The sequence below is a fragment of the Haemaphysalis longicornis genome, unplaced genomic scaffold (genome assembly GCF_048455015.1).
Source record: "Haemaphysalis longicornis isolate Haplotype H1 unplaced genomic scaffold, Haemaphysalis longicornis Haplotype H1 scaffold_6, whole genome shotgun sequence".
Lineage (NCBI taxonomy): Eukaryota > Metazoa > Arthropoda > Arachnida > Ixodida > Ixodidae > Haemaphysalis > Haemaphysalis longicornis.
The window spans coordinates 24233561-24305649 of record NW_027526407.1 but is presented as its reverse complement, the minus strand read 5'-3'; the positions used below and the strand labels follow the sequence as shown (position 1 = coordinate 24305649).

Below are 72089 nucleotides of genomic sequence, written 5' to 3'. Positions count from 1 at the left end.
TTGCTATAAAGCGACCATTTTATGTTTCTTTCATTAATGAAAGTTGATGTTCTTGGAAGCAGTCATTGATACGTCGGAGGGTTTGGCTGATATGCGCTTACGACATTTCCAATTGAAATAAATAAAGCCCGCTTTAATTAACCATGAATGCTTCAATACGTATTTATGCGTCACTTACAACAAGCATTCCGTTTGTAATATACGCTGAAGTGTGGTCTCCTATAAGTTAATTAAGCTTGTAGTTACGAAAATTACATAAAGTTGCAAGAGCTCGCCTCTGTAGCACTTAAAGACACGCTTCCCGGACTTCGACCATACGAAGGTTTTCCACTAGACTTATGCCGGCATCTAATACTCGACGTGAGACAGAACGGCCCCGCAGAATCGCTCAATCGTGGCCTTCCACAAACTATGCCTGTCCGCGTCTTGGTGCCGGCATTAATGAAACCGAAGTTAATTATGCATATCTCTCCGCACCCTATACCACAGCGGACTGTACCAGTGTTACCCCCCGCCCGACCAGTGTTACCCCTTGGCGCAACTCCGCACCCACTGCCACAATCTTAACCGTAGACAGTGCACTGGTCTTTTTCGGCACACTCTACTCACCTCAACTTCATGTGTTTTCTGTGGCGAAAGCTACAGTACGCTAACACCGGCAGCCTTCGCGGGGTGACCAGTTTTGTCCTTGAGAGCTAGAGGTCAAACCACACCCTCTTCATCAAGTTCCCGGATTGTAGCAGCGCCCGATGGCGGGTAGCGTTAAGCGAGGAGGGAACGGAGGAGCGCGCGGGACCCGTGCCGCCGCCTGGCGGAGGTAGGCGAGAACGCCGCTGCCGCATCGATAAGTGTGCGCGACAAAGGAAGGCGACGTGCGCGCAGAGCCGTGTGCGATGGAGCAGGACTAACATCCAGCTGTGGTCGCTCGTACAGTGCCGACGCTTAAACAACGCCGTGAGGCGAAAAGAGGAAACACACTACACTTGCGTCCAGCTTCGCTACCTTGAAGCCTTACTTGTTAGTGTGAGCTTCCTTCATATTTTATGAACAGTAAGCCAGCCCCAACCACGCCGCACATACAGTGTCGAAAAGCTGCCTTTGAAATACGTTTAATGCCAGCCCCTCCACAGAGTGGCCTTTCCGTCAGCAAAACGGCAATAGTTTGTCTAAAATGCCGCAAAGTCGTCGAGGCCTAGTACCCTAACTTCAATGAAACACCCTATACAAAAATGGTATTTCAGACCTTTAAATCGGAACGGGGGACCCAGCGTACACAAACGGAGATTGTTCAGAAATTCCCCATATTTTAAATGTCTCAGAGAACGCTGCGCTTCTCTTGTGCAAGCACATGTTCGTCTTTGGAAACTTATCTGCTTCTGTGTTATCTCCCCCTCCCGAATTTTGTAGCGACTGTGTTGCCACGGCGTGACTCAGAAGTTCCTTGAACGGTAGTGCTGCACAAACCGAAAACCATTATAAAAAGACACCCCGTGTCGTTTGCTCACCTTTGTGCAATATAGAGCAACGCTTATTCAAAGACAGAAATTTCCGCGTTGCGCCGGCTGCACCTTTCTTTCCCTTCATGGGTTGCACTGCAAGAAACGCGCGTTGCCGTGTGAAGTAGTGTATGAGGCAAATTATATAAACTGGTCCGACCAGAACAGTATCAAAATTTTCACAACGAAAGGAGTAATAAATATTGAATGACAATCATGTTATTGTCCGGTGTTTACGTTAGAAGGCTACAGGACATTGTTTCAATCCTCTTAGGGGAAGATGGGGTCGGGGGATGTCGCTTTGTCAGGAAATTCGTTTGCCTTTTCGGCATCACCCGAAGACAACCACTTCCGTGATGTTTGTTATGTGTTTATTAGGATGTTTACTCGGAAACATCTCCATTGTAATTTTTTTCAGTTGTCTGAAATGAAACATTCACATTCACATGCAAGAAAACTTATGTAAATCTATTCACGTGCTAAAAATGTTTTCGTCTAATTACAGCTACGCAAATGTGTACAACACGTGGAGAGTACGCAATAAGCGCAAGTCGCGCAAGCACATAAATCACTGTTGACGCGTAGGTTCTCCGCAAGGTCATACCCTTATTTACTTGTCTACGACCCTATTGTATTAGAGGAACTTCCGCGTTCTTCTGTCATCCTAGCAACAACAGAGTTCAAATCACCACGAGATGCGAAAACATCACGTCATGGCTTCGTCTGCTGCACGACCGCGCCTACGTACAGTCGGTAAAACGCTTGTCTATAACAGCGATTTCAACTTCAACCAGCTACATCCGAAAACTGCCGAAACATACTCGTTCCAAACATGTCGGAGGCAAAAGCGAAGGGCTAAGACTTCAGAATTCCGCAGTAGTTTTATTCAAATCCCGCTCCGGCGGGGCAGGATAGGGCTGAGAGTACGAACGCTGTGTTATAGACAAGCCGTTTACCGGCTGTACATGGAGTTATTTAAATTACGCGCTAGTCTTAAGGCGTGCAGGCAGTCGTACGAACTGAAGCCATTACGTCAGCGCGGTACGCGCGCCAGTTTGCTGCAGCTTTACTTACACAGAGCACCAGTATTCGTGCCACAGTGTACAGCGTGTTCACTAGACAAACCAAAAGTGAGTCCCGGGTTTCAAATCATCCAGCACAACGGGATAGATTGAATGCGTTAGTTTATTTCATATGGGAGGTAAAAAAAGCCCGAAGGAGGCAAAGGAGGACGCTTAGGGGAAGACAAAAAAAAAAACCGTTGAATAGACTGGGAATATCGATTTTATCAGGAAATTTCAGGGTGTGTTTGTAAACACACAAACACACACACACACGCACACACATACACACATTTTATTTTATGTTATTTATTGATACCCTTATCCCCGAGCGGGGCCGTTACAGGGCGGGTATGCTCAAAACAATAAGAAAAATGACGCCAACAAAGCCTCTTCGCCCGATAAAGAGAAGCATTGCCAAATGCAAAACAAAGTCACAAGTTTGGTCATATACAGAATTTGTGCACAATGGCCAAGCTATACCGACAAATGCAGAAAAGCAACAAGAGTTCAACACCAATGTGCGCATAAACTCCTTGGTACAATGGGTGTTAGGACAGCCTAATAAGTAACAAAAAAAAAAAAAAACTCCCAATGGTCAAGCAAATCCGCTCAAATAAGCGGCAATTGACCTTTTTTCCAGTAGCGATCTACGCATGCGGGGGCTGCCGGTCCGCCATTTTTGGCAGGCACCTCCGGCCAAATAAGCAAAAGGGGGTGCCCCTCGGCTTGCGGCTAGGGGAGCGGCTATGCTTTCTAGCGTGTCATGTCTTTTTTGTTTCAACAGCACGTGGTGGGTTCGTACGTAGACACGAAAAAAGCTTTCTATAGAAAGGTCCAATGACGTTTGAGGCAGACCAAGCTGCGACAACTGGCTGCCAGTGAGGGAGAAACGAAAATGAAGAAACAAAATGAACAGTGGCTTAGCTCTGCTATGCAAGGATATACGTAGCATGAGCTAAGGTTCAGCAATCCAATCCCATCCAATCCAATGCAGTCCAGTCCAGTCCAGTCACTGCTCCTCACGCATGCGCAGCACGGCTCTCCAGGAGCTACGCGAAACGGCTATCAAGCGGTTCCTCTGCAGCGTCAGATTTGGCTACGGCGCAACGGAGGCGCACAGCTGGGCACGCGCCGGCGCCAGCGCATCTGCCGATGCTATGACGTCACTCATTTGAAATGACCGGCGAATACACAGACCCAATCCTCTACACACCCGTGCTCCAATTGGATTGGACAATCCAATCCATTACATTGCAACATAATCCAACCCAATCCAAATCAAATCCAACCCGATCCAATTCAAACCAATCCAATGCTCATTGCACTTGCGCAGCACCGCCCTTCAGAGTCCACGCGAAACTGCTCAACCTCGACCAGTGTAGCTTACGCTACAAAAAGTAAAGGGGCGCTTTGACGACTGCAGATTAGTCAAGGGAACGTGCCCCTGCTACCTGTGACATACATGTGAAAGGTACTCGTGACCGGTAGGTTCGGGAAGGCCGGAGGGACTGCAGGACCGGGATGTTTCGTGCAGGAATTATCCGAAAGCCCGACTTTTTAGGGGCGTGCCTTACTGCCATTTTTAGTTCACCGTGGTGGCCGCTTGCGGAACCGGTACTGGAAAAAGGTCCATTGTTCGGCAAGGGAATAGGCAGAAACTATTTCGGGAAATGTGTGTTTTAGCGCGTTGTAACACAGAAAAAAAAGGAAATGCAAGAACATAGCCGCCAAACCATCTACTGCTAAAGGAAAAAACAGCAGCTAACAATTCTTTTGAAATGAGAAATGACGGAACAAAGACGACTCAAACTGATCAATGGTGACTGAGGCAATTGCAGCCTGTGGAAGGGCATTCCGGTCTTCCATAGTTTTCCGTAGCAATGAATATTTAAAACTATTCACCCTGGCGTTGATTTCAAGAAACTCGCCCCCTTGACTACTATACGGTGGGAGCGTTTTTAGGTTTTAAATATGAACGAGTGTCTACGTTCAGGGAACTATTTTTCAGCATAAAATCAAACTTTAACCTAGCTATTTTCCTTCGCTCTGAAAGGCGGGGTAGGTTAAGTTGGGCTACAGTCTGGCTAACCGAGTCCGTAGGTCTAAATCTGGACAGAATAAAATTAGCTGCTCACCTTTGTAGTGTCTAGATCTTACCAATCTGATATCTCATATACGGATCCCATAAGGCTGACATATTCTAGTGTATGCTGCACAAGCATCAACTATTCCGCTGTTGCTTTTCTTTGGTTGATGCAAGTTTTAGTTTTCGTCTTGATAACCAGAGCTTCTTTTCTACAACGCTGCATAAGTGATTAATACGGGCTTTCCCACTAAAATATGCAGGGTGACACCCAAGTATTTAAATTGCGTTCCGTGTAATTCGTTTCTAAACGACACATTTTTTACTCTTTTTATGACTGTGTCAGGTTCGGACAATAGTAAATGGTATAACGCAATCTGGAAATGAGACTTTCTGTTTAGGGTACCCAAAACTCAAATAAATACACAGAAAAGACCGAGAGAACCAGACAAAAAGCTAGAGCAAGTCAAGCCTCGAAGAAAAGGTCAGAGTTTAAATGGAGGGGTAAAAGTCTCAGTACGTGTCTCTCACTTTCACGAGTCCATCGCACCGCTCGTATTAGTCATGACATGATGGCAGCGATAGACCAGGTCATACGTCGGAGTCCACGCTGGCACGGCGCGCTCCGTGCCCCCATTCGTGTCTCGGCACCGCCTTCCTCTTCGAAGGCCGCCCTACCAGACGATTGCAGCTGACAGAGGAGAGGGCCTAGAAGTTTTAGTTGCGACCGGCCAGTAAGGTGTGCCACGTGTCTGGGTGCCCTATCGGCATACGTTTCACCCCCAGTCGTACACGACATGTCCCTTTTCCTTTTTTCCTTTTTTCGGGTTCTTCTCTTTCGTCCTTCGGCGCTGGCACCTTCCGATTGGCTGGCTGGCTCGCAAGTGTGGGGTGAGTGACCGCCTCTTTCGGCTTTAGTAATAGTAGTTTTCCTTCGCAGCTGTGAGTTTGAACATTACTGCATTTGGCGGCAAGACGATGGTGATGATGGTGCTCTAGCCGTGTTTGGAACGTACACTGCAAAGGGCGCCTTGGTCATCGTCTTCTTTCACTTCCCTTCGTTACAACTGTCATCTACAACGTTTTGCTGTAGTTAATTTTCGTTTTCCATTTCTTGCACTGGATACCTATCTTATTCAGTGCAGCGTTTAAAGCGAGTTGACCTTCTGGACGAGATATTCTTGAATATACAAGACAATCGTCCGCAAACCGGCGAAATTTAATATTAAGTGAAACTGTTTCTGCAATGTCATTCAGGCGACACAAGAAAAGCACCGGGCCGAGCACGGAGCCCTGGAGGACACCCGACGTCACACATAAAGTACGGGATTTCGCACCATTAATTTCAGCAAATGGTGTCCGGTTGGAATGGTACGACTTTCTTATTTCTTATTTGCGCAGAGGCGAACCAGTTCTTTGAACAACTGAACGCGGGGAACCCGATCAAAGGCATTTGACATGTCAAGACCAACTGCACCAAGTTGACCTTTTTCATTGAGTGATTGTGCAGAATCGTGAGCGGTTTCTATTAGCTGAGTAACAGTAGGTAATTTCCGCCTAAAAACAACGTTGGCTAGGGATTAAGATGTTCGAATGCTCGAGGTACTTGTAGAGGCCTTTTGACACGACATACTCCAGTATTTTACAGCATATTCATGTAATTGAGATCGGTCTGTAATTGTCGACGCTGCATTTTGCTTCACACTTATAAACAGGGACTGAATTTGCAATTAACCAGTCACTAGGTAATAAATTTTGCTCCAGGGGTGCTTTAAAACCCCCAATAATACCTGTAACCCATTTTGCGTAACGGTTAAAGAATTCACTTGGCATGCATTCGGGGCCTAGTGATTTTCTTGAATCCATCTCGAAAAGAGTCGACAGGATGCCTTCTGCAGAAACAACAAACTTTAGCATATTGTAGACTAAGCTGTCAGGCTACTTGTATTGTAATCTGTTTTTGAAACTTCCGGAGCGGAAGACACAGAATTACAATTGTAATGGTACCTATTAGCAATGTGACCACTGTCAGTAACAATGTTTCCATTAGCGTCAAGATACTCTGCATTTTGTTTAGGCTCGCCAAGGTAACGGCAGAACTGTTGGTGTCGAACTCTCATAAATTCAGAAAGCCTAATTGGATAATAATAGTTTTCCTTCGCAGCTGTCAGTTTAAACATTAACGTGGGCGAAAGTGAAGCTATCTCGTTTTGATTTCTTTATCGATCCCGCTTCTTGCGCCTATTTTTGCGTTTTCGCGCACATCCAAGGAATATTGATTTTGATTGATTGTAGGGTTTAACGCGCCGACGCAACGCAGGCGATGAGGCGCGCCGTAGTGGAGGGCTCCGGATTAATTTTAATCACCTGGGGATCTTTAACGTACGCCGAAATCTCGTACACACGGGCATTTTTGCTTTTCGCCTCCCTCAGAAAAGCTACCGCCACGGCCGGGAATCGAAGCCGCGACCTCGTGCTCAGACATCCAAGGATTATGTTTTCTCACAGTACTTTGCGGTACAAACTTATCCAAGCCGTAACGAACTATACTTTTACATGCAGACCACAGTTGGTTGATGTCAATTGCCACGTGAAAAACGTCCACGCATTTCTAAAGCGTCCAAAGTGCTAACACCGTCAGCTTGGTTAAACTCTTTTGGACTGGTTACCTTTCTGTTAACATGGCTGAACAAAATGACGTTAATACAAAGCAACAAATCAGAGAGGCCGTCTTGAACCGCTACGTCAAATTCCTCTATTTTACCGTACACAAATGCCGAATCTAAGATTGAGTCCCTTGTTAGACCAATCATGTTGGTTACATTGACAATTTGAGCGAAATCATTATTAAAGGCAATATCCCACATCTCGCTATGCTTAACATCTAGGGGACATGTTTTTAGTGTATCCCAACATATTACGGGAAAGTTAAATCTACTCCTAGGATTACCTGCGCGTGTGACGGGACGTTGTTAAAAATATATGCTTGTATGGCTCCAGAAAAGCAACAGGAGCATTTGTCGTCGTAGGAGCAGTGCCAATAACGTAAGTCATTCCACCCGACATTATTTTACACCATACACTTTCTGTGCCCCGGAAGTTTTTCATGACTAGTGGTCGCATTCCATGTTTATAAGTGATTGCCACACCGCTTCCGAGAGCATCGCGGCCATTTCGGATCATTTTGTAAGCTGGCGGGATTATTGCGGTATCTTTTATATCTGGACGCGGTCAAGTTTCGCTCACGATGGAAATATCGGGGTTATTCACAATGAGCAAATGCTCAAGTTCGAGAGTTTTGTTCACTAAGCTTCTAGCTTTTATGTTTACGCAGAATCCTAAGGTTTGAGGCTACATCGTCACGGGAATTCTGCTGCCCTCGCTCTGCCCTTATCCATTTTAGTTCTGCAGTTCTTTTGGTGGTCCCATCAAAATGTTTCGTTATCAGAGACAATTGTATCACACACAAGTTTAACATTCGAACCCCTATTCCTTTCTATGTTTGCACTCTCCGACGAGTTTCCGCGTTTTTACAATGGTGCCTGGGAGTAATTACTTGACACGGAAATGTCAGCCTTCCAGTTTGTCACAGTTGATGATTACTGCTGTTTTTTCACTGCAATCAAATAACTTCATTATCACGGGGTGGTTCTTGTCGTCGCGCTTTTTTCCCAAACAGTCAATCCTTTCGACCGTACTCACTTTAACACCGAGGCGCTCGTCAAATACGTCACGGAAATCTTTCTTCTGAAGTTGTTGCGCTCTTTAAGCCTTCCGGAATACCAAAGACAAGCACACTGTTACGACGGCTGCAACTTCCAGGCCGCCTAGCTTTTGGGCATGTGAGCGGACAGTACTTTCCACACCTTGAATCACCTCTTCTAGATGCTCTATCTTCGCTCTGTTTAGTGGTACAGTTCATTTCATTACATGTTGATTTTACTCCGTGATCTGATGGAGTGTCCAGCTGCTTAGAGAACAATGCATGGCTGTCTTCGATTTTCTGGGTATCTTCCCTTAGTGTCTCCTGTTCCTTCAACAGCTTTTCAACTAGAATTAAAGGCCAGGGTCGGACTCAACACCTCCGGCAAGCATTAACAACGTAGTAACACACTGCAAGATATTTTCGGTGAGCACGTCGGGGCATGGAAGAACAATAAAAAACCTATTATCCCATCTAAAACACTTTCTGTTTTTACTGAACCAAGAAAAGCCGGACAAACAGTTGAGGTGCCTTGATTTTAAAACCTTCGCCGTGCCCACGAGGTGGCTTGCTGGCGACTGGGCTTATATAGCCGGTGCAATCCGTTGTTGGTGTGCCGTTGCTCGTTTCGGGGCATGGCCTTAACTACTGTGGATTGGAACATTTAATGTAGGCGGCCACATAAGGCGGTCATTATTGCGGTGGATGGTGACACACGGGCGTTAAGCTTGTCTGACGTTCGTAGCATGCCACAGGAAAGCCTGGAAAGCAGGGAAAACAATTGAGGCGCCTTCGTCACATAGGCTTCGCCGTGTCGACCTTGCCGTGCCACACATGCGTACATTTCTAAAGATATCAAATACCCTCTGGAAATGATGAACAATTAGGCGGCGGAGAGAACCGTCGGGCTCCAGTTGTAATTTAGAGAGGTAGTGGATGACAATGGGCCACACGACTCCTTTAAAACGGGAATGTAATCTGTATGTGTTGAGCAGCTGATCTCCCGCTGCGAGAAGCTCTCCTTGGGTAGATGACCACTTATCTATCGTGACGTACGTGCATGTGATTCTATCGCCCGCAGTGTACAAACAATATATAACAGCATAAAAACGAGTATTTGTGGGCTTTCGTTGACAAACATGAGCGTGGACGATGTTCTGGCAGGGCCCGAGGATGGCTGGTTTGGGCAACAACTGTTTTGGTGATGAACGTAGGAAAGGGGTAGATATTTTTTATTTGATGGAACATTCACATGCTGTCCTAAGATGTGTTTGATAGCTTCTGTACTAGGTAGTTTCTCATGTCTGCTGCAAGAGCAGTGCCTTCTGTATTGAGCGCTTCTTTCTCTATACAGAAGGCGCTGCTCGTGACGCCGATGGGCGTCATGAGCAGCGCCTATTAGTCCAATTCTATTCTATTAGTCCAATTCTATTAGTCCAATTCTATTAGTTGTGTTCAATTGGACTTCGTGTTAAAGAATTAAAATGGGAGTGATGGCCGGTATGCCGGTTACGCCTCAAATCGGTAACATTATTAAGGAAAGGAAATGCTGAATCTTCAAATAGTGTAAGTGGGTTTGATAAAATATTCGAGGGTGAATAATCTCTCTTGCAAGAATGGGAGTCATGTTGGATACGACACTGCCAGATTTGTGCGAAATCTGGATTCAGTTCAGTGATGGTGACGAGTTTCTTTCATCAGAAAAATCTTTGGTGTCGCACAACCGGAGGTCACAACATCTGAGCTCAAGACCCATAGAGTAGAAACCGTAAAAAAATGGTGTGCCTTCAATGGAAAGGCATACGAGAGAATCAGTGTGAGACTTAGGCAAGTTGGTACTGGGATAACTGAGGCATGTTTTCTAGGCATGTTTTCTGTCTTATAAGAGAGTTCTCCAAGCACCAACGGAAATGTCTCCATCCCGTTGTTACAAGAACGGTTTTTCTAGGAAAGTGTGGGAGGCCGAGGTACGTGCGTCAAGCATTTGTGTCATCAAACAGCCGTTGAAGGCTGACGGCGTAGATGAGAAGGTGCTAATGAACAGGGGAGACTGTAACCTCGAGCGCATATTTGATGGTTTAAATATGCGGATCTGCACCTAGACACCTAGAGTTATCATGTCCAAAAGAGACCAGAAGTACCAGGTGGGCGCCGTGATGCACACCACATAGTAGAGAACCAACGAGTGATCCACTGAACCGTATAAAAAGTTGACCGTCATAGGCGTGATGAAGTAAAATAACGTCTGCCCTGAAAAAAGGCGAAGGATGGGAACCTCCCCGATAGCGGCGTACCGGGTGTTACTGCACATCTTTTGAACGCTCATGGCTGGCACAGAACGAACAGTATGAAAGGTTCAGCTCGTAGGGGTAGCGCAGAGTACCCCCTTTCCCAGTACGCTGCAGTCCAAATGTCATTTGGGTATGGGGTTTATGTTGTACTCATCGATCAACTCTTGAAGGCTCGTGACAAGCATTCGCCCAAATAACTTCTAATTAATGGTAATGAGTGCGATTAGTTAGACGTTTTAAATCCCGTTGCTGAAGTTCTAGTACAGTAACAACATTCGCTTGAATCCACACTGGGGTCAAGTGTAGTGGGCATTATCGAATAGAAGGCCTCAAGGAGGGCGACCATATACGATGTGAGAAGAATCTGTAATGATTTATTGGTAACGCTACTGGGAGCGGATTCAGCGAAAAATATAGCCATATCGATGACCACACAGCTTTGCAATAACAAATGGTCAAAGAATACCGTCGGTCGCTGCTTTTAATGCTTGCATACTGACCTCTCGTGGGAGCGTAAATGGCTGGAACCTTGTCAAAAGGTTTGAGAGCCGTCGCTTCGGCACGTTGCCAGTTAAGCCTTGCAGCGCCGCCTGTATACTCAAAGAAAACACAAATGAGTGTCGCGAAGGCTTTTTGAAGCTAGTTTACAGTTGTGTCAACGTAAAAAGCCTGTTTTACCAATAAAGAATAGTCTCGACTGAATGTACGCATCTGACTACCTCACAGAACGTTCGTCGCATTTGATTAAGCGGTATTTATGGCGTACGTGACAACTGGTACAAGAGGAAATGCAGAGGTAGTTTGATGTGTATTGTCTCTACTTGCACCGGCCTTAGAAAACGTATTGATTTTATTCTACAAACAAAATGGTCCCAAAAAACAACGTACCTTCCTTTTGCCTGCCGCTTCGAAGCTGTAAAACATGTATATATGCTACCAGTGTGAAAGAATTGGCTCGCAAAAAATAAAACCCTAGAACAAGGGCACGAAAGGAGCAACAGCACCTATTTTCGTCGCCTCCGCTTCATTTCAATATTGCCCACTAACTAGAAGGCAAAGTTGAGCATCTACCGGCTGCCACTTGACTGCCGCCATCTGTGGAAACAGAAGGAACGCCGTTTATAATGCAAGGTAGACTCCAACGCCAACTCTTTGCCCTGGCCCCCTTTGAAATACATCTTGTTTATCGTGCGCGACAGCCGTATTATCCGGAACATAGAACCTGATTCTCTTCTGTTCACCTGTGGTCACTCTTAAACAAGCTTTATATGGCTAGGCGAAGGAAAAATCCGGCGTTCCCATCAACGCGAAATCCTCCAGTGCAACAGTATACCCATGGGCGTCGTGTTTGTGAGGAGTAACAAGTAAGGATAAAGGTTGGCTAAGTGTGTAGATTACGTAGCTCCACGCGAGTCTGCTCTAATATCTCATAAAATCACAAGAGACCTCGCAGTGCAAAATTTTTTTTGCAGGTCTAGGTTGCGAAAGTTTTGTGTAGGTTAAAAGATCACCTTTTCTGAGACATCACGGTAATTTATTTATTTATTTATTTATTTATTTATTTATTTATATATTTGTTTGTTTATTTATTTATTCATTTATTCATATTGTAAGCCTATACAAAGGCCCATACAGGAGTGGTACAGTGCAAAAATACGACACTTTAACACATCTCTACAAATGTGTTTAGCATACAAGGGCTAATAATGGCGATGCATATTTTTTATTTCACAGGCTAACGCACCTTCATTGGTAATCATAGCTATACAGTATTTCAACTTTAGAAACAAACATGTCCACAGAACGCGCTTCAACCACTTCACTAGGTAATTTATTCCATGTTTCTATGGTTACTGGAAAAAAAGAAAATTTCAAAGTGTTACTATGAGGAACAAAAGGCCTGATAATATAGCTATGGCTGGTTCTACGAGAATGATAAAAAGAAGGTCGGAGGTATGTATTTTGTCTATGTTTATGGCACCGTGATAAAGAACATAAATGAACTATAAAGATGACACGTGTCTGCCGCATTTTAATGTTGGTAGGCTACCTTGGTTGCGGAGTGCGGTTATGCCATCGTACCATTAGTATTTTGAGTAAATTAAGTGCAGGGCCATATTTTGTATGTGTTCTAACTCATCAATGAGGTATGCCTGGTGAGGGTCCCTTACAGCGCTCGCGTATTCAAGAATGGTACGCGCTAGAGTTAAATATGCTGCTAGTTAGCTAGCTAGGGCGCCGCTGTTAGTTTTCGCCGCATAAATTCTATTTGTCTCAATGCTTTAGCGCGTATATTGTTTATATGTATAGTCCACTTTACATTTTAGCAATTGTTGCGCCTAGGTATTTCACGCTGTCAGTCTGAGTTAAAATATGACCAGCTAGATCGTAATCAAAACATAGGGGCTGTTTTTTCTGGGTTATAGCGATACCATTTGTTTTGGCTGCGTTAATTTGCATCCCCCATTTGGCGCACCAGGCAGAAATGTTAGCTAATCAAGTGTTGAGTTTCATTTGATCATCAATGGTCCGCGCAGCCGTATATATTATGCAGTCGTCTGCGAATAACCGCAGTGTTACGCCCGGTTCAATGCAGGCATGTATATCGTTCACGTAGACCAGGGAAAGAATGGGGTCAACACGGATCCTTGGGGAACTCCTGAGTACACGTCAAATTGGTCCGATTTGGTGCTAATAATTTCTACATATTGTATACGATTGCGTAGGTAGGCTGATATTCATGAGATAACTTCTGAATTAATGTCTTTTGCGTGAAGGTTACCAATTAGTTTGCCGTGAGGCCTTTGACAGGTCTATTAGGATTTCATCTGTTTGTTCATTGGAATTAATTGTCGAAGAGAAGGCATGGGTGATTTCAAGCAGTTGGGTGACTTTCGAAAGCCCTTTACGAAAACCGTGCTGTCTATGATAAAGTAGGCGGTTTTGTTCAAACTATGTCTTCAGCTCCTTATTGATAATATGTTCTAAAAGTTTGCAGCTGCAACTTGTTAGTGATATCGGCTTGTCGTTATTTACCAGAAACGTATTCCCGTCCTTGTGAGCTGGTTTTATTTTAGCGCAGAGCCAATCTAATGAAAGCGAAGCCGTTGATAGTGATGTTCTTAAGATGTAGCATAGAAATGGATTTAGTTGCTCTACATATCGTCGTAAAAATGAGTTCGAAGTATTTTCAGGGCCAATAGATTTTTTGATGTCAATATTCCGCAACAAGTTAAGAATTTCCGGTTCTGTAATCAGAATTTCAGGCATCGCAGGCTCCTGATAACATGCCCTATGGACTGGCCCAGGCATGCGTGAGAAGACAAACTGGAAAAACTTGTTAAAAGAGTTGACGACAACACGAACATCCTGCACAATACTTTGACTCACCTCTATTTGTTGAAAAGTGTCATCACGTTTTGACAGATAGAGCCAACATTTTTTGGGTTCATGATTCATAAAGGTAATTAGGGTTGGGGAAAAAAAGTGGCTTCTGGCGTTTTTCCGTTTAGCGCGCGATTCGTTAGAAAGTTGAGGAATGATTGCGGGGTTATCTCTACGCTTGTCTCTTTGTTGTACTTTTCGTTTGAGATGAATAATGGCATGTGTTACCCAGGGTGCATCACGCGTCGTTTCTTTGTTTTTGACGGAATGAAATTCTGTTCACAATATTGAATGGCATGCTTCAGTTTCAATCATAAATTGTTCACTGTGTCACAGCTATTAGCCGTGAATCCGTCCCACAGTCTTTCAAGGTAATCGACAATGGTTGCATCATCTGCTCTGTTGCACACTTTAACTACTGTATTTGAATTGGTCCTGTTACGCCTTAATCTAGAACCATGAAGAAATAGCATTTTATGGTCAGGCATACCCTCTTCGACACTAATTTTGGAGTGTATAGAATGTTGGAAGGCGTACGTTTTTTGTGCACTTAGCATGTGTAGTGCCAAGCGTACTAACCTAATGCGACCAAAAACGCGCTTCGTGTTGCCAGGGGTTGTGAGGGAGATCATATGCTCAACCACCTACTGATTGAGCTGCAGCGGCTGGTGGGTTTAAACTCTTAAAATTTCAATGTACAAAGGCAGCTACAGCGGCAAGCTGGAAAAAACCGACAATCGAGACATACAAGCCCGATTGAGCCCGCGCGTTTGTGTTGCAGCGTAGGAGCCATGCACCGATACCCAACTACGGCTTCTTTTATTCATCCACCAGGGCTGTACCGAGAAAAAAATGACAACACCCACAAAAAAAGGTATGGGGTTGTGAGTCCTGGAATTCGCTCCTCAAGAGCTGTTGAGCCGAAAGATTGGTGGCTCCCGACAGTCTTCACAAGCGTTCCTTGTCAGGTGGGGCATCAGGTGGCTAGCTTGCATCATCGACTTGTAAATTGGCTCGAGCAGCTGCAAGCAAACACATCACACAACTTCAGTCCTATTTAACCTGAAAAAATAGCGGTCAAACGCAGCCTGCAAAGTGCAATTCATGGTGTAATTACAAACTGTGCGCGTCACCTGTCAAGCTACTTTCTTACAAATCCGTTGTACGCAACCAAATTGAGTACGCCTCAACGGTATGGCAGACTCACGTTGAAGTACTAATTCATCATTTAGAAATGATACACAATAACTCGTCACGCTCAATTCTTGCGAACTATCATCCAGCATCCAGTGTATCTGCAATGAAATCGAACTTTGAACTGCCATTGCTGACCACACGACGTACAATAGCTCGACTATGCCTGTTCCATAAAAACTCTTGTCATGATAGCTTTCACGACAATTTTATCACCCCACGTTCCTATCTATCATCACGCCTTCATTACTCTCACAGATTAGGCCAAAATACATGCCATACAACTTTCGCTAAATCATTTATTCTGTTAACATCCAAAGAAGGAAACCACCTTCTCCGTGATATTGCAGCAATCGTTCAATCCGAATTATTTAACCCTGCTCTTCACAATGGCGTTGTATTATATCTATTTATCCAATCGACGTGTTTTGAATGAACTTTTTAATGCCAATTATAATATGGGAGTGTAATGTGGAAATTTGTTTATTTCCCATTGCTGTATTTTTGTGTTTAAGGTGCTGCTTTGTTGCTATGTGCGTGTAATTTGGGCCTTGGTACAGTGTATACTGTTGTATTTTTGTGTTGCAGCTGCTAGTTTTTTATTGTTCTGCATACGCCTCTCTCCTCTTCAATGTAATGCACTGAGGGTATTAAAAAATCAAAATAAGGAAACAAAACCGATCCGAACTATAGCACCGGAAATATCTCGTGCCACAAATATTTACAATATGAAAACTCAGTTTGCAGGAACAATTATTTGTTACCTTCTTTATAGAGAAATTGTAATCTCCAACTGAAATGAAATGTTCGTCGAAGGTGCTAGCCCGCATGGTTTGTTTGGAGTGAATTTCACTAGGGTATTGTTTTTCGCGACATCTGCGTTTCATGTGTAAAAAAGATATCAACGTTGCATTCTTCATCCACTTCATTCACTTATTCTCCCACTCAAGCTCTTGCTTCCTGTAATCGCGCCTGCTGCCTGATTCCCAGAAAAGCATAACAAAACGCCTGTACATTTGAGCATGTACACCTGGCACATGTACACCTGACGCCTGTACGCCTGTAACGCATGTACACATAAGACAAGCGGTGAACCACAGTGGGGTGCTATTATATCACTCGGACCTCATGGGGATTTTAACATGCCTTAAAAGGTAAAAAAACAGAACATTTCTTTTTGCCAATATTACACAATTTTCGTAGAGCAACGTGAGAGCTGTAGAGCAACATGACAGAACCTTTCTTGCAACAGATTTACAATAATAATAGTTTTTGTTTTTTTAAGTAGTTTACTATAAAGCTTCATAATAGGTCTATTAGTATTGAGGACCACAGGGGGCGGAAATGCGTACATCTTGAAAGTATTCCCTGCCCCTCACGATTTTTGTAAATCTGAGCGGACAGAAAATTTATGCAAATTTTCATACAAACTTACGTCAGGAAGTGCTTAACCTTGAAAAGACTAAACGCGATTCACAGTTATTTACCTTTTGTATTCGACACGCCCCTGCTAGATATACACACAAGTGTATTGGGAATAGGCTCCGCTCAACGAGCAATGGCCGGGTAGTATTGCCACCAAAAATGTAGAATGCGCTTGGTAAATGACGTTGCTGTCCAACAACACGTTACACGTTTGGTGAATACTAATATACCTATCTTACAGACTTAATCTTCAATTTTAGCATCTCGCTAGAGATTAGATAAAAATACAAACTAAGAGAACGACTAAAAGGAGCAATATTCGCAAATATAGACTCGTGAACTCTACTGTCAGTATCATACATGTCATACTTCTCGCCGGTTTTAAAGCTCAGCAATGTACGACAGATGATTGCGCGCCTAAACATGTCGAAAACGTGTTTTTTACGTGCCGAAGCTATAAACAGTCATTGAGGTTGCGACAGTGTAGTGCAGTAGGATAATAGAGGCTTGTATGATATCGAGCTGGTCGTGTGGTGTACGCTCAGTTCCATGGCTCACACTATGCCTAAAAGTAAAAACCCATTGCGCACCAGCGCAAAAAACTCTTTTCTAGCGACCTTCGCTGGGCTCAGCCTAATAAATGCCAATAAACCCAATGCTACAAAATAAGGTTCCAACACTTTTATCACGGCCATTCTTTTTCTTACACAGAAATTATTCCTCCTCTTGCGTGTTTTATTTCTGGGAACCATAAGCAGACTATTGTCATTAATACGCTAGTCACAAAGGTGCCAACGCTTCATTGCGCTCTAAGTAGGGCAGAAACTTTCCAATCTGATTCAAATCAACGTTTAAATAAATTCAAGGGTTGTCAGGAGATTCTCGAAGCCCTGTTTATAGTTTCACAATTTGCGTATTCTATACGCAAACTGTGCCGCCCAAACTACGTTCCGGTGTTGCGTATTCCATACACATACCTACATGGAATGAAAGAAAAAACGGCGCGAAACGGAGTAGCAGGTTCTCCAAACAACTCTTTCGACATTGTCTTCTTCTTTCCTCCTGTACCTCATGATTGTTGCCATGTGCTGGTAAAAAATTGCAACCACCACGCGAATGATGATGATTATTAAAGCGAAACTTTCTTTTGTCCTACTGATGGCGTCCGTGCACATCCCAAAAAGCATTGAAGAAACCAAATTTATCTGCCGATAATAATCGTGGGTGAATCGAAGAAAAAAACGCATCGCGTGGTTGCAATCGTACCGGGCTCCCTCGCGTTATACAGCCGACGTCTGCGCAATTGCGCCATTCTGACACAGTCTAAAAAGTTTGAATTTGAGAGATATGCATGGATGTGCTAAAATTTGAGATAAAAAGTGTATGCCCTCTAAACGACGACGATGACTAAACCCCGAAGTTTTTTGCGCGAAATCAAACGTCGAAGGGTCAAAGTCAAAGGCTGTGTCAGCAAAATTTCCAACTGCATTCGAGTCAAAATAAAATCCGTATGTGAGTTAAAGTCCAAACTCCGAAGGAAACCAAGGAATGTCCTACGAGAAAGCCTCGCGTTGAACCATCGTCGCCATTAAATGAGTTTTTGAGGAACATTAAAATTTACGCATGAACATACAGACAAATGTTTGTTTCAGGCCTGGCCACATAAATTTGAATAAGGAACAAATGAAGGCACCACCACTCACACGGCCCCAGATGATATTGACGAAGGCGTCGATCTCGACGAGGACTTCCCCCATGTGGCCAGTATAGTGTCCATAGCCCCACAGGCCAAGACTGAGTAGGGACATGCCAAAAAACAGGTTGCAGACGCTAGCAAATGCTTCCACACCAATTACGGAAAAGCCCCAGGACACCAAGTAGAAGGCCAGCCCAACCGTGCACAGCGTTACCGGCGTGCGCACCACCGCCAAGACCTCCCCTCGTTCTTCGCGGCTTGCAACGCTCCAGTCCGTCAGGTGAGCCTCCTGAAAAATGTTATCGCAAAAGCGCAAATACCATGAACGAAGGCCTTGACCTGAAGCCGTTCCTGTTCTCCCCCACAACGGCACTCAAACACGCGACGTTGATTGATTTGATTGATTGATTGTAGGGTTTAACGCGCCGACGCAACGCAGGCGATGAGGCGCCCCGTAGTGGAGGGCTCCGGATTAATTTTGACCACCTGGGGATCTTTAACGTGCGCCGAAATCTCGTACACATGGGCGTTTTTGCTTTTCGCCTCCATCAGAAAAGCGGCCGCCGCGGCCGGGAATCGAACCCGCGACCTCGTGCTCAGCAGCAGAACGCCAAAGACGCGACGTACCGACAGCCAAACCTAAACGTAACGAAAACACTTTTTCGCTCAACTGACAGGAATGTCTCTTTCAGTATTGCCACATATGTTGGAACACGAACGTATTTTTAAGATAACTTACGTTTTTAAGATATCTGACGCGGACCAAGAGACACGCCTCTATGAATTAACTGTTCTTGACTATATTAAGGCAGCGCTAATTGGAATCTTCCGGCTGAGCAAGCGCAACACGATATCTGCTGGGTGATTTCACTAGAGAACGAACATGCTGCACACGCGCATTTCTTTTGTTTTGTTTAATATTCTTACACGTTATGCGCATGGAAAAGAATATCTTAAAACTGCAATCCGTTTTTCTCTAGCGCCCGTACTTCGCGAGAAAGAAAGTTGCGAAATTGCCACCAGTGATGCGGGATTTCTGGTGGCTGCAGTTTTTTTCAACTTTGAGGCTTTGCGCGCGGCACAGTTTCATCGTTCTGACTAAAATTTATTTAAAACCACAAACTGAAGCAACATTGAAAGCAGGCCAAAAGAAATTGCGAGTTTTGACATGAACAAAAAAAAAATTAGAAAAAAATGAGGGAAATCCCGTCAGACGATAGACTGTCGCTAACTTTGTCGTCCCCTATCCTTGTAGCTGTAATTGTGACCAACTTTTAAGGGATGGATAACGTTGACAAGATATATAAATTGATCTGTAAAATCTCGCTTGCCTAAAAATGTAAATATACGCAAAAATTGATTGGCTGTTGTGCTTTTTCTAAAACTGCGTGACTTTAAAAATAAAATAAAAAAGAACACCGCTCTCGATTTTGTTCAAAGTTCGGGAAAAGGGACTACACAAAGGGGTAAACAGCACAGCTGGAAAACGTGTTGGATCATTTTGATTGTATTGAAGTTATAACCGGCTCGATTTACGCTTTCGGGACGCGTCTCCGTATTGTGTGTTTTGCTACTGATGCTGCTTTTCTGGCTTTGCGCTTTGATAAAAACGTATGTGTTCGTATTCTGCGACCACACCTGGTACTTTTCAACATTTGACGTCCTTGGAAAACATCGCGTATAAAAAAAGATTGAAAACGTGGATTTCCTTTTTGAAGGACGTCAACAGCTTGCAACAAAGACTGGGATAAGGACGAAACCAAAACAGCGAGCAAAGACAACGGGAGAATCAATGGTTGATCATGTGTTTTAATGACCTTCTATGTTTACCCTTTAGTGGGGCGTTTAACACGAGTTCTTGTCTTTTGAAGACCAGACCATTTTGACGATATGCCATCACAAAGCTTTTGTCTAAATTCTTGCTCTAAAACGGCAGTAAAACCCACTGATCATCAACAGGCATCTTGTTTTCTTGTTTTCTTGAGAACCTACCTTTGGAAAAAGAGGGTTCTGATTTGTGCTACATCAAGTTCTAGAAGCGTGCCGATAAGTTGGTGAAACAATGCGGTGTCTCACCTACGTCACAGAGCACACAGCAACGACGCAATGCGTCTTCTCTCTAAATTAGGCTTGGGAGGCGAGTCGCCTTCGAAATAGTAACGACTCCTACCAGAAACACTCTAGGGCTCCCATGACATGACATTGCAGCTGGAGCGTTTACCCTTCGACTTGCCTGTGTTAGCCTGTTGAGGTTTGGCTGGGAGAAGTCCTCCTCGGGATCCCCGGAACTGGGTGAAAACCACTCCGCTGCTGACCCTTGCAGCTGCTGGCTGTGATTCTCGATCATGTCGGGCCTTGAGGAGGGCTCGTCTTCATCGGACAGCTGCGACAAACACCCAATTTGCAAGGGGTCTCACACTGTCAACAATCTCAAGGCATCCAATTCAGGGCAGTTACACCACTGTGTTTTCGCCTTCAGGAGACTAACTCCTGCGACAAGCTGGAGGGTGCACGCAAGAACAATCATAATAATGGTGGTTAAACTGGGTGGTTAAACTGGGTGGTTAAACTGGGTGGTTAAACTGGGTTGCCAGTGTCTGCGCTTATATTTTTAGTAGTTGTTTGTTATGTTGGAGGTAAAACCTGCTCTCTCTCTTTGTATTTTCTCCGCTTATACGTTTACTTATACAAACAATTATCCGTCGCTGCTGCATTGTACTAAGTTACGTACATCTGCTTGTCCCCTTATTTCTTTTTCTTTTATTTTGCTCACAAACAGTGCTCTTTGCTAATGTTTCATTCAGTATCCTTCTATAAATGCTATGTTTTGTGATATCTACTGCAATTTTTATTGTTGTTTATGTCATACACATCTTAAAAAAACAAACATTGCACTTGTTCCTAATATTTTTTTACTATATTCAATGTCTTGTATGCCGCGCCATGAATCGCCTGGGCCCTAGTCAAGTTGTTTATACAACTTTTAGCCCAGGAATCCATGTATAGTCATCTAGATCTCTTTTGGTGAATAAACGAACTGAACTGAATACAAACTCACTTGTCCCGTATGATGTAGTCACAGCTGAACTAACACGTGGGTAGCTTCCCCATCATGTAATGTATTTTACGTTTAGTCCCCCACTTGTTACAAAAGCTTTCAGTTGAAATGATCGTCTGCAACCGGTAATGGCGCAGCAAGTATATCATGCAAAAAAATTATTGCAAAAACTTGCTGCCCTTTTGGACATCTAAATTCCTAATTTCGGACGCCTGAAGTCATAAACAAGTTGTAAACGACGTATAATGGTCAAGGACGAACATTTTAGTGGGAGTATGATAAATAAAAGGGTGAAGTAACCGACTTTTTGTCTGGAGAGTTGTCAGATCACCTCTCGATCCCGCCACTCGTTATATCTGCCGTTCTCTTGAAAGCGGTCAATAAATACGGGCTTGTAATATATGGAAAAACGTGCTAAAGCTAGTTCAGCTAAGAAGGAATGTAAAACTCGGTTTCGATCTTCGAATCAGCCACACCCAATAAAAAGTGTTTGGGCAAAGCATGTTTCATAAATGTCATCTTCGGATGTAATGAGCCAAGGCTACGCTTGGGATTATAAACAGGTAGGAAATGAATTCTGCCGAATATTTTGAACCAAGAGCCTTTCTGCAGAGCAAATAAACTGCAACCCCCTTCGATGAGGGGAAAATGACACAGAGGACAACAAAATCGGTAAGGGGTGGTTATTGGCATAACAAATCTTAGGAGAAGACATACAGCAGCACCCACGCCGTCGTCTGCCTTCTCCAAATTCCAAATTCTATACAAAGTACGCTACACAATCATGCCCCGACTAGCCAGAGATGGACTGGACACATTATTTACTGGATATTTTTTATTTGCCGAAATGAAGAGATCACCTACTTGCTCTAGGTCACTCGTGTAACCGTTGTCGGTGGCTCCGTTTGTTCCCACCAGGTCGTTCGCTTCGTCCTCCACCTATAACATTTCATGCCAAAAGTAAACCTCGCGCCACTGCAAACATACCTTAATAACAAACCTCTAGCGGGGAACTTTCTTCCTGTCGCTCGTCTTCGAGGACTTTATTCGCGTACAACTACGAAAAAGAGATGTCAGTAAGCCCTGTTTGCGACCACAGATGAGATTTTCCCTACCTCAAAATAGGTCAATAATTGTTGGCAAGTGACGGTCTCTCCGTTGATTTGTTTAACCAGGAGCTTATCTGGCGCCAGTAAGGATGGCACTAGCTCCTGTAGCTGTTTCTTGAAGCCATCGTTGATGTCTGACAGGCTTGTCGCAGACGCCACCTGCATGAGCACCGAATCCCCACGACAGTTCAAGTTAGCCCGCTGAGTTGACTTGGGCTGTTTATAACCACATCCTAGCAGCAGTCAGATGATAATGACCAATAAGCGTAGGCGGTAGCTTGAAAAAAATTTAGCCTTCTGCATTAGGAGAATATTCAAGTTGTGTGGAAGGCGTGTAAGGCCTTGGTTATGTCACCCTTGCAGGTGTGAGTGGCATAAAAGTTCGAATATTGGTGCGTTTTGTTTGCCCTGGACAGCGCGGTTGTATCTAACAATGTAGAACACATAAGCGGTACAAAAGCTTGAAACGAACTAGCCGCGAGAGGAAATCATAGCACAGAGCCAAACAAGTCCAAGTTGTCAAACTGAAAAGTAAGTTTATATAAATACACAGACTGCGTTATTCAGAATGACCCGATAGACAAAGGTAAAAGGCCCAGAACAGCAAAGCCTGGTCTCTATTTTGAATGGCACAACTGGGTAAATATTGCGTAGGATAAAATGTGCGCAAGCATTCGAAGTATCTTATAGACTACAGAGATGCATACGCGGCGAATAAGCTCCCTCCATTGGCTGAAAGTGGTAATATAATACAGCAAGGAAGTGGGAACATTCATTCCTCAATGTGACGTTACCACGAGATTCGAAATTTCGGTTTTTTGTCTGTTTAGGCTTCAGGGCTGAACTTTGTATAACAACACCTACATAAACACTACGTCCGCAAAGTATAACTAAACAAACTATCATCCTCTACGTCTAAACTACTAAATTTCTTAGGGCTCGTCGTCACTAAGCGAGTTGTCATTTTGTCAGTACGTTTTAATATGACAACAATCAATTACTTTTTGGCGGTCTTTATAGCACCACAGTTTGTTAACAACCAGAGAGGTGTAACAATGCCTATCATGTTTCTTGAATGTACATGTGCACTTTTTTGTGGAGACCCACACTGACTGTGGGGACCTTCTCATTTTCAAAAGTATGACCAGAGTCCTTCAATGCCTTTCGAAAAGCATTGACAGACTCTGGTACAACCTTACCCCTATTTTCTACGAAACTCGTACTGAATGCCGACCGCCATATCAGAATGCCATTGAGAGCATTTCGGGGTGGTCAGAAAAGTAAAAAAAAGAACTATTCTGAATTCCACTCAGAAAATTTTGTATGCGCCCCTTCACGATGCCAAACCCACGCACATATATTGTGGAACCGTGCCCGCCTCTCTTATACTACGAATCACGCCAATTATTGTCATTTAATTGTTCAGACTATCTCTCATTGCGCAATCACATTCACAGAACCCTATACGAGATAGTTAGTTAATAGCTTAAATCATGCCACTGTCAGGCTACATTGCGAGCCGTTGCATTCTTGTGCGGTTCCGCATTGTCTGGTTGCCTGTTTTTACATTAGAGTTTAAGCTGCTTGAGAGTATAATAGCTTAATTCATACCTTGGGACCCGGGTGGGGCATAAGGAAGAGACTGATCTGTGTGAAGCAGGACCGTATGCGTTCCCACAGGTGCTGAAATTCTTGGGGGTGCCCCTCCGACGTCTGTAACAGACTATCGGAGATGATTGAGCCATCTACCGAGCCATACCTAGCTTGATATGAAGAACTCCAGTCTCTGACCAGGAATAAAAGCTTCTGGTACGGCTTTTCTGACTTTCCCTGTGGGACAAAAAACGGAGCAAAGAGCCTAAATTATTGTAGTTCAAGCCTCCCTTGCACCCCCTGTTATCCTCACCTGCTCGACCAAGGTTTCGTACTCGTCAGTGAGGAGCTGTAGGTGTCGAAGGTCATTCTCCGTGATGTTCTGAGAGAGGTTGTAGATCTGGACCGAGCTAGTCATGGCGCTTAAAGCAAAAAGTCTGGTACAATCCCTCATAGCGAGCCCACCGTCAAATGGCCCTTGAGTTAACATAAACAACACCGCCAGTTGCTGACCTTGGGTTGTGGTAACCTGCGCAGATCCCACATTCAGAGAGAATTAGCCAGAGTCAACTACAAGCAACGCAATTCTCACCACAAAGATCTCGTCCAAGAGGAGAATACCAGTCGTGTCGTGCTCGCCGCTAACACGTTGCTTGAGGCGTCCCTGGTATACTTTGGAGTAGTTCAGCCAGCCGGTCTGGCCCCTGCTACGCATGTAGCGGATGAAAATGTCCAGCAGAAAGCACTTGCCTTTGCCAAAAGGCCCTGCCACGGATACCACTACGACGGGCATGTCCTTCACGTGATCGGCTAGCAAAATGCGCTTCAATGCCACCTCATCAAACTCGAAGCTGTGGTCATCCTTGGCACGGATTACTGGCGTCCAGGTTGTCTCCACGTTTTTGGGCGCCTTGTCCCTGCGTACGAAAACCCTGATTGTAGACCACCACCAGCGCTGCCCTGGTTGCAAGTGTTTAAGATATGTCTGGTGCAAAGTAACAGTATTGCGCCGCCATAATTAGGATGATTTCAGGAGAGTAGCCAGTCGAGTGCTCTGCGCGGAGACCGAGGCGAACGCGAAAAGCTTCTGTATTTCATCAGCCATGCAGAAAGCAACTAAATCTCACCAACAGGAAACAATACACTTTCCAGACCTTCAACCAGAAATGTGTGCACGTAGTGGCGGGCCCTAAAATTTACACCTGTGTACATGATGCAGTATCATGAAGGTCTCACTTACGTAGAAGATCTGGTGCAGGTGTTTTATATCAAACACAATCACTGCTTGCTGCACAAGGTATGACGACGCTTTGGTTTCAGGCTACTCTGTTTTAACAAAAAAGGCTATTAAAATTCCTAAATTTTCCGGAACAAGACAAGTTGAACATCTACGACATGTGTTAGTCTTGATTCGGTGGTCGTGTGTATCTTGTAAGGCGAACCTCTGGGTCGTCGGAAGAACACCATCACTTCAGGGAGATGTAATGGTGAAATCTGATGGCGAACCTTTTAAACCAGACGCAACTCAGTCTGTCGTTCTTTCAGTAAGCCCAGCCTATTGATGAACACGCAAGAATTTGTGTTCTGATAACTATGTGAGAAGATTTGGGAGAAGCTTCAGTTGTAATGCAAATTGAAATGACAGCACGTTTACAAACGAACCACCTGCATAACGAAACGCATGAAGAGCCTCGTGTTCTGTCTTGAAAAGTGTGATGCATCGCTTTGCAAACAACTTCCAATTGAGTGGAGGTTATAACGTATTCCTGGGAACGACATTCACGCGTCTGTACTTTTGTTGGACAACGTCTTTGGTTCACTGGCCTCGTTCCAACAATGTGCGGTGCATTCTCTACGAATGAGGGGCGCCGGATTTTGATGTGATGTCGCCTGTTCACTGAAAGCGTCCGCAATACCAGCACCACCAATAGGTTAAAGCCTTTAATAGCACCTGTGCTGGAAATGATGTTGCTTCTGCTGGATGGGCCCATGCTGTTTGCGCAGTCGAATGTCCAATATTGTCCCGATGCCAAAGACGACGCAGTTGTCTTCAAGGAAAACAAGTTTATTGGAGCGAACTTGTGCTCCCCTAACAACTCAAAGAATACACAGGCGGCGAAGCAGCCGTCAACAAAGTGACGTACGCAAGCCAGCGTCGGCGATCGGAATGCCACGGCGTCTGGCCTGCAAGCTTTTATCTTTCGGCGCGAGTGTTTCTCGACCCATCGATTTACATCTACATTATATCAAAGAAGATTACTCGAGGCTAGTGAGGTTAGGGCGAAACGCTCTCTGTATCACAATGAGATAACCCATGCGGCAAAGAGTAAAGAACGGAACACGCGCTTCGCTTAGGACACAGATAACACAGCCTGGCGCGGCCGGGCACTAAAAACAAAACACAAACAAACAAACCCCTGCCTAGTTCGCGACATTACTCCCCCTCTGAGAGTGCATCGACCCGATGCTCAAATAAAACGACAGTCCGAAGAAACAACAAAAAAGTCCGTCATCTTGCCCAGTAAGCTTCAAGGCGAACCACGGGGACGACTTCGGGTTGCGTGCGTCGTCGTGATGTGCCGTAATCACCATCGGGATCACTTCGTAGGTAAGTTGGCCAACACGTCGTAGAATCTTGTAGGGTCCGAAATACCGTCACAGAAGCTTCTCACTGAGTCTGCGTCGTCGGATGGGAGTCCAAACCCACACACGATCTCCAGAGTGGTACTCGGCGTCTCGGCGTCGGAGGTCGTAGCGGCCGGCATACACCAGCTGCTGGTCCGTTGTACGAACTCGAGCGAGCTGTGTTGAATGCAAACGTGACATATGGGACCACCTCGTCCCGGGTCATATGTTCAACGTCGACGTACATGGACAGCATATCCGCAATCGTCTTGTTCAAACGTTCCGTTAGTCCGTTCTTTTGGGGGTGGTATGCCATCGTTCATCGGTGATCCATGGTGCCATAGCGTGAGATTCTTTGCATGATCTCCGCCGTCAAGGCCGTTCCGCGGTCCATGATTAGGACTTCAAGGGTGCCGTGTCGCAGCACAACTTGGCTTATAAAGAACTTCGCCACTTCTTGTGCAGTCCCCCTCGGAAGAGCGGTGGTCTCTGCGTAGCGCGTCGTATAGTCTGTCGCTACAACAATCCACTTGTTTTCAGATCGTGACGCAGGAAACGGTCCCAGAAGGTCCATTCCAATCTGCTGGAAGTGATTCGATGGGACGGCGATCGGCTGCAGAAGTCGGGCGGGTCTCGTCGGCGACGTTTTTCGTCGCTTGCAGTCACGGCAGCTCCGGACGTAGTGGGTGACGTCAGATGTAAGGCGGGGCCAGTAATACTTCACCTTGATTTTTTCAATTGTGCGAGCTGTGCCGAGATGTCCTGAAGACGGGTCGTCGTGGCACGCTTCCAAAGTTTCGTAACGAAGATCTGCGAGATGACAAGAAGATAATTCGTTCTCGTTAAGGGGCTAAAACTCTTTTCTTCATAAGGACGGAGTTTTTCAGGCTGAATGCAGGTAAGTTGCGTTTAAAGGCCCTCGGCACAGCGACGTTGCGTCCTCTGAGGTAGTCGATCATGACAAGTAACTCGGGGTCGGCAACGCTGCTGGGCGGCTAGGTCACTCTGCGCCACGACTCCGAAGAACGCGCTCTCTTCATCGAAGTCTTGAGGTGATGCGTCAACGTGGGCGAGGGACAGACAGTCGGCGTCGGAGTGTTTCCTGGCGGTTTTATAGACGATTGTGACTTCAAATTTTTGTAGGCGCAAGCTCCATCGCCCAAGACGCCCAGAGGGGTGCTTTAAATTTGCGAGCCAACCCAGTGCGTGGGGGTCTGTCACATCCTTTAATGGTCTGCCAAGCGTGTATGGGCGAAATTTTAAAATCGCCCATATAATAGCGAGGCACTCTTTCGCAGAGACTGAGTATTTTTTCTCCTCCTTTGACAGACCACGGCTAGCAGAAGCGATTAATTTCTCGCAACCACTTTACTTTTGGACGAGGACGGCAACCAAGCCTACATCACTGGCGTCCGTGTGCATTTCTGTCTCGGCGTTTTCGTCGAAATGAGCGAGCATGGGCGGGTTTTGCAGGCGTTGTTGCAGCTCGCAGAATGCTTTTTCTTGGGCGTTTTCCCAGCTGAAAGGGGTGCTATCCTTCGTCAAGCGCGTGAGTGGCTCGGCAATGCGTGCGAAGTTTGCGACGAAGCGCCGGTAGTATGCGCACAGTCTGAGAAATCTTCGCACGCCCTTATTGTCTTTGGGTCTTGGGAAGTCCGCAATGGCTGAAGTTTTTGCCGGGTCAGGCAGGGCTCCTGCGGCGTTGACGGCGTGGCCCAAAAACGTCTCGGCAATATTAGTACAGCTGCTTTCATCACGATGTGCGTAGCGGCTGCTTCCATAACATCTTTCCATCTATCCGTGACACGGCAGCGTTCTCTATACTTTAAACGTTGGGTCATTGTAGGTAAGTACGTTATTCGGGGACACTCCCCAGAAGAAGCGATATTTCTTGTAGCCATGGCTGGGTTCGTCAGATGGAATGGAAGCTTGCAACATTGTGTAAAGGTGACCAGGGTGAACATCGATGCGAATAAACCAATAAGCCGGTAAAGCCGGAAATGTGCCGTTTCTGCAAGTTGTTGGCAAAATATCATTAGGCGGACTTCGAAAAAATAAATGTATTCTTGTTTAGGCCATGTTGATTTCGGCCGAAAAAACGTCCTTCATCACTGCCTTCTTCAATGAAGCATGAATGAATGGCAGCAAGCACGAACCGGGAATATTGAAAGCGTGCAAGCTTTTTCTCATTGGAAAACCAAAAGGTACCAAACTGGTTTCCATCCTTCCACTTTTGAATCCCACGTTTCTGCGGACGTCCTTGTCGGACGCAACCGCGCTATTTTTAGCGAAGACGATCACTGTGACTTGGGAGACCATTCTTATCAGTGCTGTGTGGCTCCATGGGCCTTGCGGTCCTGGTTCGGTGACATTTTTTATTGAAGAACTGAAATCCCTTCACGCACCCACCCCCTTGCTCAACCCCTTCAAATCGCGACCTGCACTAATCCCCACCACCCCTCACCTCTCAATATCATCGCCCTGCAGGCGAAGCCGACCCTCCATCCTTCGCCTCACCTACTCGTACCACCACACATTCAAGCTTTTATATCCTTTTGCCACTGTCCTCCCCACTCTACCGCTTTATTCATTCAAGCCTGCACTTCACCATTGCTCCCTTATTAAAGCCTTCCCGCAGATCCCCCTCATATCATCTGGATTTCTTCCGTCCCCATTTTTCCGGCACGTTCTCGGCCCCTCTATCCCCTGTACCCGTTCATGGAGGCTTCACTCGTTGATAGTTTGGGTTGTTTCGATGGTGCAAGACCAAATTCCATGGGCCCACTAATTTTGTTAGGGCGGTTCCAATGTAATTATAATTTTGAATAGCCAAACATTTGTCCTTGACTCCGCTTCGCCTCAGTGAGTAAAAGAGTTCTAAGCAAAAACTGCTGGCTGGGCCAAATGCAAATGAAAAGTGATGACGTATACAAAAGCACACGCTATTCTTAGTTCTATCCGTGCCGAGAATCGTACTCAGCCTTCTACCTCGTCTAGTGGAGCAGCGGTAATTTGGTTCTCAGGTCGCTGTGGCAGTGCGCAGAGTACGAGGAATTTTGTTAGGTAATTGGCAATTAACGTTTCTTATCTGTTACAGCATAAGAGTTCTTCGGTATCCTGTTAATTTTTCAACAGTGTATATATCACCCTTTTCTTCAGCTGCATGGGTAGTAAAGCCGCTGCGTAGCCGCGTTAGCAATGAGATGACGGCTCACAAACAATGAGAGTACTATCCCCGCGTATAAACGCGTCCACAGCAAACTAGATTTTTGAACCCATGACACAGACCTTGGGTGTTTACTGCTTCCCTAAGTGAGCCAGGAATTGCTTCAGCGATGCTCACACTTTAAAGCTGTGTTCAACAACGAGGGTACTGGCGGTCATTTGCATTCATAGCTTGTGTCAAATTCTTTGAAAGCCAAGAAGCGTCGACACCAGTGCGATAGCTTGAACTCTTGGAATGGTCTTCCTGGTCTCGTATATTTATATTGTGGGTAAGGAACGAGTGCAACACTCTACCACACGTCCTTTTTTCTTGCAAGGAATACTGAGCGTGCCTATTCCCGCGATGGAGATGAAGTCAAGAAGGCAATGGAACTAATTACGGTTTGCAAAGTTAAGTTTGCTGTTTTAAAACCGTAAAGATCTAAACGACATGCCACTGCTATATAAATCTCGATGTGTGTGTGGCGTAAAAAAACTACCCCAGTTCAATGAAAATAGTTTCGCCAATTGAAGCCACTCAGCCAGAGTTCCCGGTTATATTGGCACTCTGGCGGGGCTCCAAAAGGAAACTGAATCCCATCAACACTTTCTGCGTGTCTCGGGGATTTTCCAAAATAATAAAGGCGTCATATGCAGTGCTCGGGATCTTATCTCTCTGTTTCGCTCACTGCCTTACTCGCGATGTCAAATGGTTCACCTTGCATATTATGCCCTCCATGACAATATCAGAAGACAGTAAACTCATTATACCTACCTGCATTCATTTCTTGAATTGAAATCACGCTGTGCGGGCATTTCAAAATCCTCAAACTTTTCCTTCAGGCCAACCATCTGCCAAGAAATTGGCACAGATATGAATGACATGCAAGGGAGAAGGAATTTTCAAAAACCATTTTAGAAAGCGAAATTCCGCAGAAACAAAGCCAAACGTATGCAGCGATATCACAAAACATGCGGAAAGTCGCACATTGTAATATTTTTGTGGCATCGCTGCCTAAAATATCCGCCATCGGCATTTAATTGGCCATAATCTAAGCGACTGGATAACTGCCGTGTGCTCAGAACGCTATGCAAGAGCGTCCTCCCGGTATTAATCCCTCGAAATTCCACTTAGGGGCAACACCGCACTTTTCACTTTGCGGTTTTCTCTGCCTGTGTAGTTCAATTTAGAATTAGTTTATTATTATAGAAAATAGATAACATGTGCCTGATATACAAAAGGAGCTCCCATAGTCGAGGACTGCAAGGGGACCCCCTGTACAATATTTAAGTGAACAAAGTGTAATATACACAGCAGAAAGACAGAAAAAACAAAAATACATCAGTAATACGGTTATATGCAAATAAAATACGAGTACCCGTATGCAATTCATTAGCAATCAAGGTGCAACAATGTATGCAAAGATAAAACAATAAGTAAATTCATAAGACAATAAACAAAAACAACTGGAAATACGAAAACGGGCTAGCTACTGAATATTGTATATTTGTTGGCATGTTTTCAGTTTCATTTATTGTACAGCCGTGAGCTGAAGTAAACGGACCACGGAAGCGGTGGCCAAAACTAATCGCTGCGCCGCCTGGTTGCGCGGAGCCAGCTGTCGAGGCTGCGCTCAGTGCAGGCGCGACCAACCAGTTTTGCATTCATGCCACTACCACTTGCCCCTTAGCGACTGATTCTTGCTTCGATAAATCAGCGCCAGGGAATCACGCCGCGCAGTTAGGGGAACACTGCTGGGTACCGCCCTATCATTGAAACCGCTGCTACTCACCTGATATGCGGCAATGGTTCTACGCTGTCACACATAGCGTGCTGTGGCTGCGTATACGGCTCGTGCCCTTTCTGTTCTTAGGTATCACAAGGTCACAGTGGTAGAGCATTGAAGTAAATACATCCGAAAAAAGGGCCGACCAACGTGGCTGCTTTCTCTTAGCTCAAGATGGTGTACGGGCTAGTTTTCTCGTTTTGATATTTTGTTTATTTGCTTTTATGTCGGCTGGGCTGATGTGCGTTGGGCTGCGGAACACTCGTGTGGGAACGTTTTTTGCCTTCCGTCGCTCCTGGGAAAGTCTGGATGTCGCGTATTATGCCTGAAACGGGCGTAGGTGAGCTGACAAAGTGTCAAACATTGTTACCAGTGTTTTTGCCACCTGAGCGGCACCATTTTTGTCCTGGGTTAGGGAGGTGACGATAATTGTTTTTGTGTGTGTTATAAGGGTCATGGTAGACAGAAGCTCTCAGTAAAGGCACGAGAACTGTGAAGTCAGTCGAGGGGTCAAGAGGTTTAAACGGGTTGAACACGAAAATGTGTCCACGGGGATTATGTTGTTAAACCTACGCAGTCGCGTTTCGATTCCTCGCGGGCCTACGGCTGTAGCCACTACCGCAGAGATATGTTGAAGAACGAGTGAGTGATGGCTCTTCTGTAATGCCTGCGCAGCCCGTCTTCTTCGAATACCGGCGCCGGCTGTCACAAAAAGGGAATCTTCTGCGCGGAGCTTAATTTTACGCGTGCATTGCATGGCTAGGAATTTATACGGAGCACCCGAGGTTTGGTTGTTGAGTGATGCAAGTCTCTCAGTTGAGATCTGTTGTCTCGTTGTTTCTTCGGTAGCGTGTTTTAGATAAACACCTTCGAGTTTCCGTATGAGAGCGTGAGCTAGAGTTGGGTCATATGGCTATCTATGTAGACAACAACTGACTGTATTTGTGCCCGGTCAGGGGCCTAGAATACGGGTAACTGATATGTCCTCCTCACTCTTTGTTGTGACGTATGTTTTGGAGGCGGGACGTTTGTAATTAAACTTAAGTGCATGGCGTTGGGAAAGAAATAGGGCTTGCCGCAGGACTTGGGATTTGCCCGACCCCTGATCTTTTGTATCAGTAATACTCGGCCGGTAGCATGCCGAGGACTCCTTCTGGGCTTGCAAAAGTGGTGGGGTACCCCACGATGAAATATGGTGATACGTGTCGTATTGTCCCACCATTAACCCTTGCAGCGAAAGTCACTCATACACATCTCTCCATGCCCGCCTTTTGAGTGTGACTTTTCTGCATAACTGAAACGTTGTGCAAAAAGCGAGCTTTAAAATTTGTGCTGTGCGGAGAAGTTATTCTAGCATATCATGCGGTTAATCCACTTTTTTGTAGTTCGCGGCAGGCTTTGAAAATAAAAGGAACTTGTGAGTATCGCGGACCTTCGCGGACTTTTGTGTCTTCACGGAGTGTCTTCAGGTGTCTTCACCGACCTTTTTTTCTCTGCGGACTCCCATCTGAGAACGACGGCCCTGTGCAATGCTTTGTGTAAATAAACTTGTTTTTTTTTTATTATACCGTCGTTTGTTTGCAGCATGCCGTCGACCATAAGCTAGTAATGTTTTCATCTTAAATCATCGACTGACCGATCCCTCTTTGGATCAATTCCTTCAATTTCAACTCGTGTCACAGAAGTGCGCTAGAACTGTCAATGCCGTTTCCAAGTGCAAATAAATCTAATTGAAAACTAGTTTGTATGCGTTTCGATAGTCGCTTGGGGTTCAAAGCGGGGTTCAATGGCACCCCAGAACGCAACGCAGTTTTTGAACGTTAAATGTATGTGTCGGTGCCTCGCACTTGAAAAAATTGCGAAGCTGGATTTTCCTGAGCACTTGCGAGAGGACACAGGTGCCGCGTACGGCAAACGAAGTTTCATAGAGCAATGTAGTACATACCTAAACACAGCAGTATTTGTGAATGTGTAAGCTTATGTACTTAGCATGTAAGCTTATGTAAGCTTAGCATGAATAGTTTTCAACTTCGGTAACATTCTCAGGACGCCTATAATTTCGCATCCATCATCAAAACCGACAAAGACAGTATTTTTTCTTATGTTCTTTGACTGCACAGTGATATTTTTCTGATTCATTATCTGCTTCAATATATGACGCGGTGGGGTAGGGGGTGCAAAAAAAAAAATTCCCGCGCCTTCCCGCGAGGGGAACAGGAGTAAATGCAGAGCATTGGGGCCTCAGTACTGATTGAAGGCAGTGTTGCTTCCATCGCTTCTTCCGTGATGCTGGAGTAGCAGACACGAGTGAACGTGGGCATGAGCGTCAACCAAGGAAGGAAGGAGCAACGCAGAGACTGAAACATGAGCGACCGCTGGCCGCTATATTTGTAGCGCGCGCAGTAGAGGGAGAGCAGTACGGGGGGGAGAGCGCGCATGCGCAAGCAGCGCGCGCCCTTCCACGCCCCACCGCGCTGCTATCACGCACCTGTTACGCCGAGACCGCGACGGAGCGAACGGGCTTACTACGACGTATGCGCGCGCCAGCTGCTGTTGAGAGAGAGGAGGGAAGGAGAGGCGCACCTGCTGCGGACGCGGAACTGTTGACACCGTCCGACGCAGGAACAGGCGAGGCTAAGAAATGCTCTGCATTTAAAAGCTACAAGCTCCAGATAATCACCAGCGCGCCAACTCTGGCAGCGGGACCGCGTTGCCGCCTATTGCACCAGCGCGCCATTTCCACAGCAGAGAGCAAAAGGGCCGCGCGGTTCCCCTGGCGTCAATTTATCGGGGCGCGAGGCAATCGCGAAGACGCGAGCGATAGCGGCATGTGTGCTGTGCTGCTAGGCCGCGCCTGCGCTGTGCGTGGTCTCGACAGCAGGCGCCGCGCAACCAGACGGCGCAGCGATTAGTTTTGGCCACCACTCCCGTGGCCCGTTACTTGAGCTCACGGCTGTACGTGACGTTTTAGTATCCGAGGAATAAAGTATTCGGAAATGCAATCTCTGAGTATGAACAGCCTGCTTGCCGTGGGGAATACGAATTTTGCCCAGGGTTGAATTATTGTTCTGGGCAAACCTCGTGACATCAGCGTTTGTTTTAGTGATACTAGTGTTTGTCGCGGAGTGCCAGGGATCCATTCTGTGTTGAATAATCGTCGGTGCGGCCGAGAAGTCAGCGCTGGTGTTCGGTCCCACTCTGTTCGGAGTGGGTGTGCCAGAGGGTTATGGGTAGCCTTGCATATTATTCTGAACTGAACCACCCAGTTATGTGCTATTGTAAAAAGCGAGGTGAAATATTGCGGTAGGGATTTTTACCGAGCACCACAAAAATTACAACCACAGTGAGGCCCATTGCAATAAAGGCCTCTACCTATAACTTCTTTTCAATGTCCTCCTCGTGTACCACACATTATTCTTGTCGTTACGTTGAAGAATGGCATACAAGCAAAGAGGGCAGTGCTAGGATTGTGTGTTTTCTAGGGAAAAAATAATTGCAAAGTGCAGTTACTACGCAAAAAAACCAAAGATCCTGAGATTTACCTCAAAGAAAGAAGTTGAGCACTATAGAAAATAGAGTTACCTAACTCCGGAAGCGGAAAGTCTGGAATATGGCATATTGTCTGGTGGTTTGAGCGTTATGGGGAAATTTTAAAAACGTTTTTATTTTGGCATCCGAATGGCGTAGGTATACCTTAGCAGGTTTTATATCATTCGATGTAGTTTCACAGCAGTTCTATTTTTATGTGATGCTGCAAAGTCACCCATAAGTTCGCATGATCATAATGCCGCCCTCAAAAAGCATTCGCTTTGATAATAATATCTGCGTGAATTTTTTCCAATGGGATATAGGTTTGATTTCGCTAAAAACGATGGTGCGAGGACTAATCTGTTTAAGGTATTACCCGGCAATAATGTTAACAGTCATTTATTTCGAAGTGGCCTAATCAGGCAAGTGGATAAAACGTGGAATAGTGTCGGCCTTCTTAGGCTTCGAAATCTTCTGTTGTACGTTTTCTTACGAAAGCGGAAATTTTGTCTGATAACGGGTGTCCCATGTCTGCGTACAATAACATGTCAACGAGAATTATTCCGACGTCCATCGATGGCCACTTTCCAGGTAGTATAATCCGCCGTTTTGCTACAGTCCGTACGTCTGCACAAAACAACTGACGTATGAGGACGGCCAAGATTACAGACGTACTGGTCGTCACGGAGCAGTGGTAACGTCGGTTGTACCAAGGCGTGAAACGAAAGGGCGCATGATGGTTTTGTCAGCAGCGAAAATGCTGCCCCACGTGAGACTATTTCAGTTCCTCATAGCACGTTAGGTGGTCAGTAGCGAGGGAAGACTAGCCTTTCCCAGTCATTCACCTCGACGCCCTCAAAGCTGGTGTGAGAGTGCTCCAACTATTCGATTGAAGTCCATAGCTGAGTCGGTTACTCAAAGGCAGTTTGCGGTAGCCTATTTCGCGGCACCTCTTTACTTGCCAACTCTCAAACGGCGCTTTCAGAGAGCTGATTAAGGTCAATTGTTTAATTCATTTGAGCGTGCGGAAGTCTCAATATGGCACAGTGTCGGCTGGTCACAAGACTGAAGAATTCGTGAGGGCAGTGCCTTGTCAAGGGTGCCGGAAATTTGGGCGCAGAAAATACGGACGGTTCTTCACGGCTGGCGGTAACCGAAGGTAAAAGGTGAGCTGTATTTTATACTACGACTGTAGTTAGTAGGACACTAGTTTTCTCCTGTCAGCAATGCTTCATATCATAGGGTACCATTCTTTCTATTCCAAACCAATCCAGATGCAATCAAAAGCGAAACAGAAAATCGAAATCAGTACGGTGAGATCGCATTTAAGTGTTGAGTGGCATACACCCTGGTTCCAGAATAGCGTACGCGGGGAAAACTAAAAAAAAATAAGGATCGACGAACAAAGCTTTCGCATTACTTACAGCTTTCTAAGCTATGCTCTCTATAAACAGAGATCGGCAGGTGTCCAAACTACCCTATATTTACACAAAGAACAACACGCAAGAAATTGAAGCTGACTCATTTGGCGCATTGGTTTGCCGTGATTATCCAAAAATACATCACAGCTGAGACGGGGGCAGAGGTAAAAACAAACGAACGCTGAAGCCGTTAAAATCGAAAGATATAGGCTAGATAAAACATACCATCGTAAGACACTTATTAGAATGTTATGTATAGTCTGTTTAGAGCTTCTTATCACTGGAATGTCATCCTACTGGCTTTCTGCCGCATATAGATGTACCAAGGCGTTGGCCGTACTCTCTCAGATATTTTGTTATAGGATTTTGAAGCGGCAATATTTAGACAGGGGACGAAAGGTACAGACACAAGCGCTAACTGAAATTTTATTTTTAAAACGACATATATAAATGCAACAGTGGTAACACAAAGTTGCTGAGTCACCCACGCTTGTATTCTAAGATGTAAGGTGCGATAACGATAGTTCGACTCCAACGGAGCGTTTCCGTACGCAGCTACTACATTTCCGATCTATGCTTCACGAGCACGAAAGGTTATCGAAGAAAGTCTAGCAACCAGGTTTTTTAATTGCCGTTGCCTAGGAGAGCAAAGTCTCTCTGCGCTTCTGTGGCTCAAAATGTGAGCGTGAAAGGTAGCAAATGCGAGGTGTTGGTCAGTTTGAGCGAAGGGGAAGCCGTGTAGTGTATAAAAATGTTTATTCCGTGATGTCTAGGCCGGGTTGAACAATTTTGCTTTTTCCATGGAGAGAGAGAGAGAGAGAGAGAGAGAGAGAGAGAGAGAGAGAGAGAGAGAGAGAGAGAGAGAGAGAGAGAGAGAGAGAGAGAGGGGGGGGAGAGAGAGAGAGAGGGAGAGGGAGAGACAGAGACAATATCTTTGTTCAGGTAGCAATAGTTGCGGTTTACGAAAATGGGAGTAGTTTATTGAAGAGATGGCAGAGCTGAAAGGTGGAACCTTAGTCTACGGCACCAGATGCAGGAAATCTTTCCTTTCCTTCTCAATTAGCCCGCGCTGAACCTGGGGAAACGAGCTGGTCAAATCTGCTTCCAATGATTCGAAGAAGTGGAATATGTTATGTTTTAGTTGTTCTCCCCTGGCCATACCCTTGGACACGGCTATGTTGAGCGCACGAGGGTGGATACTTCGCCTATTTTGGCCGAGTTCAAAGTTAATGTCTGAATTTCCCACCGAACTCCTTAACGCACATGGGGTTTCAGACAGCTGCGTTGGTTTTAGTCCACATAGTTTGCGATTCTTAGCCATTGAGACCTCGTTGTAGTCAGGGGAAAGGTTGTGTTCGCAGGACTGTGTTTCTGTGTTCCTTTGTTAGTCTGTAATGATGTCATGCTTTTATTTGATACATTCGCTATTCGCATTGCCAGGAGGATGGCTTCAACTTCCCCTTTTTCGTTCATGTATGTTTGAGAGTCGTGCAGGCACAAAGAGTTCCAGAGTAGTCAACTACGACAATTGGGGCCTCCAGCTTTCGTACATCCCGGAGTCGATGTATACTTTACACTCGTCATATTGAAGCTTTCGCCGAATGGACTTGAGCCTGCCATACCGGCCCTTCTTGTGTAGGATAGTATCCTTTTCAAACACGACAGCGTTATTAGGCTCATTTTTCGGTTCCCGCGTGGCTCCTAGCCGTCCGCTATCAGCCGTGCTCATCAGGCGTCCCCGGAAATACGTCACCGCTGCCAGCCGGAAGCTACGACTGAGGCGGCAAGACTCGATAGCTCCGCTGAACCCGTAATGTGGCTCTACGACAACAGAAGTTTCGAAAGGAGGCATTGATACAAAGTCGAATACGAAAGATAGGACACGCCTATTCACCAGGGGCCGCACCTGCGCGGTGAAGATTGCTCTATGCCTAGTCGGTGGTAGCATGATCGGCAGACATGATCGCCAGCCGTGCACGCAATTTACGTAATCAGACCAATGCGGGTTTCCACCAGAAGTTCAAAAATATAAACTTCCGGTAATTCATGCCCCGACGCTACCCGCGGACTACGAGGTATGTCGTAGTAGAAGCCCTCGGAAGAATTTTGTACACTTTAGGATCTTTAACGTGCGCCGAAATCTCGACACACTGGCGTCTTTGTCTTCTGCTTTCATCAGAAGAACGACCGCCGCGGCCGGGTATTGAACCAGCGGACTTGGGCTCAGCAGCACAACGCCTTACCCAGTGAGCCACCGCGCTGTGTTTTCCACCGGGAGTTATGCCGGCACCAACAGTGGATGACCTTACTAAAACAGGCTACAAAGGATTAACGCCGGTCTCTCAGAAATCAAAGAAGGCGTGGAATATAAGCCGCAAATAGCTAAAATAAAGCCCACTATATAGCGTCCAATCACATGAGTTTTCAAAATACTTTTCAATAATCCCACTGTTATGTATCCGCTGAAAGCTCGGTTTGGTAAACGATAGATGGCGCCACGCGGCCAAGTTAGAAATCACCCTAACAATAAGTACGAATATCATCCAAAAAACAGCCACGTAAGAGCTATTGCTCGGTGGGGTGCTAGGCAAGCAGGTAGTTCTCAACTCACAATCGCAAAAAACAGAAAATGTAACAAACTATTGCCCAAAAGCGAAACGTCCCAACAATAAAGAGCAAGGAAAAGAGAAAAGAAGCGATAACACCCATGTAACCACTGATAATTAGCAGAACACTGCGAAGCCTGCCGTACAACAAATTTACCCGCACCAAAGAAAGTGAAACACCATCATCAGGACAGCATATAAGGCAGTTGTCAATCTCGCAAGTATGTCCATGAGAGGAACTAAGAATGGGTGGACCGTCAAGATAAAAGAATGAACATGCATAGACGGGTCTAAAAGAAAGGGACGGCCATTTACTCGATGGATGAATAAAATACCCGCATTCGGAGCAAATAATGGACTAAGGAAGCGCAGGACAACAGTGGGTGAAGCTGAATAGGAGAGGCTTTCACGCTGCAGTCCTCATAAGTAGGATGTTGGTGATAAGGATGATGAATAGGTCCTCGTCTTGTGTCTTCCAAGAGCATTTCGAGAAATCCGGGAAACAACGCACTCTCCGAGATCCAAGAAAGCGGTTGTAAAAATAAAATCGGGAAAGGCCATCATACCGCCTTTGGTGAGAAACAGCTCCCCCAAAGAAACACCCACAAACAGAAAAGATAAGACAGACACCCCCACCCCTTTGAAAGGTAGCCATGGCACGCCATGATAGACATGGAACCGATTCAGTGACCCCGCATAAAAACTCCCCTCTACCAAAAAAAGGATACAATCCTACACAAGAAGGGCCGGTATGGCAGGCTCAAGTTCATTCGGGGAAAGTTTCAATATGGTGAGTCCATAGTGTACATCGACTTCGGGATGTACAAAAACACGAGGCTTCAATTGTCATAGTTGACTACTCTGGAAATCTTTGTGCCTGCATGACCCTCTAAAATACATGAACGAAAAAGTGGAAGTTGCCGCCATCCTTTTGGTAATCCGAATAGCGGATGTATCAAATAAAACCATAACATCATTACAGATTAACAAAGGACATTACACAGTTCTCTGGAGGCAGAATACCAATTGCTTCGGAACGATATTCCAATCCATAATGCAGAAAGTTAAGGTCACGTGGACAGCCGTATCCAATGGTATGAAAGCGAACGACGCACTATGCAAGATGTACACGAACTCACATACCGTGCTCCTTGGGACCACGATTACGACACTTCTCTTTTCGAAAAACGTTAAGAACAAATCCTCATCCGATGCCTAGGAGCACAGTCTCTCCCCTCGCTACAACGAGGTGTCAATGCCAAAGAATCACAAACTCTGTAGACGAAAACCAACACAGCTATCTGGCGAATGCAGGTGTCTTTTTTTTTTGGTATCTGACTATGTTTCACTGTCCTCCTTTCCAAACTTGTGTTGTCGTAGCGCCACATTACAGGTTCCGCGGAGCTCTCGAGCCTTGCCGCCTCAGTCGTAGCTTCCGGGTGGCAGCGGTGACGTATTTCCGTAAACCCCTGATTAGCACGGCTGATGGCGGACAGGTAGGAGCCAGGGGGGAATCGAAAAATGAGCCTAATAACGCTACCGCGTTAAAAACAAGAAAAAACTAAAACAGAGTAGTTGAATTAAGAAAATGTATCGGTCGCCGATGTCGATGATTGAAGAGATGATATGAGATGATCGCTGAAACGATGACTCGTTTGCTCGTTGGCCGACGGCACATAGCTGACGACGGTCTTCTCCAAGCAAACTTAAAATGTACAATATGTAAACTTTATTTACACTAAGTATTTACAACTCTCAAGACTCATGACCGCATACAAGAGGTCGGGCAAGGCCCGCGTCGAGCGGCGCTCGCCGTGCTCCCTCTGTTCCCAATCTCTCTTGAATCGTGTTCAATCCTCCAACAACTTCAGACTCCTTGCTTTTACCCCTAAAACCCCGCCCACAAACAAGACGTGACAACATGAGAGTGAGGATGGCTCATTGATTGAGGCACCCTAGGCCACTGATTTACCACCGTGACAAACAAAGCTAGGTAGATTCAAAATAGTCACGTGACCCACCTGTCTCATTTTCATATCGAAACCCAAAGGTAATCCGCAAAACACAAATATAACAGAAATGAAAACAAACCAACTAGAAACAGACCTAATGACGGGAATCGGCTCTCGGGCGGCACGTCTTAAAGTATTGTCATACCGTGCACGCCTATGCTTGTGTACCGCGCCGCCAGAATTCTTGTACTTTGTAGACACGTGGAGCGCCTAACAAAGCCTGGTCGCCCACCTTTTGATGCATCCCGGCCGCCGAATCTCCAGGTGGAGACGTGTGACGAACTGAAACTTCGTCCAGTAACTTTGAGCAGTGAAACTCCCACAGACAGAACGTCTGGTGACCTCTTCCTATGTTTGATCCAAAATTTGACCCCTTGACCGACCTTTAGCTCCCGTCCACTTCGGGGATTCTCGTGGCGGTAATCGCAGTCGTTAAAATGTCAACGCTCTTCCTCCACCGGCTTCACAAAAGAACGCAAGGAAATCCTTTTTCAAAAACTTACTCCGCTTGCAACTATTATGGAGTGACCGACGCGTTTGTATACGTCCTCTCTGGGCCCGCTCGTCGGGTGGACACAAAAGCGCGGCGAATAACAAAGAAACCTCCGCGGTCTCTCCTTACGCCCCTCGCGCCCAAAAACACCATACAGGTAAACAAGCTAACCCCAGCGAAAGATATCTAGTTGCCGGGCGGTTTTAATTAACAAGTGAGGGGCCAGAACTTAACAAAAGTATTTGCGCAGTGTACTAAAGCAGAGTATGTGCGCAGTGTACAGGCGCGCACACTTTCCTCATTTCCTATGTCACCCGCGCGCCCAGGAAAGCAAGCTCTTCCGTTGTCAAATATATGGAGGTCATGTGTACGCAATCTTCTCCCCCACGATGCATCGATGTGCGGTTCTGTGGTTGTGTTTCGCCCTGCTCCCAGACGATGTACGGACGTTTTGTGGCCCTAATTAGCGCACACGGTTGATTGTGGAGGCGGCTGCGATGCTGCGATGCCAGTCGCCCTTGATTGCCCTACATACACTCTAGTTGGCAAGTTAACATACTTTCGTAGTCGTGTGATCATTATGCAGAGATTGTTTTTGTGGGGCTCACTTCTTGTTCACGACACATGTGTTCATAACTGAAGTCGACTACGCAATAACGATGTGCACAATTGTCGGCCGCGGCCGGGGATTGGCTGTGAGGAGTTTGATGCGTTCTACCCTCTCGTTCCGAATACCCCTGGTTGGAATCTAACCCCACTAAACTCTTTCCGTTAGTTTCGTTCCCCTTTTCGGTGCCGCCTGCTCAGAACAATAGTTTTTGAAACAGAGCTTTGTAACTGTACCCCCAAAGGTTCGGTCGCGACCTTTGGTGGCAACAGAAAACTCCCGCAAACAAATAAATGAAGTTATTGGCCCCACCAGGAGTCGAGCCTCGAACGAATAGAGAAACGGAGCGAGCGCCCGTTGTCGTACCGATTAATCTACGAGCCCACGAGAAGACGGGGGAGACAGACAATGCACTCACTGAGCACATCTGCGTGTTTACCCCATTGTTCTTGCTGAATGCCACGTGATTGCGTCACGAGACCTTTTGTGCCGCTGTGCGTTTTGTTACGGCTCGTGTAGCGGCCGTGTGTGTGCTTTCTGCATGCGCTAGAAGTTTTCAAAATTAAAGGAGGTCACGCCGACACATGGCGTCTCACTTCTCCGTTTCTGCCGCCGATCTTGTCACCTCTGCCAGTGGCAACAGAGACGGAAACGTGAGATTGTTTAACACCGAGTTTGAGCTTCCTTTAATTTTATAAAAACAAGAATGTCCACTAATCTGCTCCGCCAATACAACTTCAGCAACCACCGCTCATTATTGATGCATTGATTTAACTTTTCCAATGAATATCTCTTTTTAGTAGTAAAGAGTCTGGTTAAGTGGTTTTAATTGTCTGCGGTTTTACTCTTTTAGAGCCACGTGTGTCAATTCAAATGACATCGCAAGGGTAATCCATCTAGGGGTCGTTTACAGCTTCGCTTTCCAACCACCGTCGAAGGGTGGATTTGTGCGCATTTCTTGCGTAGTGGAGCATATGAGGCTTTCGACTTGGAACAGAATAGTGGTGTACGCGGCAATCACATACCACAAAAAGAATTGATTGATTATGGGGTTTAACGTGCCAACGCTACACAGGCGATGAGGCGCACCGTAGTGGATGGCTCCGGATTAATTTTGACCACCTGGGGATCTTTAACGTGCGGCGAAATCACGAGCACATGAGTGTTTTTGCTTTTCACCACCACATAAACAGTACAAGACCGCCTTTCGTACTCGCTACCTTATTTTTGACCTTTTTTTGTTGTTTGATCTAGTTGTTCATGAATAGCTCGAGGCTCTCCTAGTAGGGTGTCAGGGAATTTTTCGCCTGCACAGAACCGCCGAATTTTCTTTTTACTTAGCTATAGGAAGATTTGCTTTAAAAGAGAAAAAAACAAAAAGCAAGCTCTCACCGCTCTTAAACTGAAGTCTACGATGCTGTCCAGTTTCTCCCGGAATGCTGCGATTTTTCCTGTTTTACGGCTGACGCCCCAAGCAGCAAGGGTCCCGGCCGATGCACCGCCTATCACAATGCCCGCGGCTACCGCGGCCAATCCGATGGGCCCACCAACGACAGTCGCCACGGCTGCTGCTCCCCCAACAGATAGGGCCATCGGCACAGAAAGCACGATTGGAGTGCCAATGCACGTCTTTTGTTTGTTTTCTTCAGCAAAAGCCTTGAAGATCTCGTCGATTTCCTACAAAAACGAAGATTAGTGCGCACATCGGCAATGAATACAGCGCTAATGCTCAGGAGGCCCTAGAAATTTATGCGAGAGAGAGAGAGAGAAAACTCTTTATTGTGGGCTGGAGAAGTCAGCTCTGATAGCGGCAGTGCTTACTACACCAGATGGGGATGATTACAATGCTGTGAAGTGAATGTGCGAGATTCGGAAGTCAACAAATAAAGAAAAAAAAAACAAAAGTTAAATTAAAACAGCACGGAATAAAATGGAAGGAAAAAACTCTAAACAACGTTAAGTAAAAAAGTAGAGTGAATGGTGCACAGGAAGGAAGGAGCGCCTAACAACGAAAAGGAGAAAAAGCTTACATGACGACGCAAACGCGTGCAGATGATGCTCTAGATGGAATATACGGAGATATCTGTCTAAAGCGCTCATCCAAAAATAAAACCCTTCGTTCAAAAAACGCTGCCCACCAATACGAAAATCGCCATAACAAATGCTTCACACAGTTGTTCTCTCACACTGAATGGCTTTAAGATAAATATATCGCCCTAAATAGGGGACACGAAAACGCGGTAACAGTTTTTGTTTGCGTTTTTGGCTTAGTGCGTGAACCGCTGCCTGCTATCATAAACACTATAACCAGGGCGATGGGCATGGTACTGCGACCGATTCGTTGACAGTATCTTTATGTTGTTAATTTCCTCTCTTTTGGAGTGCAAGTTATGCCTACCAACTAGAATGTGCATGCATTAGAAGCATGCTTTCGACGACAATCTGTAGGCAAGCCTTTATTTCGTATTTCTAGAACCCGCTGCGGCTGCACTTTTCAGAACACCGAGCGGTTCATTTTTGGTTGCATGATTATCGGGTGCTCTTTTTTTGGCATGCTGTATTGAGTGCCAGTATTGAGTATTCGTAAACCATTAGCAATGCGTAGACTTTGCTTTTTCAAAATGGCTTCTTGCCTTGCGTGTTCCTAACGATGAACACATGGCTATTATAGCAAGTAAAACAGGCATTTCACCTCTGGCATGTATCGCATGAAAAAAGCCCATTTTTATACCTGCTTTTCGCGCGCTCAAAACCATATGGTATGTTATTTGCGTCTTCCTGAGATGGACCTTCGGCCATTGTTCTTCACAGAACTCGGAGACATATCTCGCAAATAGCGAGCTTGTCTTTTGGACAAGTACAAAATGTCGTCAATGGAAAACTATAAAATAAAACGCCCCTTTTTTGTACAATTCACTATGCAGCGCTGCCAGTTTTGAGAGCAATGCGTCATGTATTGCGCGATTTTTGATTCCCTGTTTTTAAATGTACAGAAGCCAAAAAATTTGTTGTAATCCAGACAGTGATCGCTATTATTGGAGCACGCGGCAGTTTACACATTTCCTCATGGTGTAGCCTGTTTCACGCCGAGGTGGGAATCGCGAAATCAGAAAATGAAACAGTTACTTCACGAAAACATCATGCATTCTTTTACAACGCCGTAAATGAGGTTTGGGTGCTTTTTGCACTCTGAGGGTTGAAGATAAGGTGTTAGTAAGAAAAAACTGGAAAAAGAGCCAAGTGTTATCTTTTCATCCGCTGCGATAGTCTCGCAATAAAGGTGGTGTTTCGGAAAAACGGTGCATAAATATTTGAAAACAAAGGCCTGGAGTGTGTTCTGTGGCTAGTGCAGCGTGCTTCAAGAACTCCTTCAGTTTTATCCACAAGAAGTTGACAAAACAGCGGCTTTTGCTTCAGTGTTATATGGAACCCTGTGCAGGGCGTGGTTGTCAGGTAAGCTTTTGTTTGTAGTTTGGAGAGGCATTCTAGCCTTCTTCCTGGTGAATTGTTTTTTATTTGCGGTTGGGGAATTCAAGGGAAACTTTTACCTGGATTTGTCCTGTATAATTACGTTTTGAGGGCGAGCGTTCGACTAAGGGGTTTTTACACCACATATAACAATGGCGGGCTTTCAACGGGGTTTCTTTGCCATCAGCCAAACTCGACATCAACATACCTTCCTCAGTAGCGCCTCGTACTGGTCAGAGTAGGGTTTACCACCCATCTTCTTGGAGCTAGCAAACACCTTCAGTGCAGCCTTGAGGTGATGATTGTGGTGCCGTTCCAAGCTCCAAATGTTTTTGAATGCCGTCTTTTTATCACCACATACCTGAATGACAGCAAAAGAAAACTTCTTCAGATTTATACGATATCCTCCATCAGCCGTAGCCTACCTTTTTCATGCCAGCCTTGTATCGCTCAGTCGCTTTCTTTATGGCCCGCTTGTTGCTAAAACCAACCGCGGCCTAGAAAGACACAAGATATGCCAGCGGAAGGGTACCTTCACCCAGCAAAGACATCTTTACCTACCTCTAGCATTGACTCGGGTGCAGGAAGCCCGCCATTCTCGAACTTTCCTGCGTATTCCTGCAAGAAAAAATGAATATATGCACAATAATTTATCATCATCATCATCATCCTGCTCAGGTCCCCTGCAGGACGAAGGCCTCTCCCAATGACCTCCAACCGCTCCTGTCCTGCGCAGCTCAAGTTCACAGTTTACCCCCGAATTGCTTGACTTCATCTCTTTATTAGATTAATGACCTTCCTCTTCATTTATACCCAATTCTTGGTATCCACTCTGTTACCATATGTCCCCCGGTTGTCGGTTCACCTCACTACATGGCCAGCCCAAGTCCATTACTTTTTCTTTATTTGAACTATGATATCTCCCACTCTAGATCGTTCTCTAATCCTGGTGGCTCCTTTTCTGCCCTTCAGTGTTACCCCTAACATTATTTCTTCCATGGTCTGTTGAGCTGGACTAAGTTTCCTTTCTATTTGTTTAGTAAGTTGTTTTCAGCGGCGTATGTCATCACCGACAGCATGCACTGGTTGTAGACATTTCTTTTGAGCGACAGAGGTAGCTTACTTTTGATTATTTGGGAGCCCTTACCGAGTGCTCCCCAACCCATAGCTATTCTGCGCCGGATTTCTCTCTCGTGGTCGGCGTCAGCATTAACAATCTCTCCACGGTAGTTATATTCTGTTACTCCTTCTAGCATTTCGTTTCCTAAGCTGAAGAAGACCTCCTCGACATGCTTATTCCTCATTACTTTATATTTATTCATATTTATTTTTAGCCTCATGGCCGTGCTTTCTGATTGTAGTTCCTCAGGCATTGTTTGCATGTGTTCTGCAGTCTCACTCAGCAAGACTATGTCGCCCGCAAACCCCTAATGGCTCAAGTACACCTTGTTTATCCTTAATCGCATGTTGTCCCAGGCAAGCTTACTAAATACCCCGTTCTGACATGCTGTGAATAGTTTTGGAGAGATGGTATCTCCCTGTCTTACTCCCTTCTGGATCGGATTTTTGTGGCTTTGCCTGTGGAGGATTATCGTGCCCGTGCATCCCTTATATGTCTTCTAGAAATCTTATGTAGGTTTCCCCTATTCCCTGGTTTTTTAGTGCTTCTTAAACGGCTGCGGTGTGTATTTACATTTCAAACGCTTTTTCGTAACCCATACATTCCATTTAAAACGGTTAAGTGTACGCCGCGGATTTTTGTAGCCCTTCATTGACGACATGAATGCGATCCATGGTAGTCCCTTTCCTGAACCCGGCCTGCTCTCTGGGTTGATGGGAATCCAGGCTGTCTCCTACGCGGCTGACTGTAACTTTGGTAAAGAGCTTGTAAACAATTGAGAGTAGACTGAAGGGTCTGTAATTTTTATCGCTTTGAAATCTCCCTTCTTATGAATGAGAAAAATGTTGGCGCTTTTCCAGGCTATGGGCACTTCGTAGGTCTTCAAGCATTCCGAAAATAGTACAGCAAGCTTTTCTAGTACAATATCTCCTTCCTCCTTAAAATATCTGCGGTTATGTTGTCGTCACGAGAAGCTTTTCCTATTTGCATGCCTTTGAGACCCTTTCCAACTTCCTCTTTAGTTACTAGTGAGACACAGCAGTTTAGCTTGTATTCTAAATTCGTCGCCTAACATCCCCGGCATACAGCCTGGTACACAATCGTCCATCTACCTTAATTACGTCCCCCAAGTGGTGTGAAATGTTTGCTCTGCTCATCTCTGAGTGCGCACATGTGTCTTTATTGATGGCTAGCTTTCTCTTAGTTGCTTTCAAGCTTCCCCTATTTGCAGCACTTGTGCGACCACTGCCACATTACATGCACGAATGTCTTTAGTTTTATTTCTGGTTATCAGTTTTGACAGCTCAGCCTATTCTTTCCGATCCACCGTACTTGACACTTTCATTCTGTTACATTTCGCAATTAGTTCCTTCGTTTCTTAGTCAGTTTTCCCGGTTTTTCTCCACGTGTTAATTCTCCCGCAGCTACAGCTGATTCACTGAGTGCCAATGTTAGGTTGTCATTTAGCCTGTCTACACTGACCTCGTCCTGCTCGTTACAAAAGCGAGAATTTGTTTTGAACAGGTATGTTAAACACCTGCGATCAGGCTCTGACGTATTCCATGCGGGGTTCTTAATTTTCGCAAGTATCGTTCTATCCCTACTGACATTCAGCCTTAGGCAGCACCTAACCATCCTATGATCGCTGCTCTGAGTCTTACTCATCACCTCTAGATCTTCCACGATACCCGAGTTGTCACTTAGAATAAAGTTAATTTCGCTTTTGGTTGTAGCTTCTGGACTTTTCTGTATCCATTTCCTATTCTGTAGCTTGTAGACGAATGTGTTCATTAATCTCAGGTTATGTCTTTCTGCAAATTCCACCAGTGTATTTCCTCTGATTTTGCGGTTCTCTATTCCGAAGAGTCGAATTGACCTTTCTCCCATTTTCTCGTGCAGACCTTTGCGCTAAATGCTCCTATCACAATGATGAACTGCGTTGTTGTCTTCGCCATTGCTGGTTCGACGTCCTCGTAGAAGCTATGTACGGCTTCATCATCATGTTGGCGCATTGGCCTTTGTTATCTTTAACCTTTATCGCTTGTTTAGCTTAGTAACAATAGCTGCGACTCTCCCATAATGCTGAAAAACTCCTCCACGTTCCGTGCTATTTCTCTGTGGACTAAAAACACCACCTTTGTTATTTCTTCTCTTGGGGCCTGCTGCAGCGTATAATATGCTCACTAGTGAGCTCCATCAAAACTTCTCTTCTCCCTCTAACTTCGGGTAACCCTATAATATCCTACTTAAAGTGAGAGAACTCCTCTAGTAGTACAGCTAAGCTTCCCTGGCTAGACAGAATGCGTGAGTTGAACATTGCCAGGGGGAAGTTCCAATGATGGTCTGCCCGGATCGAAAGATTCTTAGCAACCTCTGCCGTATCCATGAGCTTAACGGCCCCTGAACAGTTGTTCTACAGCTGCTGGGGACTGCGGCCCGACATTTGAGGTGGTTCGTCATGTATGGTGGCGGCCAACTACTACACCAGGGTGGCCAGATCCACGTCTGGTGAGCGAGTGCTGTTTATGTCCCTAAGTCCCTAAAAGCCTTCCTACCATCGTTGAACCTTTCTAGCGTAGCCCCTTAGGTATCCGGGATGATGGTTACTTCCGGAGCAGGCAGCACTCCATACCTACATGGGTTGTGCATAAAGAGCCAGGCGAAAAATAGCGAGACAGCGAGACAAGGTTCCCGCCGACGACGTTGTCGCGCACGCCTGTAGTGGCACGGACCCAGCGTTCGTAGGTTTTGGTTTTCATACGCGCGGTTCGGGAGGACTCAGCTGACGCACTGGCTTACTGTGGAGATCCCCTGACGCCTGCCCGTTGGAGACGTACACCACGGCCACGCTGAAGTGTGTAACTACAAAAAATGGCTAGTTTTAAGCTGAGCTTGAGAAAGAGAAACCGAGATTCTGAGATGGCTCGTTTGAAGCTCAGCTCGGGCAGCTCGGTCTAAGCGTGTCCCCTATGAATGGAAGCTTTTCGAACGAACGACTAAAACATTTTTAAAGCCCGGAGAAATCTTGCAGCGTTGCGTCCTCTGATATTATGAGCAAGTGACCGACTCCGTGTTTTCTCACTTGCGCCTACTGGATTTTATTTTTCACGCATGGGCGCCAGAATATTTTATGTAGGGATGGCCACTAACGCCACTCATGTTTCTCTTGGAGGTGACTCTGCGCCCCATCACTGTGTTCGCTAGCGTGTGCGCCAACGGCCGCGCAGCCGGACCCACGTAATGAACTTGACATGTATTACACAACAGGTTATGTCGAAAGAAGTACCAGCCGCTGTGATGCTCGCCTATGAGCTTTCCTCCGTTTTCGGCAGGCTACGTGAGATATCGGCAATAAAAAAATCGAAGCTCTGTTGGTGCCACGAAAAGTTCCTCTAATTATGATAATGCCATATGAAATACAGCACACCGTATTATATATGATGCAGTCACTTTATATCAATGAAAAGCGTCCGTCTTATGTGAATGGGCTGGTAGAAACCGGTCATGTAGCTTCTATGTAAAATATTTATTCACGCCGAAAGGCTTCAAGGACCGAGTTACCTTGCGATTAGCTCTGCACCCATACAAAGTAGGTATCAACTCGCCGAACATGCTTACGGTGGAAGACGCGAACTTGCGAACTGTATGTGGGACTTTATGCGGCCAGTTATAAAACTACAGTTTTTGAGAAAAAAATGCTCAAGGGGTAACAGAAATGATAGAGTGGGCATATCTTGGTGGTCTAAAGCGCCACGTGAGCATAAAAAACTAAAGGTTGCTTATCTTGCATGAAACAGTGGGCATTTTAAGTCAGAAAGCGAAATTTTTATAATTCAATGAGGGGCTTCATTACGGACACGGAACTTTATTAGTTAATTGAAAATATGTTTACTGCATTATTAATAGAACGTTATACCTGAAGCTTGATGATTACTGCTCTTGGTGGATGCCTAATGTAACATGTAAAGTAAAATGTGGACTGTTCCACGTTATATGGCATGAAACAGTCACCAATCTTTGCTTGACAATAACCTCCGGGGCTTACGATGTACTATTTATCATCATCATCATCACCAGCCTATCTACGCCCACTGCAGGGCAAAAGCCTTATTATTATTTTCATAATGCCTTATTATTATTATAAAGGCATTATTCTCCAATTGCCTCGGTCCTGTGCCAACTGTGACCAATTTATCCCCGCAAACTTCTTGATCTCATCTGCTCATCTAACTTTCAGCCGCCCCCTGCAACGCTTGCCTTCTCTAGGGATCCACTCTGTTACCCTTAATGACCAGCGGTTATCTTGCCTTCGCATTACGTGCCCTGCCAACGTCCACTTCTTCTTCTTAATTTCTACTAATATGTCTTTAACACCAGTTTGCTCCCTGACCCACTCCGCTCTCTTCTTGTCCCTTAATGTTACACCTATCATTTTCCGCTCCATTGCCCGCTGAGTAGTTTTCAATTTAAGTTGAACTCTCTTAGTGAGCCTCCAAGTTTCTGCCCCGTAGGTGAGTACCAGTAAGATGCAGCTGTCATACACTTTCTTCTTCAGCGACAATGGTAGGCTGCTATTCATTATTTGAGAATGCCCGCCATATGCACCCCACCCCATTCTGATCCTTCTAATTATCTCTGCCTCATGGTTGGGATCTGGGGTCACAACTTGGCCCAAGTAGATATATTCGCTTACCACATCCACTGCCTCGCCACCTATCTCAAACCGCTGTGCTGTCCCGAGGTTATTGATCATTACTTTAGTTTTCTGCATATTAATTTTCAGGCCCACGGTTCTACTCTGTTCGCCCAGTGCGGAAAGCATGCTTTGCAATTCGTCCGCGGAGTTACTTAGCAAGGCAACGTCATCAGCAAATCTGAGGTTACTGAGGTATTCTCCATTAACCCTTACTCCCACCTGTTCCCAATCCAATGTTCTGAATACTTCTTGTAAACATGCTGTGAATAACATTGGAGAGATTGTGTCTCCTTGTCTGACACCCTTCCTTATAGGTATTTTACTGCTCTCCCTATGGAGGATGATAGTAGCGGTAGACCTATTGTAGATATCCTCTAGTATTCTTACATAATGCTCATCTACCCCCTGGTTCCGTAATGCCTGAATGACTGCTAGGTTTTCGACCGAGTCAAATGCTTTCTCATAATCTATGAAGGCTATATATAGGGGTTCAGTATACTCAGCGCACTTCTCTATCACCTGATTGATCGTGTGAATATGGTCCATTGTTGAATAACCTTTACGGAACCCTGCTTGTTCTTTAGGTTGACTGAAATCTACGGTTGCAGAGATTCGGTTAGCGATTACCTTGGTAAATACCTTGTAGACGACTGACATTAAGCTGATCGGCCTGTAATTATTCAAGTACTTCCTGTCGCCTTTATTATGGATTAGGATGATGTTCGCGTTCTTCCAAGATTCCGGTACCATTGCGGTCATTAGGCATTGCGTATACAGGTTTGCCAGTTTTTCAAGTTCAATTTCTCCGCCATCCTTCAAGAGGTCTGCTGTTATCTGATCCTCACCAGGTGCTTTGCCCCCTTTCATTTCTTTCAAAGCCTTCCTTACTTCTTCGGTCGTTACTGATGGGATGTCTATCTCTTCTTATACCAGCCGTTTTATACCAGCCGTTTAATCCTTCTTTTAACAGTACGTAAGATTTTCCTACATGCGCTTGGCTACCGTATGAAATCACGGTAGCTTTTCCATGGTTCTTTCACTTGGCGTGCGCAAAAAAATTGTACTCTGAAAACGATGCTAGGATATGTAGCCTACAGTATCACCACTTCCAAAGGTGCTAGCTTGTTTTCTGCTTCGCAATTGCTTTCTTTTGACCCTACATTTTTGAACACTGTTATCTGCCGCCATTTTTTAAATGGTGATTTTCGTTTCGTTTTGAGCCTACAAGACCACTGAGACATCACCCTTTGTTTCGCACACTACAACATTACACGCGGTTTGGACATTTTGTGCGCAATTATGATGTTCCCGATATATTTATTTCCACGCCCACTGCTGCTTATTCCATTTTATCGACACATCCTCTAAAATTGTATTTAAGAAAAACCTTTTGTGAAGTAGAGTATCCCTGTGTTTCCCCTTTTGTATGTATGCATTACACACTGCTTTACTTCTACTAATGGTTTCCTCTTTTCTTTTTTTTGTTTTCGTTTCTTTTCGCCCTCCAAATTTTCTGTCTTTCTTTTTTGTTCAATTTAATTTTTATTTTTATCCTGCTGTAATTTACAGCGTCCTGATCCTGGCGGCCGGGTGGAGCCCGACAAGCCTGTTTTGCTCGATATGACCCGTTACGTAGGTCTTACCTCTAGGGCAAATAAAACTTTTTATTATTATCACTAAAATCGCGCTTGAAGCACAGCCAGCACCAGGTTATAATTAATGGCTACCACTCAGACACCAAACCCATTCGCACTGGCAAGCCGCAAGGTAGCACACCGGCCGCTGCTATCAAGCATTTTGACCTACATTGCCCACAGTATAATAACACTAAATTCGTCACGCACACGGGCATTATCACCTCCCTTTTCTGAGGATCAACTGTCCCAGTACTAACGGAGATGCTGACAAACCCTTTGCACTATTTTATTCCTTGAGAAACAATTACTTTTTTTAAAATGATGCTGAAGAAAAAAAGGCCATCTTTCAAACCCTGAATTAAAGCACTGTGCTCTTCACCGCTTATGATAGTTATAAATTTGCACTTAGGTTCGAGCCGCCGCGGCGGGTGCTTTTCTGATAGAGGCGAAAAGCAGAAACGCCGCGGGTGTTTGAGATTCGACGTACGTTAAGGATCCCCAGGTGGTCAAATTATAAATCAATTATAATAATAAATCTACTACTCAAGTGTCTCAATCTAAAAAATGTTGAGCTGCGGTATTTAAAGAAAACATGTATTGAAATTCGTTTTATATAATTTTTTAGGACAATTGTTAATAATAACAGGGATAATATTTGGATTTGTTGATTAGTACCGTCATCATTCATAACTATTTCTCTCTAACACTTACTACGGCCACCTGGTGTGAGAAAACACTGCGGACTGTACGACAGCAAAACTAGAAATAATACACAATGGTACCCCTCATGCGGACCTAGGACCATTTCAACTCACACGCAGCCGCAATTCTGGCAATATTCAGTTATATCTATACATAAACTATATAAGCTGCTATCACGGCGCCCGTACATAACCTGTAGAAAAATAACAAAAATAACAGTGTGCACTTCAAAACATGTGCCGAATAAGTTTCAAAAAAGAGGAACTATCCTTCACGCTATAATACCGTTTTGTTTGTCACCTACTTTAGCACAAATTGCTGCCCTCACAGGAGGCATCCTAACCTTTCTGGGTTACTAAACACACAGGGTGGTCTCTTTTTTAGCCTTTTTAAGTATTCATGAAGAATTTGAATTTGACTCCCACAAGCGTTTTTGTTGTTTTCTGTGCTTAATGAACACACCAACTCACAAACCATTACTCACTTTCGCGTAGTTTTCATTTAGAGACCGCGGGGCCCAATTTAAACTTAAATTACCTTTCAACTAACAAAAGATACTGCCTTTGCATGTGGCTTGCGTTTCTACAGGAACCTATGCAGTCGCCTGTTCTGTAAAGTTGTCGTCTTCTACAGTAACTACACGTAATCTCCTTATAACATACTTCTGCCGCTACTTTGCTTGGTTGTAAAATAAAAACACACAATATGAGATATTTCTAGAGTTCTCTTCAAAGTGATCATCGCGCTTGACAACGACTTCAAGACATTTTCCGGTGTAAAAAAATATTGGGATTTTTAGTGTGTTATTTTAGTGTTACTATAATTATTTCTACGACACAAATGCCACTTCCTCTCCATGGAGATATTTGTCATTTTTGTGCACTACTAGAGAACCTCCTCTCAACACTGGTTAAATATATTTCCGGCCCTTAGTCCCCAGCAGCTCTAGAGCCCCTAACACATATGCGGCCATGCCAGGGATACAGCAGAGTGCACTAAGAATCTCTAAGTCCGGGCAGACCGCCTCTAGAACAAAAACTTTGCAACGCGCAAGCATAAACATTTAATATGTAGGGAAGCTCAGCTGGACTACTATAGCAACTCTCGGACATTAACTTGGGTAACATACGATTATGCGAGGTTGGCAAACCGCGAGATGACTTCACAGAGTAGAGTAGAGGGTGTATGCATACTTCCCAGGAACTCAAGAGAAAACAGATCGCGGTGCTGGTGTCTTTTTCAGAATTCTTAAACACTTTCATTGGACATTGCCTAAAAAACTAGCCAAATCATGGATACGTTTAAACAAATGGGTGCGGCTTAGCCCTGCTAACCTCTGATATGAAAAGCCTAAGCTTGGCTTAGTCTGGTTGAGTCTTGTTTTCGTTTGGTTTACCTTTGATGTAGCTGTATTGCCAAACACGACACACTGCTGTTTGTTCCCGTGCAACGCTAACCGATGGACGCTCGGCCTCACTTTCATTCCCGTCAAACGCGGCCCTCCTTTTCGCCGTGCGCAAGTCGAGTCACGTAGCCTGAGACGACACACCGGCGCATACGTGGGAGGCTGTGGAGTTGGTCGGCTGCCTATAAGCTGAGCGGTCGTGACCGCTCGCTGCTCAGCTGATCAGTCGAGCAGAGTATGAAAACGGGGCCTTGCGCGCAGCGCCAAGGAGACCCGGTGAGTCACGAGATGCCCTGCAAGCGGTGTGTCGCAGGGGGTTTGTCTGCGGTCAAAAGGTGATCTTGCGCATCCGCGGTGAAACCACTGGACGAAAGTAGTAAATAATTGCTTTAAAACTCACAAATTACGCACCCGTAAGTGTACTCTCATTCTATACAAGGTGCTTTCCAAGGCATTAGCTACTTACAAAAGCGACAGGGTACACTTTCAAATACTAAAAAACAGGCTGAAGTTAGAAAGGGCTATCAACCATGGATCACATCAGTGTCTTTATCTTGTGGTAGGAGGAGGAGCATGAGTACACTTTATTAAGGTTAGCGTTATTAAAGTAATATAAAAATGTGCGGCGTGTAACAAACCGCTTTATATAACACGTTTAGAGAAAAAAAAACCGTTTCATAATGTGCACACAACAAAAGTGTTGCTGGCATAACAAAGACCAAGGAAAAGAGGGAACTTGAATAAACCTCCAGGACGACAAGTGAAGGGATCTACTGCTAGGTTAATCCTCCCCAAACAAAGCAAAAAATTCCCGATCACAAAGGGAGTAAGACCGATTGACGCCAATTGCCTGGATAGCATGTCTGAGGGTTAATTCAAGAACCTCTAGTGCAAGCGAACAATATTTCCGATACACAGAGAAGACTCGAGCAACTTCTGGTTTGCCGATGACAGTCTTGTACAGCTTTTATGGGGAGCAGCTTCAAAAACTTGTGCTCTTCCTAAAGTGGCAAAGCTTTGCAGTAGGGTTCAAGTTTATTTTGATGGAGTGGGAGCCCTTTAGACAAGCGGTAATAACATTGCGGAAAATTTCTCTGAACACTCGCCACTGCTTGGCGTCCCTCTCAGATCGGCTTTCGGCCCCACATCGGAGCAGAGGACGGCCTTGAAGCGTTCTCTACTTCCGTACTCACAGGAGGACGCACTTGTCGTATTCGTTCTATTCTTGCCCTAGATGTGAAGAAAGCATGCGACAATGTGAGCCATCAAGCAATCCTACAGATACTGCGCTAGCTTGGGTGCCCGGCGCCTGTGGTGTCCTTTATAGAGTCGTTTTTACACACCGCACATTTTTCAATTAGAGTTTCAAGACAGGCGGTTGGCTTCTTTTCAACATGCCGCGGGGTACCACAATGCTCGGTCCTGGTACCCATACTGTTCAACCTTGCCCTTCTCCCGCTCGCTTGGACAATAGGGGCATTGAAAGATCTAAAATGCCTCATCTATGCGGATGATATCACGCTCTGGTGGACACTTCCAGGCATTGCGGATCAAGAACACGCTCTTGAGAGTACTTTAAGTACGGTTGACACGTGGTGCAAACACATGGGACTCATGCTATCCCGAGATAAGACCGTGTTACTTATCGTCAGTAATCGAAGGGCTCGACGAAAACTGCAAAACCGACCCCTTTTACTAAATCTTTATGGCGAGCCAGTGACGGAAGTTACTTTCATGGTAGTCAGCGCGAACGAAAACAATACACAGAGAAAAGAATAGACGACACAGGCGCTGTTCTCTCCTCTGTGTATTCTCTTCTCTGTGTATTGTTTTCGTTCGCGCTGACCACCATGAATGCGATCCAACTCGCCCAATTTGCTACCTTGTTACGGAAGTTACTTGTCACCGCATCCTAGGCCTGGACGTTGCAGCCTCCGGCTCAGCTACGCCATGGCTCCGTTGAGCTCGCCGGCGTGCCCTTCAACTGCTACATCTAGTTCACCGGATTTCCATGAAATCGGGAGGAGCTCGCACAGAGATGGCTCGGCTTCTTATACGGGCAATCCTGCAGCCACGTATCACGTACCAGGCTCAGTTTCAGTACATGACAACGGCGGAATGGGATCGTCTAGAGGCCATCAATGGAGAAGCCATGAGGACTATTACCTGCCTTCCTCGCTTAACGCGCATCTCTACATTACAGGAAGAAGCTGGCCTTAACACGATAGATGAGTTGGTTCACCAGCAGCGGCAGGCACGATCTCTTAAAGTGCCGTTGCACCCATCTGTGGCTGATTTAAGGCGGTATATGGGTCTCCAAATTAACACGCCGCCAGATCCCTCTCCAGAACCCCCTCCTTGGACCCGAATATTAATTATTGACTGCAAGCCTCTGGGTCGGTCAAGCCGTGTGGTGCCGCAACTGTCATCCAGTGCTGGCCAAGATACGTTTTACGTCGACGCCAGTATTTCAGGAAGCCGTATTACCACAGCCGTCGTTAAACCAGCCGTGCAGTTTTGTCAAACCCGCCATCACTACGCCCCTCAGAGGCCCCCGTCAACACTTGCTGAGCTCAAAGCGATTTTCGACGCCTTGACGGCTATAGAGCTGCTGAGGCCAGACCAATCACAACCTGTCAACATCTTTACAGATTCAATGCCAGCAGTCCGAGACCTCCGGAAAATACTTCATCAAGTGCCCATGTCCCAAACCATCCATGCGAAGGCTGCGGCCATTAGTTTCAGAGTGGAGATTACTTGGGACCAGAAGACGTCGACCCCTGGACAGCAACAGGCGGATGCGGTGACTCGTATACCTCTAACGACGCATCCACTGCCCTTATTTCCAGTTGACGCAATGTCAGTTTTCCACCGACAAAAAAGACCTTCGGCGCTCCACACGCGCACTTATTCCACCGTGTCGATCAAACCTCCCTGGTGGGCTCACCCGCCGTGAGGAGGTGGCGCTACGAAGGATTCGCGTCGGGGCTGCTCTTACACCAGCTGTCACCCACACCTGGTCCGCGGATCGACGGGCTCCGTTTGGCCGGACATGTCCATTTTGCACCACGTCGGCATCGACTGCAGACATTCATCATCTTCTGTGGACTTGCCGTGGCCTCCAATGTTCCCGACAGCAAGTACTACATAGTGTGGGACTCAACCCAGGCCGGCCTCCCGATTACAGACGCTGGCTTTTTGGGCCGTATCACCGGAGCCTTTCAGACTTTCTTAGTGAAAACTTCCTATTTACGTACATTTAAACACACTCTCCTCCACTGTTTTATGCTGCAGAGCAAACTTTCGCAATTAAAAAAAAATTCGGGAGAGAGAAAGACAGTAGTATTTATACTTATAAAAAAGGAAGGAACTTGTTCGGATTCCTCATTTAGTTATACCGTTGGATCTTGCTGCCTTTCCCGACTCGCTCCACCAGCCGGAACATATTACGACAAATACTCCACAATAAGGCAGCCTTAGCGGTGTTTTCGTGGTGGGGCGGTTTATCAGCCGTTTTTAAATAAGAAGGTCACAGTTTGAATCCCAATCTTCAAAATTATTTGTTTCTTTTTTCATGTATTTAGCAGGGATCGTTCATTAATTTTTGTGAGCAGGTTTTTCTGCCGTTGCACTTCCTTACAATGACTGCGGTATTGATGCTCGTGGCCTCTATGTGGTTGTGATTCGTTCAAGGTAAGTTCGATTCGGTGCAGATGGGCTGGGTTAGGGTAGGTTAGGCGATGATACATTACGTTACGTTAGGTTCTGTTAGGTGCGTTTGGTTTGATCAGGTTATCTTAACACGCGTTAGGTAGTTTCTTGCCCTTACTTTTGTCACTGGTAGATAAGTGCTACGGGAATGGCAAAATGCTAGCTTATTTTGAAGGAAAATGAGCGGTTCCACAAAGCTTGGAGAGAAAGTAGAGCACGTCTGAAGACTCGATGGAGCGATAAGACCAGGAAACTTTTATGGGGAAGAGATGACTCGGGAAGTCCAGTATAGAAACTGTTGGAGGGTAACATAAGACGCACTCTTCTCTTAGGGGGCCTACATGGGCTGATGATGAATGTTATGGGGATAATGGTGATTACGATCACAATCGACTCAAAGGAGACTCACCGAAATACATGTGAACAAATCGCTGCAGGACATTTCCTCGCCATTGATCACTTTTGTCACAAGATTGTCTTTAGCCAGTACCCAAACCACGAACTCCTGGAGGTGGGACTTGAAGTCGTGTTCCATTTCGGGAAGGCAGCCCACATTTGAGAGCCCGGACGCCACCTGCATCATTTCCGAGGTTTTCCAACGTACGTGCACGGCAAAGAAGCGCAGAATACCTGGCGGCCCGGATACGGCAGCAGAAAGCAGCAGATTTCCGAAAAGGAAGATCTTATACGATCTCGCAACTTCTGGTGTTCTGATTCAGGCCGTGAAGTGTTGAGACACGTGTGTAAAAACGTTGTACCACCCCTTTTTCCACACGGAACAGAGAGGTGATGTTGCCAGTCGCGCACAAGAAACACGAGCTTCTGGAACGGCCTTTCCGAGCCTTCACGTTTCTGAAAAAGTAATACTCTTGAAGAATACCGCAATTCTGTGATATTAGGGCTAAGCGTTTGCACACCTGAGCCAATAGGGCGTACTCTGTGAAGTACTGAAGGTTCTGGAGGTCGTTCTCTTGTATGTTCTGCGACAAGTTGTACACCTGTACCGAGCTGATCAGGGTGCTCAGTGCAAAAATGGTCACACAATCCTTCGTAGTGGCTTTGGTGTCAAACGTTCCCTGCGTGTCCATGAGTAGAACAGCAACCTGACTGCCGTCTTCCCTGGTAACCTGAAAGAGCAAGAATATTATAAAAGGGTAACGCCTTCTTGCATGGCGTACGAACCAGGAACAGTTCGTCCCAGACGAGAATGCCCATAGTGTGGCCCTCTGCCCCGTGACTCCAAGAGAAACCTTCCAGAGGTGTAGATGCGCTGCCCAGCCAGTCGTCTTGCTCTCCGTTGTGCATGTAACGGAGGAAGATGTTCAGAAGAAAGGACTTGCCCTTGCGGAATGCACCAGCCACCGATATGACCACCACTGGCTTATCTTGAACATCCGGGTGCAGCAAAATCTCCCTCAGTTTCTCCTCATTCAATTCAAAGCCACCACCATCTCTGCGACTGAAGATCTGTACAGCCTGCCCGCCGGTCACCCGCCTTGAAGTCATGTTCCTGCGGACGCCGAAACATCGCTGATTTGCGTGGTACGGTTTGTAAACTACAACACGACTGAGCATATAAGGTGGTTTTGAGTTCAGTGGGAGACAATTATAACACGGCCATCTTGTGAGCTGTGTTCAACCGTGGCGTCACAGGTCACATTAAGTTTACGCTGATCTTTTTGGTCAATGTTAAAAAAATTATTACCTTTCATGGTACGTATATTTGTGTCCTGAAGCCCAATTTTACCAATAAGTTTCTCTCAAATTATACGGTTTTTATTATTCCTGGATGCTTATGGCATAAAACTTTTGTTTGGTCTTTCAACCTTGTGATGTGGGGTTTCTTGTGTTTTAAAGTTAGTCCTGAAATTTTTACAATTGCTCTGAAGGAAGGGTAGATTGATTTCCATTAAATTCTGTTCGAAAAGACAACCGCTGAAACAAAAGACGCCGTGAGTAAATTATTTCTAGGTCAGGAGGCGGCGCTGTGTGTATAAACAAAAATTGCACACAAAAAAGCTCACAACCATGAGCAGATCTATTGTGAAAAAAAATATAGAAAGCTCACAAAACAACAAAATATATTAAACAATGTTTGGTAAAGATACGTAACGTTTTAGTCCAACGAATTTGAAGAATCGAATAATGACTGGGCATTAGGATATTTAAACAAGTCTGCTCTTTGCACAGACAGAAAACATACATCATATCTAACAAGAAAGAAGTCTCACCTAACACTTGTTTGTTCCTTCGAAGAATAAAATTTAAATTGTTCCCTCCAAGATACTAAATTTTCCCCAATTTCTGTCTTACTTGTCGACTTTCGGAAGGCACTTTGTGAACCTCTTATTTATCAGAGAAATGTAGTTACAAAAATTTAAGTCTCTAGGTCAAGCAGTTTCGTATGAGTGTTGAAGAATCAGTAAAAAGGCCGCGCTCTCCCGTGTGCAATTTTATAGAACTCGGCTGCTGTAGGTGTCAAGGTGATACTCAAAATATATGAACATACAAACCTGAAATTCTGTCATTAACTAACTGATGTTTTGTTTACTTACAGAAGTTAAGTTTCAAGAATTAGAGATCTCATCGAAACTGAAATAATGCTGCGGCTATGTTTATGGGCACAGGCAGCGCTGAAACGGGGTATACAAACATGATGCATAAATAAAAACAGCATTTCTAGCTGCCCGATAGCATTTCATTGTCAGTGTTGCCCCAAAAAGTGTGCTGTGTTGTATTTGCAGTGCGATAACTTCATTTTAAGTGCTGAGCACTTTAAGCGCTCGCCTTGTCGTCATAGCCCGCTCGCTAGAACCAAGCATATCGCCATGGCGTTACCATGTAGCCTGTCACGGTCTCTTAGACGCGGCGTAACGCAGAGGCTTGGAAAGCCAAGCGGCTATGCCAGGATTGATTTGATTGATTGATTGTAGGGTTTAACGCGCCGACGCAACGCAGGCGATGAGGCGCGCCGTAGTGGAGGGCTCCGGATTAATTTTGACCACCTGGGGATCTTTATCGTGCGCCGAAATCTCGTACACACGGGCGTTTTTGCTTTTCGCCTCCATCAGAAAAGCGGCCGCCGCGGCCGGGAATCGAACCCGCGACCTTGTGCTCAGCAGCGCAACGCCTTAGCCACTGAGCCACCGCGGCGGGTATGCCAGGATACACGAAGCGTGAGCTAAGGCTCAGCTGGTTATTCTTAGCTTTCCTGGTTGCCTAGGATTAGTTGATTATCACGCTTACTGCTGCTAATTATCCAATCCAAATCCAATCTAAATCCAATCCAATCCAAATACAATTCAATTCAATTCAATTCAATTCAATCCAAACTAATTCAATTCAATCCAACCAAATCAAATCCAATCAAATCCCAAGCCAATACAACCCAATCTAATCCAAGCCAAGCCAAGCCAAGCCAGCCCAAGCCAACCCAATCCAATCCAATCCAATGCAATCCAATCCAATCCAATCCTCTCGCTTGCTCAGCACGGCTCTCCAGGAGCTACGCGAAACTGGCCAGCCTCGGCCAGTGTAGCCAATCCAATCAAGTCCTATCGAAAAGAAGCCAACTAAACGCCCGAAAATTACCAAAAGCAACATAAACACAAGATACTCACAAGAATAACACAAGGGAAACTGACGAATCCCTGCTCTGCACTTACGACCGCTTTCACGTTAAGTGGAACTGCTTTATTTTTTTATTTTTATGTTACTTGTTAATGCTTCATTCTACATATGTTATCAAAGGTCCTAAAAAAATACAGACTGCGCAACAAAACAAAAACCGAGAGGGGGAGAAGGAGCACAAATTCTTTGTATGATCTACTGAGCGTGGGAGCTTCCGAAGTGCTATGAAATAAAAAAGCAACGGCCTGCCACAGTACCGAGACATACACTAAACTGTGCATATACTGCAAGGAGTAGACTACGATATAGTATTCAGAAATTTGGTTTGGGCCTTAACTGTGAAGTATTGTTGCTCGCAGGAAGACGGTTCGTCGATTATTACTTCCCACTACCCTGTAAGGGTATTGCTTGAACTTACATTTCTTGCCATTCACCATAGGGAAACGACACCCTTACACTATCGTATCTGTAAAATTTCCTGTTAGTGCAGCAGAGCCACCTGTGTTTGTCCCAAGAGATCAATTAAACAGCTTCCAATATCTGCAAAGTGTGGTGTCTCCCGTGTCACAGGTGGATACTTTCCCTGAATGGCTCAGTATATTGAGAACTGGTCAGGCGAAATGTTATCAATATTATTATATCAATCAGCTACGTTGCTTTCTTGCGCCGCCGGCAAATGGCTTCACAATACCGTTGTCGGCATGGAGTTTCATACTAACATACACTAGAGGGAAATCTGGCGCCTCTGTCTAGGGGAGCCGCGCTTCAGCGACCGTTCCGTCATGTACCGGCCAGGCACGTTCCACTTGTCCTTGGCATGGCTCCTGAACAGGCTTAAAAGTTGCCTCTGGCTCCAAAAAAGCGACAATATTACTCTACAAATTTTTTAAAATTTGCTTCGTAATTACAAAATGGAACATCCAGAAACATTTACTTGTCAGTAATTATTTAGAAGCTTTATGAACGATGCAGAAGAAAAAAATGCTACCTTTCTGGCTTCGCGACGAAAAAGAAGCCACATGGCTAGCTAAGCAAAGTAGGCAAGGAACGTCGCTAGCTGCAATGGCGCCACCCACGGCGGCTTGCGATTGCAGCACCAGATTTCCCTCTAGTATATATTAGTGTGAAACTCCATGGTTGCCGGGTTTTCTTTCTTTTGTATAAGGTATTGAAACTATAGTTTTTAAGCCACGGCCAGTTTGAAGAACACCACCTTACTAGAATGAAAAATGTGAGAACCGAAGTGTGAACATGTATACTGGGTTTCGAACGAGAACCCGAAATTTCGAGAAACTTCTGAAATAAATTGTGGCTAAGCAACTGGAAATGAGAAACTGCGACAGGTGAGGCTACACTACTTTCGCTGGCGGGTTCAGGGTGGGTTATTTAGTACTTTTGTAGTCACTTGTTGGCCAAGTGGACAAGTGTCAGCTGGTCTTTTTTGTTTATCTCACTACTTTGTACCCTACACGTTAAGTTACCTGCTTTCCCTAAACAAATGCACGTAGCAAAAATTTGGATAAGTCATAGAAAGACAAGCAAAACGCGGTTACTTTTTCTTTAGAATTGTAATCTTTGCCGGATAATGTGAAGTATCACCGCTATATTACGAATGAATTTAGATGCAGTGCAAACACGCATTATCAGTGTTTTTTTTTCAGAACGCATAGTCCTTGTTTGGTTGCGTACTTCCGTCGCACACATGCTGCGATTATTTGTCAAAGATGCACCGCGAAACGAAAAGTTATCGGACATACAAAAGCAAATCAATTTTTCTTACTCTTCCAAAGGGCTGCCCGGCAAGCTTTCATCCACGTTCATAGCTCTCCTCTTCGCAGGTTTGTGCGCTTTACACTGCTCGGAGCACCACAGCACGACCGGTGTCTAATGAGAAAGCAGATTCAGAATGCGCTTCGCCAGAAGAATTTCATGGAATGAGTAGAGACGTTGGTGAACCTTACTCTCCGAAGTCTTCTAGTACTCCAAAATACTGGAGTACAAAGTACTTTAGGCCTGCAAGAAAAGCCTACGAGAGGCCACTACCCATCGTATTCGCTGCAAAAAGTTAGAGGAAGGAACGGTGTTTTACGACGGCAAGCGGCGCGCCATAGCGACGGCGTTGCAGCAACGGCAGCCAAAAAGTGACTAATCAAGGCCCTCCCTCCCACCTGCATCGAGCCGACACCTGGGATACATAAGAGCTGAAAGAGGGTAGACGGCTGCAAGAACGAGTAAAGCTGGAAGAGGAATCGAGTGAGTGTGAAAGAGAGAAGGAAATGGAGCTCTCTCAAGATTACGTTTCCCTCTTTACGGAATAGGTATATCGGACATTTTATGCTTTTCTTGTCTGTGCCGCGACGTGCTCCCAACGAAGTTCCAAACGGCACCTTATCACGGCCACAGTCCTTTCTGTCTGTACATTGGACACCACGTGTCGCGCTCTGTACACTTCCTCCGCCCTTGAAAGCTCCTCCAATCATCGTTTGTGGTTATCATCGCCTGATAGGTATCGCGCTACGAGTTTACAATACGTTCCCCACCGAACGACTGTTGAAACCAACTCCGCCGTGTTGCAATCGTTTTCGAAGTCTGCCCTGACGCCGCTTGATGATTAAAAAAGATGTATTTCCCCGAATAAAATGGTTGTTTTTCTCTACCCTCTCGTCTCTTGTTCTGCTCTGTGAACGTGTCTCCGTGTAGGCGCAAATACTGATGTGTAACATTTATCAATCAAAATGTATTAGATTCAAGTAACATTTATGAAGTCAACTCAAATTGGTTTTCCTTAGAAAGGAACTTTTTGCAAAAATTATTCAAGTATGCTGAGTGAGATCAAACCTAATACTCCCGATTTTCCAAATTCCCTCGCAGGGTACCAGCTCTTACAAAGAAGTACAGCTCAGATCCAGTAAGAGTCTGTATCCACTGTCAAGAAACAGACCCAGTCCAGCTAGATGTGACGATCCAGATCCCTATCACGCTCAAGTTCCCCATTCTTCTCCAAAAACAGACCACTAGCCATACAGACGGTAGAGGAGAGAAAAGCGGCCAGGTTATGTGGGGTTCTCTTATCTCTGCCACTGACCGACTCGCCTCTCCTCTGCAACAATGTAGCGAGTGCACAAGTTTCACCCACAAATTTAAATGCCGAGGAGGGTCATACAAGCTCTCAAGTAGTTCATATGGCGCCTAGAAAAACTCGTGGACTATCCAGTGACCCTCAAGACACGAAGATTATCCCAGGGAGGCGTCACATGTACCGAAGGCACCTTTAATCGAATCAGCAGATAGATGTGCTATGAAGCGCCAAACAGCCAACAAAGAAAAAAGAAGCCAACCCGAGGCCATCAACATATAAACAATATATGCGAGTTCTTACAGTTGCTGCCCGGGTACTCAACCACCTTTAAACCAGCACCACACAAATAAGTAATCCGCTCTGGAAGGTGCGAAACATCTGTCACAAAGGGGAGAGTCTTGAAGCCCAGAGTACGTCCATCATGGGCTGCCTTCCCCGCCGGTAGAAGTCATATCATCATTCAGGATCGGTGACACGGCTTCTGAGCTGCCCATAAAAAATGTGCCGTCATGACCCTGCCCCGTATGAAGGTCCGAAGCTGCCTGTTAGCGAGCGCGAAGCTCTCGAGCGAGCATCGCGAGAATGAACAATGCATTTTCTCTTTTCTGGCTGACGTGCATCAAGTGTAGCGCGAGCGCCCCTTCATCGACCGTCCCGTCGTTTGCGGCCGTATCCGGTCGAGTCCTGGCTCGCAGTCGTTCACAATTTACCGCCAACGGGCGAACCGATAAGCAGCTTTCGAGTTTTGCGCATCTCTCTTGCGACCCCCTCATCCACGGTCACAAAGTAAGGAATGACGCAACGTCTTAGTAAATTAGGAGAATGAAGAAGTCGCACCTCGCTGCGCTGATCAAAAGTACATTCATGGACAAATAAAACGCGATCACGAAAATACGAACCAGAACACGCAGAACAGCGCGATGTTTACCCATGCAACTCAAATTGGTGCGTAGTCTAAGAAGAGTAACAAAATCTCCGTCCATGTCCGCTAACGTGAATTCTGGAGAGGGGCGGAGCATGAAAGGTATCAGTGCATTCTTGGCGACTTGTCGTTTTTGCCCACGGAGATGAAACCGTAACGTGAAACCTGAATAGGGGCGAAGCATGCAGCGTGTAAGATCATTCTTGGGGCCTTGCCGTTTTTTTCCACGGCGATGAAACCGTTGGACAGTAGGGGTATAGAGCTTTGCTTGAAGCACGAAGCGTTCTAGCGCAAGGGGTTAGAAGACGAGTGTCCCGGCGTTTTAATACCATAACTACATCATACTACGACGACATGAGACGACGACGATGAGAGATGATGACAGCCCGAGACCCTAAAAGGCTTCACTACTAAAAGTTGATATTTGTCGCTTTCCAATTATGCTAATAGCGAGCCGTTCTTGTTCCTCTACGACCAGCATTTTTCTATTTTTAGTGTTGGGATTCATAATTTTGTGCTCATAGACACCATCAACCGTGTACAGCAGGCGCCAACGTCGGCTGTATGTTTGTTCTGCCTTTTATTACAGGGAGCAAGGTCGTTCGGAGAACTTACTGCAGTCGGTGGGGATCTTTGAGAGGATATACTGCTGCTTTTTCTCAGATACGTGATAAAACCCCTGCGATAAGAGTATCGGCGGACGAATGTTCGCTCGGAAAGTGTGCGCACTCCAAGGACGGCCCACCAGAGTGAAGGAGCACCTGCTTTTTGCAGACAACCGAATACTACGATACGAACCCTACACACCACTGCGGAAAATTAAAATGTATTTTGTGTGCAGCAGCCAAAACCCATGGAGCAGTACTAAAATCCCCCAGCTGCTCTCTTTGTTGTGGCGGCCCGCTGGGCAGACACCAGAAAGTCGAGCAGTCGCCATTCCAGGCGAACATTCAAAAAGACACTATAGATATCCCCGTTGTAATCGTGTCTTCGTCAGTTGGTCGTCTGTTTAGGCTGCACAGTGGCGGGTACTTCCAGCGCTGTTTACAGATTGTAAATTATCAGGAAAACCGGTTTGCTCCTTCATTCCCTGATACCCTATTGTTTAGTGTAGGGCACCTATTATATCAGTCTGATGGTACCTGATACAAACGATGGCATTTGGATGCGGTAACAAAACGTTTGTACAAGCACTGACTCAGTGAATTCGATAGGTGCTTTATCTCAACCGAGTGTACCTTAGCTCTGTTACATGGCCTGTTTTGCGTTAAATGTTTTCTTGCAGGATTGAGAAACGTTAGACAAAAGAACTGACATCTTTGAAGTCTTCAGTACAGAGCACACCCCAGGCTCTCGAAGGCTTTAGAAAGAAAGAATCTCGGAGTAGAATCCGTGATACACAATGGGCATAAATATGGAATCATATTGAAACAACTTTATCGAACCATGTCCGACTGCTCTCATCAAGCTGAACGGGAGAGTGCGGGCTACAGATAATGTAAGCCTGTGGACCTAGCTTAAAAAATGAAGATACGACTTGTCACACTTTCTACGAGGAGGTGAAATTGGCAATAAATGAGGCAAAACCAATAACATGCGATAGTGATGGAAACACTTATGTGGCAAAGACGCACCTTCGGGAACATGCCGAGAAAACGTTACCTGAAAAGATACGCTGATTAGCTAACAAGAAACTTCAGACAGTTTATAGAAATTTGCCAAAGGAAAAGACAGGGAATAAACATGGCAAAACCGTAACGGAGAAAGCAAAAATAAAATTTACTACTACTACTCCTACATTCCAAGTGGTGATCCGGGTTTATGCATGTATGTAGTGTAAAATTGCGTGTCTGTCTGTCTGTCTGTATGTATTTGTGAATAGAATGACTGTGGCGGTAACATTTTCATCACTTGGCAGCTTCTTCGAAAGTTATCAAGATGACGTGCTCAGGCGTCAGAGAACTGGAAGATGTTGTTGAAGACGTTGTTACACTTTTGGAGCCTTTGATCTTGTAATCAAGTGGGAGTAACACACTTCGCTGAACACAAAAATAAAATGCAAGCAGAGGAAGTCAGGCCATATAGGGTCAGAGGAATTCCTTTCTTTACTAACCACGAAACTGTTGAGCAAATCGTGTGTGTGTATCGCGTCCGCAGGTTCAAAATATTCATAATATGCCGAGCGCTCGTGCACGCGCGTCTCGAGTGCACGTTCGTCGAGCTTAGCATACCCACTTAAGGAGATTGCACAACGTTGGCAAAGAAAACCTCCAGCATTCGCCGTATCGTGGCAACACTTTCTCGGAACGAGAAATACACGTCATAGCGTGCGCCCCTCGTTCGTTCGTCCTCGCGTCGTCGGGCGCATGCACTCTGTACTGTAGAAGAGCCGTGACTTGAATGTCAGAGTTGCTGAAGGTAATCACTGACTCCACATGGCCCAGCCGCGGATAGTTCGCAAGGTCGAGGAAGAAACCGAGCTTCGGGATGCTCGGCCTGCAAAGCATCAAGTAGAGACGATAAGTCGCGCTTGCAGAATGGCGTACGAAAATGTCGACCAAAACGACGAGCTCACTCTGGCCTTGATCAAGGTGATTGAAGTGCCAAGCCACTGATGTCAACCACGACACTACAACGATGCTAAAACTCACCTCCGTGTCCGTCAATGACGACGAACAACAGCTTCGTCATTCACGTGTGGCGCCCGACTTCAACCTTTCCTGGATTGTTTTGATCATGTGACACCCCACTGTGCAAGGTGCTGTATCCAATGTGTTTTCTGGGTAGACAAAATATTCAATATACAAACATTACCGCCCACTCTAGCGCTGCCACTAGGAAGACTGCCGGCAAAACAACTGCAGCTAGTAGTCTTTTATTGCAATAAAATTAGTAATTAACATTGGATTACTTCCTTGTACACAGGTTATTGTGCAGTTTCAAAGCGTTATTTCAGCACCAATTTGTTTTTATGTATGGAAGAGAGCACATAACCGGAACGTTAGGCGCGAAAGAGGCCGGCTGAGGAAGTGTATTTTCGTTCGTACTTGGCTCTAAGGCATATGAGATCCCGGCTACTTGTAAAATTCAAAGCACTTGAACGCATGCCTCACAACAGGGCTCATTGCTGGATTTCAAGAGACGTCGCCTGAAAAGAGGTTTTCGCTACATGACAAAAACGTAGGCTGTTGAGCCGGTATTCAAACGTTATTCGCCGAGTTTATTCCAATTGTCTACATGGCCGTAAAAACTAGATATACAACAGTCATTTCTGAATTATCTCTCATTCTCTTCATAATTCTGCAAAGGTAAAAAGCCGCCTTTCCTAAATTAAATTGCCCTGCATTGCGCAAAATTTTCTTCAACAGACGCAGCTCACATTCTAGGAAGGGAAGAACGATTGTAATAAAACCGGCTTTTAAAATGGTGCAAGCACTAAGGGATAGTTATAACGGTAAAATAAATTAATGTTGAGGGTTAAAAATTTTCCTCAATGGCTGACTGGTCTGACACTTTTTTTTCTTTTTTCAATTTAATTTATGCCAATGAAGAGAGCAGAACATCCACTTCGAAAAATATATCCCGTGTATTTGTTCAACCCACCACGCTTTAAAAACCTGCAGGCGGTTCTAGAGGCTTTGCAAGCATGCATACGAAGAACAGGCACGATCAAACACCGCGCTCGCATAGAACGCAGATATTTTTGTGACACTTCAAGCCTTCTGAAGAGGACAGACCATGTGCTGAAAAATAGCGGCGCTCTATCCAAAGCTGATTGCCTTAAATGTCCCATTTTGCAAAAAGCCGTCGTCGCCGCCGTCACTGTTGTTTTCCGGCACAAAAAATGGAGGCCGCGGCCAAGAGGGAGTCAAGGTGCATTGGAGTTCTTGTGGGGTCTGACTCCGGCTTCCCAGAGAAGAACTCGAGTTTTCTACTTCAGCGCTACCTCCGCATAATGGCAGCGGGCAGCAATTATTACAAATGTTTTAGGTGTTTTAGGATCCCCGCATGTCGTCGTAGTTTGTCCGGGTGACAGTATCTAGCCACCGAAGTCAAGCGGTGCCACGCACTTAAACAGGGGCTTCGAAAAGATCCCCACTTCCAAACGGAGTCGAACCTAGGTCTCTCGCTTTACGAAGTCAATGTGCACCCCACAAGTGCGCCCCACAGGCATATTTTCACCTCTGTTGCATGGGAGAATGCGCTGAAATATTACAGCACGATGACACTAAATTGTCCAGCAAACAAGAGAATACACAAAGGTTAGGAAAAAGCGGCCACTGGCCTCAATACCGAGGTTCCTTTAGAAACCCTGGTTGCCCAGTTTGCCACCGCAGCGACGCGATCGCCGACCTCCACCACTTGCTGTAGTCCTGCCTCGCTTTGAGGCCGACGAGACTGCGACACCTTGCGGCGACGGGCCTCCGCGTAGATGACGCCTCCGCATACGCCGCATGGATACATGGGCGCCACCATCGTTCACTCCTTGACTTCATCCGCTAAGCGAACATTTTCAATTTCATCTAATCACCATCAACTCATATCCCCATATATGCCCTGCACAAAATGAACGTTCATTGAAAAAAAAAAACACAAATACAATACGCTAAAGTTAGGAGAAGCAGAAATACAATACTCATATGAAATTGCAGGGTTGATCTTTTCGCTGCGCCGTTGCCATGAAGGATCCCGTTGCTGGACCGCAAAGAAGTACACAATAATATAACATAGGAAAAATAATATTAATTAAGGCTAATTAGCCTACATTAGGAAAAACCTAATCCAGTGTCTCTTTATAGGTGTGGTCAGATGCTGCGGCGGCCTCTCTTAACTAGGTGGTGGTAACACACATTTATTTTATGTAGAAGGGATACAAAGACGCCATGTTACGCTTTAGCGAATTTTGGTGTCGAAGGGAGAGCGATTAGGTAATGGGAGTTAGGGAAAAAGTAGGATACATGCAGCGGTACATCCAATTGGGGTGGTATTAAAGGAAATGGTGAAGGCCAGAGTTCTCGACGAAGTTTCGTAGAGCGGCGATCAGGCGCCGCTCATCGCTCTGATTGAAACTATCAACGCCAGGGTGATACTAGAACTAGTATGGAGAGGGAGCCACATCCCATTGTCCAATTCCTGCTCCGCTCTTGACAGCTTTACGTTAGGTGGGACTGCTTTAATTTGTGGTGGTTCTTAATTTCTTGATTCGTAGCACGTACCCATGCAGGCGGTTTTGATGGTGACCCCAAGATGGGTGGCTTCTCTTCTCTGGTATTAGCGCTGGAGATTTTGTTATGTGCGTGGTAACGCTTGACGACAGCGCTGGAGTTTTTTATTTATCTT

At 45.5% G+C, this 72089-nt stretch overlaps 1 protein-coding gene across 3 annotated transcripts; it reads right to left on the bottom strand.

Annotated features, from left to right (window-relative positions):
* Positions 1–14815: 14815 nt before the first annotated feature.
* LOC144142312 (uncharacterized) lies at positions 14816–64956 on the bottom strand. 3 transcript variants are annotated; one of them, XM_077673721.1, is made up of 20 exons: positions 64705–64956; positions 64529–64632; positions 60301–60628; positions 60036–60245; positions 59749–59970; positions 59528–59692; positions 46409–46465; positions 46273–46344; positions 46056–46208; positions 43772–44056; positions 30701–30777; positions 24689–25013; positions 24410–24625; positions 24115–24333; positions 22510–22662; positions 22395–22451; positions 22259–22333; positions 20570–20719; positions 18344–18625; positions 14816–15043 (listed from the first exon to the last, which is right to left on the bottom strand). In XM_077673721.1, exons 2-20 carry the CDS (start codon positions 64567–64569, stop codon positions 14927–14929), a joined length of 3204 nt encoding a protein of 1067 aa, XP_077529847.1. In that variant the 5' UTR covers positions 64570–64632; positions 64705–64956; the 3' UTR covers positions 14816–14926. The 3 variants fall into 3 exon arrangements, with proteins under 3 accessions (XP_077529847.1, XP_077529846.1, XP_077529848.1); XM_077673720.1 differs by having other exon boundaries at positions 64710–64956; XM_077673722.1 differs by having other exon boundaries at positions 24692–25013; positions 64710–64956.
* Positions 64957–72089: the final 7133 nt, after the last annotated feature.

Excerpts from the sequence above, each read along its gene's own strand:
- LOC144142312 (XM_077673721.1), bottom strand. The coding sequence starts at position 64,569 with ATGAACGTGGATGAAAGCTTGCCGGGCAGCCCTTTGGAAGA. Across the intron at positions 25,014-30,700 it reads AATTCAAGAAATGAATGCAG|GGACAAGGCGCCCAAAAACG; the intron begins GTAGGTATAATG and ends TTTCGTACGCAG. Across the intron at positions 24,626-24,688 it reads TCTTGGACGAGATCTTTGTG|GTTACCACAACCCAAGGTCA; the intron begins GTGAGAATTGCG and ends GGATCTGCGCAG.